The 60,948-nt window shown below is 42.5% G+C and overlaps 3 protein-coding genes and 1 long non-coding RNA gene across 5 annotated transcripts; 1 reads left to right on the forward strand and 3 right to left on the reverse strand.

The window, feature by feature from the left end:
- Window positions 1-28,001: 28,001 nt before the first annotated feature.
- On the reverse strand, window positions 28,002-31,147 carry LOC130162703 (uncharacterized). The gene is made up of 3 exons (XR_008826301.1): window positions 30,725-31,147; window positions 30,495-30,638; window positions 28,002-28,596 (listed from the first exon to the last, which is right to left on the reverse strand). It is a non-coding gene; the product is annotated as an uncharacterized LOC130162703 (long non-coding RNA).
- A 488-nt stretch (window positions 31,148-31,635) lies between these two features.
- LOC130162529 (gap junction delta-3 protein-like) lies at window positions 31,636-34,721 on the reverse strand. The gene is made up of 2 exons (XM_056366286.1): window positions 34,537-34,721; window positions 31,636-34,070 (listed from the first exon to the last, which is right to left on the reverse strand). Exon 2 carries the CDS (start codon window positions 33,988-33,990, stop codon window positions 33,139-33,141), a length of 852 nt encoding a protein of 283 aa, XP_056222261.1. The 5' UTR covers window positions 33,991-34,070; window positions 34,537-34,721; the 3' UTR covers window positions 31,636-33,138.
- A 542-nt stretch (window positions 34,722-35,263) lies between these two features.
- Window positions 35,264-47,482, reverse strand: top2a (DNA topoisomerase II alpha). Of its 2 annotated transcripts, none has more exons than XM_056366827.1 (35): window positions 47,349-47,482; window positions 46,355-46,504; window positions 46,008-46,098; window positions 45,830-45,893; window positions 45,527-45,672; window positions 44,943-45,040; window positions 44,636-44,848; window positions 44,288-44,461; window positions 43,775-43,876; window positions 43,463-43,600; window positions 43,228-43,366; window positions 42,972-43,129; window positions 42,590-42,715; window positions 42,351-42,461; window positions 41,982-42,087; window positions 41,739-41,848; window positions 41,498-41,590; window positions 41,298-41,412; window positions 41,089-41,210; window positions 40,705-40,853; window positions 40,323-40,554; window positions 40,077-40,211; window positions 39,733-39,933; window positions 39,451-39,646; window positions 39,090-39,181; window positions 38,833-38,982; window positions 38,639-38,722; window positions 38,207-38,413; window positions 37,924-38,047; window positions 37,390-37,551; window positions 36,858-37,038; window positions 36,704-36,759; window positions 36,496-36,615; window positions 35,975-36,219; window positions 35,264-35,836 (listed from the first exon to the last, which is right to left on the reverse strand). In XM_056366827.1, exons 1-35 carry the CDS (start codon window positions 47,364-47,366, stop codon window positions 35,687-35,689), a joined length of 4,758 nt encoding a protein of 1,585 aa, XP_056222802.1. In that variant the 5' UTR covers window positions 47,367-47,482; the 3' UTR covers window positions 35,264-35,686. The 2 variants fall into 2 exon arrangements, with proteins under 2 accessions (XP_056222802.1, XP_056222800.1); XM_056366825.1 differs by having other exon boundaries at window positions 37,390-37,554.
- Window positions 47,483-55,308: 7,826 nt separating this feature from the next.
- On the forward strand, window positions 55,309-60,229 carry lrrc3ca (leucine rich repeat containing 3Ca). The gene is made up of 2 exons (XM_056366210.1): window positions 55,309-55,928; window positions 58,843-60,229. The coding sequence occupies exon 2, from the start codon at window positions 58,926-58,928 to the stop codon at window positions 59,718-59,720; it is 795 nt and encodes a 264-aa protein (XP_056222185.1). The 5' UTR covers window positions 55,309-55,928; window positions 58,843-58,925; the 3' UTR covers window positions 59,721-60,229.
- The last annotated feature ends 719 nt before the right edge of the window (window positions 60,230-60,948 follow it).

The following is a 60,948-nucleotide window of genomic DNA, read 5'->3' on the forward strand; positions in this document are numbered from 1 at the left end:
GTCAGTGGACAATTACAGTGGGGCATCTAAAGCACCGGGGCAACATGAGAGCCCTGGGGCCTGACGGCAGAAAGGCCAGCAGTCTAGCAGCCTTTCTTGGATATACATTTGAAGACGATCCCAGACCCGGTGTAAGACAGAACCGTGAAGGTGCCATGGCTTCGTGGTCAAGGAACTCAGTGGATGGTGACTGAGTTCCTTGACTTTTAATTCGTCCAGTCTGCTGCTGCCTTCTTAAATCCACACATTAATTTTGGAACTCCAAGCAACAAACTATTCATCATGCACTCTGCAACTCCCCTTTAATAGCTTGTCAAAAATAGTAGAGTATAATGGTGAAAGCATCAAGGAGCCACCATGGAAAGCACTTGGCAGCAAGGCTGAAGGCTACATCATTGGTCTTATATAATAGAGCCTCTCCGGATATATCACAATAAGATAAAGATATCACACCATTGTAGTGCTCATAAGTAGCTACCTTGCTGGTGGCTGAGTGTGCCACCGGTGTCTGTAAGTGTGTCTGGACAGGCGTGCTGAAAGGCTACATAACCCACTCATGTTGGTTCATTTTATGGTGCGAGGTTGTGAAGACTAAAGAAGAAATGAGCAAGGGGAGGAAAGAGAGCGCCAATGAGATCGTATCAGCCGCATGGAAACAGTTAGCCAAGCCCCAAAGCCTCCTTTGAACTGCAAATGGCTGTTAAGGAAGAGCTTTCACTCAGAACACATTTGAATAACATGCCACCAACATGCAGGACAACACAGAAACACACGTTTTACACACACAGACACACACTCACACAGCACCACCACCCCTGCTGCTGCCACACACAGGGACAGCCCTGCAAACCCACCCATATCCCTACCTAATCTCACCTGCAAGAGAGAAAACCCATTATACAGTTTAATTTTCTCTTTCTCATTTTTTCCCCTCCTGGCGAAAAAAAAAAAAAAAAAAAGATGATTTTTCAAACCTCTGACAGCCGAGCCTTTTGCAGGATTTAGTCCATCTGAAAACATGTGGTAAGCCTTGTGGAATGTTTCAAATGATTCCCAGATGTGGGCCGCAGACAGGTTTAACCCATTCTTTTCCCGCTCAGCGGCAGGGAGGAGGTATAAAGGCGGCCTTGCCGGGAGAAAGTCTGAGCAGTATCAAAAAACTTTTATCCCTCTCCGTCGATTTTTGTTACTTTCAAAGCATTAGGGCTCACTGAACTGTGGCTTAATGTAATTTGCCGTAAAGCTAAAAATGGAAGTCCCTCTTATGCTGCATTACCCAAGAATAAAGAATGTGAGAACACTGCTTTTTCCAGATGACTCAGCAATCGCAGGGACCTGACAAAGATAAGAAAAACACCTTTATGAGGGACAATTCATATTCCTGACACGGTTAACTTCCCTCTGCATTGCTCAACACACTATTTTCTTTGCTTTTTTTTTTCCCCCGCTGCAAAGCAACCTGTAACAAAGCAGAACATTTCTTGCGTATCAGCAACGTCTCTGAAAGCTCTGCTGAGCTTTGCCAGTGCCATATAAAAGAAATACAAGAGTCAAGCTTTCTTAATGCTTCACTTGAACTTCATCATCATTGTTTACAGGGTATGATTACAGTGGGATTCAGTGGCTGGATCGTTTTATGAAGGACGTTGTTGTTGTAGTAACCCTCCCAAAGATGGCGGTTTTGATGAGATAGGGAGGGAGGTAACAGAAGAGCCAAGCTAGTAAACGGGGTGGGGAGAGCGAGCCGCTTGATATCCTATGAGCAACAAACTCAAGTGACCCCATTCCCTGGTCTCCCTCGCTATCTCCAACTCTGTCGTTCCCTCCCTCCGCCTTTTAGTCTCTTTCTTTCTCTCTCTCTCTCTCTCCTTCCCTCTCTCTCTTTCACCAGCCTAGCCAACTGTGAAGCAGTTGTCCGACACGCCCGTCGGCCGGCCAGCCAGCATTTTGGACTGAGTCTCATTATACGCAATCATAACAGACAGAAAGGGTACATGCAGACAACTGATAGAAGTGCACTAAAATTGAGGGCAGAGGAGAGTGGCAGGCAGTCACTCCGAAAGCAAGTTGGTGAGCAAGCGAAGAAAGAGGAGAGGAGCAGTCAGAGAAATAGTGATAGATAGGGAATACTCTTCTGCTATGAGGCTCTTAGCAGGATACCATAGGCCATATGAGGCCAGAGCAGGCTGGGAAAGATTGTTACTGCTTTGAGCTTCCACATGTGAATGCACCGCAAAACCCCCTCTCCCTTTTTTTTTTTTTTTGCCTCCCTCCCACAAGCCTCCCTAAGGAAAGACCAGTGTTTTAAAAGAAGCACAAACAACTGCCAACTCCAAATTCTGCTTTTTATTTCTGAAAGGGAATCAGGCATGGGCTGCTTATGCTTCCTTATCCACGCTGTGTTGCAAGTGGCCTGATGCTCTGTTACTCAGGTCACCCATTAAGACAGAGCGAGTTTCTGAGGCCTGGGATCGTATCCAGAAGGGATTAGGCTAAATGTGCAATAGGGTCATATTTGTGTATCTTTCATTTCCACCTCTTCCCATCAAATATCCGCTGTTCTTGTTATCTAGCAGCTTCAACACAGAGTTCTGGAGGTCAAAAAATAAGATCACAATTACCGTGACTTTGAGTTCAGGAGTTATCTTCAATACACAGTGTGACATTTTGGGAAATACCTTTATTCAGTTTCTTGCTGAGAGCATGAAAAGATCAACACTGCCATGTCTGTGCATTAAGTATGTAAGTAGAGCTGTAAGTCATTGAGGTTAGCTTAGCATAAAGACTGGAAACAGTTGGATACAGAGAGCCTGGCAAACACAATACACCTCTCAGCACCTCCATGCTAACCTTTAAACACACTTGGCTCGTTTGTATAATTATCTCTGTATTTTCATATTTACCATATCAACATGAAAGTGGTACTGATCTTCTCATTTGACTCTCTGTATTATAATCAACGTATTTCTCAAAATGTTGAACGATAAAGCTGACGGAGCTGTTATCAAAACAAAATCTTATATCTTCACCTCTGGAACATCTAAGCCAAACAAACAAGTCATATGATACTGTCATGTAACTCAACATGAATGAGACATCTCTCCCAAACGAACCACCTGGCAGCCTCCGCCCGCACAGCGCCTTTATACCCACACATAAGGTTATGTTACACCCTCTCCCTCCTGCTGCGTCCTCCATTTCGGATCATCGGGGTGCCAGTCGCCAACATGTTCCCCTTCCCAGCATCTCATCAGAGGAAACCCAGAGAGTATGTCCCTTTAATTAGACCGCCCGTGAAAATAATGGTGCATTAATGACATTTCTATGGGGGCCAATGAGCTGGAACAACAGAGGAAAGACTAAATCACAAATCAATTCCAACAAATGTAATTAAGGCTTAATTAGCCTCCAGGGTGTCACTGGAATGCCACGAAGGGGATGATGTGGAGGAGGAGAGAAAGAGAGAGGGGAAGTGAAAAAGAAATCTGGAGAAAGTGAGATCGTCATGGGTCATGACAACAATGTCCGCTCTTTTTGCAAGGATCACCGGCTCTATAACCTACTGCATGTATAACGATCATAAAGGACATACTACATTTATTGTGTGTCATGCTCTGCTATCATAACATGACTCAATGCTCTCAATGCTTTGATTAAAGTCATAAGAAATGCTAGCCTCTGCATGCTAAATGTGTGGCTCTTGGCACGTGCCTGTGCGGTTTTAAAGGGGAGGGCTGATTTAAAGGCAACACTTCCAGTGTGGAGCCACACAGCTAGTGCTGGGTAGAGAAGTGCTAATTCTCTATAAAAACAGCAGCATGTACGGTTAAGCCCAGCAACATTCTGGTGTTAAAAAGAAAGCAAGGAGGGGGGGAGAAAAAAACAACAGAGGGGGAAAAAAAAAGAAATGCAAAACCGCAGGGAGGCTTGGAGAGGACTGGCCTGCCTCGCTGGATGCCAGATCACACAAACACAGACTCTTGCGCCAATAAATGAGCTTCATAAACTGCAATTAAAACCCTGGGCACTAATTTAGTGGAAATGGCAGCCTGTAAAAAGCGAAGAGTGTTAGAGAAAGGAGGAGAGGAGGGAGAGAGGCAGAGAAGGGGAGAAGTGGGAGTTTCTGGACTTTTCTTCCTTTTTTTTTTTTCATCCCCTGCATTAATGCAAAACACACCATGCTCATACTCTTTCCTGGCTTTTACCACACACATGCAGAAACAGACACACAGAGCTGCTCACTTTAATACAGGAAAGTGTAGAATCTACACACACACACACACACACACACACACACACACTGCCTTCCTTCCACACTTCACAAACACACACATTCACCTCACACATACACCTTTACCCTCTGAAGCAGACAGGCAGGTCTGTCATACCAGAGGTGTTGGGGGTGGACTGGACACGGCTGATGGGAGACATCTGCCTTGGCTGGCTATCTATCTGGGTCAAAAGACTATAGAATGAGGTGTCAGCATTGTGATGAAACAGCGCGCACACACAAACACACAAAGGTGCAAGCCGGGAAAGAACCCACTTCATAAGCACATCTTATCCCCACCAAACCAGCAGAGAGCACAGTCTGAACCATCGAGTGACACTGATACAGTCGTCAGGTCTGTGTGTGTACGCTGCAATGAACGCGGCTGTAATGGGGGACGAGTGGTCATGTCACGCGACGCGGTGCAACTCTGTTAGATAACGTCGTAAAGGCCTCCGGTCGCTGCAGCGCCGAGTGACAGTGGGACGTCAGAGGCCGGACAGCAGTGTCGCTGCGTGTGAATTCTTTGTAAACCAACAGCAGCGATTCCTTCGCACAGGATGGGTGGTTTCAACACCTCTTCCTGGTTAAGATTACTGCTGAGTATCGTCTGACCTTGAGCTGGCTCGTCCTCTCCTCCTTTAAGACTGATCATAAGCTGGGGCTTTAAATGTGATTCAAAGAAGTTGCACTGTCAACTTCTTCAAATGTCAGGAAAATGGAAAACACAGCAGTATTATCAACAAAAACAACCCCCATATTACACCTGTAACCACAGGTACGAAGCGTGGCGAGCTTTTATGAATGTTATACATGTATGTGTAAGTAATCTTTTCCAACGCCACCATAATGGCCCCAAACACGCACTGCACCATATCCCTGAGAAGGCAAAACATACACAGGAACTAAGTAAGCAGTGTAATCCCTGTGCCCTGTTGCCTTTTTTAATTGCTTATTGATTTCTATGTCATGCTGTGACAAAAACAGGGGAAACAACATAGGAAAACCTGGAAGTGATGAGAATGCATGGCTGAGCAGGAGACTGTCTCGGTGGGCAGCAAATGTAAAGTGAACTGTGGTCGAGAGTAAATGAAGGGGATTTTTTAAAAACACGCCCTGAGCTTGCTCACAGAAGGGGTCCGCTTTTAAAGCAAGCTATTATTTGTTTAATATAGGCTTCTAAAGAAAAAAAGTTATAGTGGCAAGAAATTGAAGAGGGCTAACTGAGAAAAGTATGTTTGTCCTCAGCTGCCAATCTGGGCATCAAGTATGTGTTTCTTTGTAAAAGAGAAAAACAACATGAGCTTGGCGACGGAAGTTTGCGGTTTAAGCTTTTATCACTACTAGAATCTTCTGCTCTATCTATTCTGGGTTTCCTGTGAAAGTCACCATTACGCTAATGTGCCCTGGATGACTCGCTGCACAAGCCGTTGAAATAAAATACAGTTCAGCGTACTCTCAGGAAAATGTAAAGAAGTACCCAGGCTGATCTATTAAATGAATACAACATATTAAATAAGCAGGGTTCTCATTGTGATGAGCAAAATCTAATAACTGTTCTATTGCGAGAGCGCTGTAGGTTCATGTTTTTGAGATCAAAGGAATTTAAGAGGAGATTTTATCACATCATGTACTTTCAACGCCCTCACTGGAGAAAGTGCTTCCTTTAGATGAAAAACAACATTTAGTTCGGCAGTGCTAAATTACTGATCATTAGTGATGGAAGTCGGTTGAAGAGCCGCCGCAGCTGTGAAGTGACTTTAGCGTTTTTATTTGAAGATAATTATGTTAATGCATAAGAGCAGACGTTCACCAGTCAGTAGTTTCAGTCTGTGTATTGAAACTCTGACTCGCTGTCACTGTGACTCATGCATGCAGACACAAATGGGAAATGATACCCACATATAATGATCAGTCAGGATCAGATGTCGCTCATCTGTGACTCCTGCTGCTTTTCCCAGGGCTACAAATACGAGAGCGGTGGCACACGAGGCCGACAGCAACAGGGCAGCGAGGAGTGACCGTAATCCTCAACTGTCCCCCTGTGATCCACGAGGAACCTGCTGCTGATCTGATCCAAATGAGGCGGAGAAGGAAAACTCCTTCCCTTGATCTCTCTCTGCAAGAGACCTGCAGCAGTGTGCATGGTATTATTGCACAACTATGATTGTGGCTCCAAGGACGGGCATTTAAACACAGTGACCGTACAGATTTCAGTCTAGTAATACCAGGACTAATGTGTAACTGTTTGATACTTGGTTGTTGTTGTGTACATAGTAATGGGACATCTCTGTCCTTTGTACAGAAGATTGGTGGAAGTGGGTATCAAATCTAAATAAATGACCAAACAGCAAATATTAAACACGTGTTGATTTGTTCAGCAGATTTGAATCCTGCTCTTTTTGCCAATTGTTTTTTTATATTATGTACAAGGGCACACCGACTATTAATACCCTTGAGTTGAGTTAATTCAGAAAAACACTGCTGTCTCTGCCAACAGCAGTGCGGTTTGTCTGCGTGTCTATACTGGGTGAAGGGAAGGGGAAGTATGGTTTCTTGTTTACAGCTACTTGCTTTTTATGTGAATTCACACAGTTGCTAGATAAATATACGTATATATGTAAGTATTGTGATATTTCCGAACCAATTCTTTCTCAGACCTATCAATATGAAGCACCCAAAACTGGCAGGATACCACTGTAGGCTGCAATAATCTAAATTAGCTTCTAAATGAAAATGTCCCGTGCTGACAGTTAATTTTTCTAAAGCCGTGTAAGATGTGTTAACTCACACTACACTTTTTAATCAGCCTGACTGCAGCCAAAGAACCTGCGACTCCTCTGCTCACAGCGCGCAGGTTCATGTGATCGGCCACGACGAGGAGCTCGCTGAACGTAAACACCACGTATAAAGTTGGTTTTGCCTGGTGACAGTTCCAATAAAGTTTCCAAACGAGACGACCGCATCCCCAGTGTTGGCAAAAGAGAGAAAGGCAGCATTACATTGTGCGATTCTACAATGAACTGATGAATGGTGCTGTGGCCCTGAGAGCTCAACGCACTGCAACCTAAGAAAACACATGCAAAGAGACGAAACACAAAGAAATTCAGAAAACATCTTCATCAGTCTGACAACACTTGCACGGCAAATACTCACAACACAACCAAATACACATTTGCAGTGCATATGTTGTCAAATTGATGAAGATGTGTTTTGAATTTATTTGTTGTTTTGACCCTGTTTTCTTGAGCTGCAGTGCGTTGAGCTCTCAGGGCCACCGTAGCGTGCAGAGCAAGAAGAAAAAAAGAGTAATATGGAGCTGCAGATGGCTGGAAGATGCAGACAATATTGTCTGTTCTCCAGTGATGTTCAGTTTATTATATCACAGCAGTCTCGACACATCATATGAATTAATGTTTAAACAAGCTCAGTACAGTTTGTAACAGATTTGTGACAGCAGCCATGTGGTAACTTGGATTGTGCAACTGCTCACACAAGACTTGCCGACCAAAATTGCTGACATGATGTAAATCCAACCAACCTGGCTCGAATTCGACCCGATTCTAAAATTAGTTTGGGGAGACAGATTTGGAGCTAAAATTGGGCCGAATGATTACAGTGTCTGTCCAGTATTATAGTTTGATAGCTTAGATACCAGAGCTTGAAAGTGGTCTACCCTGTGAGGTTACTGGCATTGTACTTAAGCCAGTGATGGAAATTTGTTCTACATTGGCAGGATGGCCACAATGTAATTGTAATGATCATAATATCTCCAAGAAGAGTGGAAAAGAGTGGCAAGATGTGTGAAAAACGGATGGGTGCTGGGACGGATGATCAGATGATGCATAAGCACCCCGATGGTGTGATGGACAGACAGATAGGCAAAAGGGGGAGTGTATTATCAGGTTGGAACAGTGCCTTGTGTCCATGTTAATCCACAACCTGTCTGAGCCGCTCACTATGCCAGAGCTGATTAGGAAGTACAGTTTAATAAGGGCTAACCTATAGTGGTGTTGTGATGAGGTTGTAAAAACAGTGAGGGAATATGAAGCCCGCCACAGGAGGCAGGCGTGACTGTTGCATCCGGAGGTAGCCAGATGTGCTTGGAGCTCAGTGACAGGCACAGAGATTAAGGTCGCACTGTCCTGGCTGGATTAGCGCCAGGCGCTACATGATGCTAATGGGCTGGCAGTGCCAGGCAGAGTGGAGGCATAGGTAGGCTGGCAGATGTCAACACAAGGCTTTTATGTCTGTGCGCGGGCCCTCCCTTCACACAGCTCCCCATCCCCGCTGTATGCCAACTTTACTCTACCCAAACAGATGAGTGATGATATAAGAGGTCTGGCAGCAGCATTCAGGGTTACGAAAGAAGCCGCAGCACCCAAAGGTCCCAACCTTTTGATCTAGTGGTGGATAGAGAGTTGGCCTTGCTTTACTGTAGTCTCTGCATTCTCTTTTCTCATTTCCTGTCACTGTCGCTTTTCTTATATCACCCTCCCCTGACTTAAAAAAATAAATGTTTTATTCTCAAACAAGGAAAAAGGCTTTGCCAGATCTATGAAAAGACATATAATGGGTGGACATGAGCACCCGCACAATCTAATGCAATTCAGCGTAATAGCCCTGCAATAAAAACTAATATTGTGAACTTTATTATGCTTTTATTGTTAAAACTGCATCAGAGAGGCTCTGATTTAGTCTGTGAGACCAGGTGTTACATGGTGCTGTGTCTGCACCCTCTAGAAGTAGGTAGGTGAAGGCACTGAAGCTGGAGCAGGGCGGAGAGATAACTGTATGTACAGAGGACAAACAGCAAAGATGTAACAAGTGAACAGAAGCATACGTAACTTAATAAAATATGCAATGCAACTCATATCAATGCAATGCAATACTTTCCCCGTTGTTCTTTACCGGGAGATAAGCTTTTACTTTATTGTGTTGTACTTGTCTTATCACTTTTAAAATGATGCTACACAACTCCTTGCAACAAAACAAAACAATGTTTTTAAATTATTTTCAGTATCATAACCTGTCAATAAATATTGCGTTTGATCTAATAAAATGTTGGAAAATAGTAATAAAATTCATCAATATAAAATCATCAATTCCTAGAGTGACTTCCTCAAATAGCTCGTTGTGTCTGACTAACGGCCCATAAAACCGAAAATATCTTATTCACAATTATATAAAAAGTGAGAAACGCTCCAATCAGCAAATATCTGAGATTGCTGTTTGATAAATGACTTCTTCTTAATGTCAACAAATTCCGGACTTAAAACTGACAAAACATTGGTTTGTCACGCTTATTTTTATTCATTTATTTTTTAATGCTGGGTAATTGTCTAAAACATCTGGGCACTGTAGTTTTTAGTGAATGTTAATCAAACAGGGGTAATTCATGCATTTGTAGGGGACTATTCGCACTTATCGCAGATTAATATACACCTGGATAATATATATAGGATTGAATCAAAAGTGTATGTGACAGATAGTGTATGCGTTCATGGTAATGCAACAATTTTACTCATGTTTTACACTGTTTTTTTTTGACAATTAACTTGGCTGCACATGCAATACTGACTAGTAGGGTCAGTTAATTGTTGGTTTTGGTCTTTTTTTCTTCATAATTCAAGAAACATATATCACAAGCCTTATCCTTTAAAAGATACCAAACCAGATTATGTATTTATTGATATTCTGTCAACTAATCATTCAAGCCCTACAGAATATCATACAACAGAAACACAGGAAACAGGCAACATACAAGAGCACTGGAGGCAGCACAGCAGACAGAGAACTGGCCGAGCAGGCAGGCAGACGGCAGGCAGGCTAGCTCCTCCGGGGAATGGCTGGAAACGGGAACATGAGTCCACATTTCTAGACAGTGACTGGCCTAGTTTCAGGAATACAGTCCATGCTCTCTGTCTCTCTCTTTCTATTCTGTGTCTCTCTTCACCGCCACATTGGAGCAGCCAGACAAATCATGCAAAGTCAACATCAAAGTTTGCTCTCAAAGGTCACTGGATCTCTCATTGAAACAGTCGACCTCTGTGCTGCTGGAGGGAGGAGGTGAGCTGATGAAGGCAGCGCTTTTGGAAGCTGGATGTCATTACTTTTTCTGTGTTTTTATTTTATCCTCTCTTCCCTCATCCCCTGACCTACCACCCCTCCATCTACACATCTCATTATTTTTTGATATCCCCCTCCTTTCCCATCCCTCTGTACCCCTCCCTCACTGTCTCTCTGTCAGCCACTCACTTCCCCTCACTTGTCCTGTTTTAAGGAAATGGGCTTGTCGGAGTGGAAAGCCGGCCTGTCGCTTGATATTATGGCCATTATAGCACCAGTGGAGTGACACAAGGTGTGTGGAGTTGAGAAAAAAAAAACCCAACTAAATCAGACCAAATGGCTACATTAGCTCTCTTTCTCTCCGTCTTCCTTGCTTCTCTGTCCATCCCTCAGGACAAGCGCGAACACTGAGATGCTTGGAACAAGAGCGAGAGAGAGGCCGAGTGGAAGAAGGGCTTAGAGGGAAAGAGAAATGAGTTAGCACAACCGTTAATAGAGAGAGGAAGGAAAGAACGTGAGAGACGGAAAGAGAGTCTTTGGAGCGAACTGTAATCCAATAACAGGTCTTGTGAAAAGACACGCAGACAATAAAAACTCCAGAGAGGTTATGTGGGGACTCAGCCAGATATATAGAGCATGTCCAGTTGGCAGAAAAGGATGATGGGACAGAGAAGGGAAAGAGAGAAGGAGTGGAGGAGAGGAGGACAACAGGTTTGTTCATTTTTTTAATCCCCTAAAGCCCCCCCCACCTTGGATCTGTTCATCCCAATCTTTCGCTCCAGTAGAAAGTCACCTCCCCCGACTACACTATGATAAGATTTCCCTGGAGAGAGTCAGATGGTACCATTCCAACCCCCCCCCCTTCACCTCCTTTCCTCTACTTTATCTGTTTTAACCCTCCTCTCTGTCACTCGCCGAGTCCCTCTCTCCTCTTCCTCTCTCCCAATCATATCACTCATTCCCACCGCACTGGTGTGTGAAGAGCACAGGGGGAGAAACCTCCACCGAGGCGCCTCTTAAGTATTCAAGGTCACTGCTTGACAAAGCGTATGCTGCAGCGCGTGGAGTGTTTCACAAGGCATGTGATGTTTTGTAATATTTGATGTGCTTCCCCACAAATCTGATAGTGTGTTCTCGCACGTGTGACTGTGTGTGTCTCTGTGCGTGTATGTGTGTGTGTGTGTGTGTGTGTGTGCAGTTTGCAAAACAGGATGACCTGTGGACAGGGTGTGTCTCAGCAATGAAAGTGTTTACACTCTTTTCTGTTCCAACATCATCGCTCTTTCTTAAGACCGAGTTGAGTCATACGGATTTATTTGCAGTTTGTCAAATTGGCATGTTTTCACATATATCTGATGTCTGGTGAGAACCTTGTATCTCCACAATGGTGACTTGACAGGAAGGAAACTATCTTCAGCTTGATAGTTGCATAAACCGAAAGATTAGATGGTGTTTCTCAACCCTGGAGGAGGTAGTGATCCTTAAACTCATATCCTGCACTCTCGACCCTTGTTTCCTGTCTCCCTCTGTACTGCAGGCTATGGCAAAAAAAATAATTCCCAATAAAATAATTTTAATCTGCTCTGCTTTAGGCTCAACCTGCATCTCAGCAACGTTTTACTGAACGAAACGGAAACAAAATATAATATGATGCAATAAAAGACAAACAACTATCTATCACGAGTGATGGAAGTAATAGAAGACTCACTCACACTTATTTCGACACACATTGTGCTTGACAGTGATGTACGGTCTGCGGCCATCAGCCAAGCTAACATTGATCAGGTCTGGCTGCCAGCGGACCCTCAAATCAATCATGTCCATTGATCCAACGCCATGGGAAAGAATGTGTGTGTGTGTATTGGGGAATGTTTGTTGTTGCGGGCTATAAAGAATATGATATTACTGTAAGGTTAAAATTAGAGGAAAATCAATGGTGATTTACAAGGAGCGCAAGCAAAGGAAAAAAAAAGAAGAAGAACGTGTTCTCCACTTACTCAATAAAACAGCATGGGCTATACAAGGCCTTCAGCGTGAACGATACTAGCACAGACCAAGGCTGAGCCAAGGTCTCTATATACTGGATATATGCTGCACAAAGTTTTAGTGCAGTTCACTTCTTTATTGACAATAATAACACAAGTACAATGTCAGTGAGCTCGGTACATGAGGTCCCTCAAGCTGAAATTTTATTTAATAAAAATAAAGCAATAAAACTAAGGTTATTTACTCTCATACTTGTTACCACATGGCAAATGTGCCTCTTCATTCATCATTACTCATCTAATTTGGGTTTGTTCAGGTCAGGCTCTTAGGAAAACTGCAAGTTTACCTCACATATCCTCTTATCCTTTAAAGATCAGATTGAAGGCAATGGGATAAGACTAAAGCATTGGCTCCTCTATGGATCTGTCACCAATCCTAATCAATTCTGATCTACTGGGGATGAATGAGAGAGGAGGGGTGAGACATCCCAACATGCCAAATGACAAACAGCAGAAAAGTAACGTGAGGATTTTATTAGTATAACTGAAAAAAGAACAGTTTCATGTGCTCTGGCTGGTGATTGTGAATACTGATCATCCAGCCTCCCACCCTGGAACAGAGATCAGAGCAGATGAAGACGAAGGAGAGAGAGCAAAAAGAGTGGGAGAAAGAGAGAGAGTGGGAGAGACATGGCCCCAAGACCTGAGTGTGTTTTTTTTTGAGACTCTCCCTCAACACTTCCCTCCGTTTCTGAACAGTCTGCCCCAGTAGAGCTGGAGATGTTTGACACAGACACGGCGATAAAAGGCGAAATAAAGAGAAATAAATTTTACTGCGGGTGGGATGAAAGAGAGAGGGATAGAATGAGCGTAAAAGAGACAGAGAGAGAGAGAGAGAGAGAGAGAGAGAGAGAGAGAGGAGGGGGAATAAAATACAAATGATGGCATGCTTGTGGAATGGAGCACACTCCTGCTCTTCTTATCTATATGGGGGAAGAGAGGAGATGCGAGCATTGTATCCACAGTTTCACACTGGGACCAAAACATAAAAAATCAGACGGAAGGAAAGAAGAATCCCCCGCCCACCCTCCCCAAAGAAAGAAAAAAGAATTAGAACATGAAGAGCCTGCTTTTATGGTTTAAGAACAATGTCCTGCATTCTTTCTCTTAACCACAAAACTGCAAAGGCACTTACGCTTCAGTGTACACACACTCATACACACACACACACACACACACACACACACACACACACACACACACACAACACACACACACACACACACACACACACACACACACACACAAATAGAGGCATTTGCACACACCTCTTTCAGAACACATAAATGCAGGCATCCGCACACACATGTTCGCGCGCATAGGTTCACACACACAGACCAAAAAGGCACGTTACACATGAAAGGATGTGGTTGGGGGTGAGGGGGGTGAGGGGGGTGGGTGGGTAGGGATGAAGCAGGGCACAGGGGGGTGGGGGGTGGCTGGTGTGTTGTGTTGGGCCAGCGCAGGGCGGCTGTTCAGAGTGTGTGTCTTTTTATCAGGTGAAGAAGCAGGGAGGGGGGTGGTGTAAGATTTATCTGCTGCTGTCGGAAAACTTTGACCCCGGAGTTGTAAATCTGTCAAAGGAGTCTAGCCAGCTCAACAGGAAACACGAAGAGGAAAAGAGGGGTGGGGTGGGGGTGGGAGGGTGTCGAGGTTGGAGGGGTTGGATGTTTAGGGGGGGGGGGGGGGGGGGGGGGGACACCCATAGGCTCAACCATTTCAAAAGAGGCACTTTTCAGAGTTGGGGGGGGGGGGGTAAGCCATGTTTACAATTCTGAAACTGATCCCTCACAGCCGGCGAATCTCCCTCCAGCTTTACCCCCCACCCTGTCACTCCCCAAGAAATAAAAAAAAAAAAAGTTACTCACTCACACAGAGCAACGCCACAGGAAATTGCTGTTTTGATATATGAATGTTTCAAATGTCTATTTGCACTTTTAGCACATGTCATTGGAGAACGGAGCTTCCAGTGATCATGTTGTGCCGGCTCCACTTTTCGGTGAAATGCTGCAGGAATTTGATGGAAGCTGCAGCAATGTGAAGACCGTGTCTCCACAAATGTGTACAAATAAATAAAAACACATCACACACTCCTCCTCATTCTGTTCGGTTTCCACTGCCACAACTGAAGCATTTAAAATAACAGTGCATACATCTGAAAACGATGTGGAAGTGCAAAACAGGCTTTTTGAAAACACTGATGCAAGATTATCAGCCCTCTAAGACATGGTCAACTGCTTCTGTGAAAGAGCAACTGACAAGTCTGTTTTCTGTCAGCTACAGCTATCTCTGTGATCACTCATTATGACTTTCAGTGCAACTGATCACACAATCTCTGTGCTGTTATTCACATGCAGCTCAGTAATGACTATAAAATGGTTATTTGAATCATGGCAGGTCTGCAAGAAAAAACCATCAGCCTTGGTTGTGAAATTATATTCATGCCTCAAGATCAAATCAGATTTTACAGTAACGCAGAGGTTGGACAGACAGAATTGCATGTCAATGAAAACTCTTAAATCTCAATTCAAAATTTTCACTGAGAGTCAGAGGTGACAGTGGCCACGTTTGTATGAAGACCAAGCGTTTAGAGCCACATTAGCGGCTCTGCGTGTCTGCACATAGGCGCAGCGGTGCTTCAGTCTTAATGCTAACTTTAAGGTGGTAACATGCTCACATGGACAATGCTAACACACTGATGTTCAGCTGGTGCAGTGTTCGCCATGTTCACCATCTTAGTTTAGTGTGTCAGTCTCCTGCTTATTAGCACAAAAACACAGCTGAGGCCGATCTCGTTAGTCTTGTAGCTAATTGGTTATGAACAACAAATTGAATTTAGCCTCCTATGGACCAAAGTGGTGGACTAACTACAGCCATAACACTAGTATGGGTAAAAAAACAGTCTATTCATCTAACCACTCTCTTTTTAGCTGATGGCAAACTCCTTTTCAGTTTCGACAGCAAACTTCAAGAAAACAATGACACCTCTGATTATCTGATAACAACCCTATTTGACATGTGAATGGCATTTTCAAATTTAGATAAATCATACAATGGTCAGTTGTTCAGGAATATGTTATTAAAGAATAAAGTGGGACAATATTGTATATTAAGTATGTGGTTTAGATCTATTGATGAATAATTACTTAACTCAAGGCAAATGTCTAGTGTTTAGCCTCTACCAGACATTGTCTTTTTGTGCAGGATGCAGCAGACCTTCATTTCCTTCATTTATGCTGAGTTAGCAAACTGCTAATATTCATACATACCATAATAAGCCATCATACATACATTTATTTACCCTGTAGCAACCACAAACAATGGTGCAGTGTAGAACTGATTAAGATAATGTTGCACTGAAGCAAAGTCTCACTAGAACCAAACAATGTGCATCATATCATCCATCTTTATCCCTTTTTATGTAACCAAACTCAGCATTCACAAATACAAACAGTGACGGTCAGGTGTTTGAATTCACATCCAGTAAATTATCAAAAGGCTCACTCGACCCAACATCTTTCCACTGGGATAAGTGTGACCGCTCTGTCCTTTGCTTGTCCTGTACTGTGTGCCTGCTCTCTGCCAGCGGGGCAGGGCAATTGGACACACTTTACGGGGACTAAAAGCATCTATTACTGAGCCCTGGGAAACCCCAACACCTTGGCACAGGGTGGCACGCTGTCACAGGCTGCCCTGGGAACAGCTCAATTAGCCACCTGGCTACTGTCTCCCCATCACAAGACTGAGCTTTTCAGCCCCGTGGGCAGAAGTGCAATGGATCAAGAGAATGGGATGTTTTTTTGGCAGCCAGCTGCACACACAGGCTTAAGGGAACACCTTCCTTAGTGTTGGATATTGTTTTTTTCTTAATTTGTTTAGTTTTTTTTTCATAATCATCCGTAACCTGTCTCCATAAGAAGAGTGCTGGTTGAGGGAATGAGATCATCCAAGTACTATTGTTCACCACTAGCAGCCCGCACCTTTGCATTGCATAGTTTTACCCGAAATCCCAAGAGGAAACAGTGACAGACAATGAGAAGGATGAGCTATTGTGTCAATGAGTTCATTCACAAATTACTATGAGAGTTTTGAGGCTACAGTGTGAACGTGTAGGAGCATATTTGGACTGCGTGCAAACAAAGCTGTGAAGTTGTAGACAATGAAACCCCATGAGCATGCGAGCAGCGTTTTGTTGTGGATTTGACTGACTGGCTCGATGCTAACAGACAGTGTGTGAGAGGGCACATCGGCTCAGTCTATTTCTGCATGTGCCACAGTGCAGATATAGTAGGTGTGTAGGTGACAAAGACAGGGGCCAAACAAGGACATAGTCAGTCTGTGCCCCAGACAGACAGTGAACACATGCACACATGCTGCCACTCCCATGCGGGTGTGCACACACACACACACATACACTCACACACACACTTCTCACATTACTGTGGGTGAGGGATTTTTTCATGCTTTCGTTGAGTGAAAGAGAGAGAGGGAGGTGTGAAGCCTCAGTCACGCAATGCCGCTCTGTTTGACTCGCTGTGTGTGTGTGTGTGTGTGTGTGTGTGTGTTTGTGTGTGTGTGTGTGTGTGTGTGTGTGTGTGTGTGTTTGTGTGTGTGTATGTGTGTGTGTGTGTGTGTGTGTGTGTGTGTGTGTGTGAGAGTGTTATTTGGGCGATATGGCACCAATAATATGCCAAACTAGCTATGTATGCTGTGGTTAACTAGGGAGTGCATCTCTGCATACAAAGGTGACAATCTAACGTTGTGAGACCTGAACACAGGAAGTCATAGTTCCTGACACCACCCTTAAATGTTCAAAAACAAATTTGCACCTTTTAAAAAAAATCTCTTACAAAACCTCTCATCACTGCTCACAGGTCTGGAAATATCATTAGTTTACAACAATGGACTCAAGCCACGACCTCACTAATAAACTGGCCCACCGGACTGCCTCATCTGAAACTCGGTGGCAGCAGTTTTCTATACTTACATGAGCCTGCGTGCAGGAACATGTGTGCATGTGTTGGCATGGGGGAGGTACAGAGGGCATTAGAGGCCACGTTTAGGGAACTTGTTGTGGTAGGAGATACATGTGTGGTTTCATAGAAGGGGAAGTGAAAGCTGAGGGCCGCAGCTGTTCATGTCTAGAAGGCCTCATCTATGCTAACAATATGAGAAAGGAAGTGAAGAGCAGAAATTGCCCGTGTGCTCGTGTGGTATAATCTGTTATACATGTGAGTCTGTCTGTGTTATTGATGTCTGGCCTTGCAAGACACCACAGTCAAACTTCTGTTTTTCACCTCTTTTAGTTTTTAGTTGCTACTAGGAAGATAAACACAATAGACCCAAGTTAAAAAGTAGAAATTAGAATTAGAAATCTAGCTGATATTTTTAAATGCAATTCACTAAAACTGAAGAACTGTAACTCATTCTGGTTTTCTATGCGGACAAAGACATCTGCTTCAACTAAAAAGGTCAAAGCAACATCACATCGAAACTGGCACTCTGAAACCCTCACCTAAGCCATTTCCCCCATCAGGCTATGTGTCATTTATACCCACAAAGGTCCTGGATTTTAAGGTCACAATGACTAGCATTCTTAAAATAACCATATCATAAGTATTGTAAGACATTACTGAACGTTGTTTTAAATAATAGTTCAGCAGTTTGAGAAACATGCTTATTTGCTTTCTTGCTGTGAGTCAGATAAGAATTACACTCTGCACAGTGTTTGTACAGTAAATATGTAGCTGGAACCAGCAGTCACTTAGCATAGCTTAGCATGTAGACTGAAAACGGGAAAGCAGCTAGCCTTGCTGGCCCTGTCCAAAGATAACTCCGCTAACACTCACTAATTAACACATATCTTGCTCTTCTAATCTGTACAAAAACTGAAGTGTGAAAATTTACAATTTTATGTACCAGGAAGTCCCGGGAGGATATAGATAGATAGCTATAACAAGATTAGTGAGTTTTAGAAGTGCTGGTGAGTGAACTGAGTTAGCTTTGGACAAAGCCAGGCTTTCTTTGCTGTTTTAAGCTAAGCTAACTGGCTACTGGCTCCAGCAACATATGTACTGAACAGACATAAGAGTGGTATCAACTTTTCCCGGGGTAGAACCTGTGCTCCTTGCTTCAGAACATCATGAAAAGCTAAAATGCCAAGAGTAGCTAGATGATCTTTGCCATTGCTGCTTCAAAACACATGTGAATCAAATTTTTCAAATTGACTAAAGGGATGGAATCTGGGATAAAAATAATTCAAGAATTGGACAACCCTGCTTACTGGAAAAATCTCCACAGGGAGAGTGAATGAACTGCACTCCTCTTCCTAAACTATTGTGGAGGTGCTCTTGAGCAAGACACGTTATCAGCTGCCCCAGTGGAGCATGTCTTTGGCTGATACAAGACTGTAGTTGTACTGTGGCCTCTCCCAGGTGTTGAGGTGTGTGTGATTATAGAGCAAGTAAAAAAAAAAAAAATCCTCGACTAGCATGCTTACATTTTAAAATCAGCACAGAGTAGTTGAGAGAAGTGGAGGTGAAAGTTGTTTTTGGCTTGAACCCAAATACCCCCACACTTCTCCTCCCCATGTTCCTCCTTACCCATCTCACAGACTCCCACTCTAAGCCCTGAGCTCCAGTATGAAATCAACATTGGGCCTGCAGGAAATGAGAGATCTCCACAGGAGATAGAGGAGGGAGGGAAGGAGGAGGAGGAGACAAAAGAAAAACAGCGGAAAGAACCATAGATTTGACTTTTGGCATCCAAATGTCCACTCTTCATGTCATGGTCCTGCTCCCTTTTCCTTTATCTACTCCTTTCCTTGTCTCTATGTCTTTCTGTCTCTGTCTCCGTGAACATCTGCTTGCTGTGTGTGTTCGTGCATGCAGCTGTGCCTGCGTCTATATAGTGAGCTCGAAGGGCTCGCCTTATGAAAGGCTCCGGGCTTGTTGTTCTTTCCTGGCACAGTAATTCGCTGGCTAAGCCAAGAAAGTGGACAAGCAGCGAGCTATTTCAGCAGGGCCTTGTTTTTGTTGTTCCACGCTCAAAGACAACATGACCTCATGTGACCCCTCCCAACTACTCACGGCTGGAACACAGCAAAGTGTTCAAGGTGTGGGAGGCAGATCACGGCACAACCACGCAGTGCACCAAACACAGAGGAGTCCGTGCTTTGCCCGAAATGTTTTACTTGAAAACCCTGTGATTCAACAAGGGAGGCCACTTTAAGAGACGCTGTCTCAAATGTACTCCGCAGGGCCAAGGGGGTATTTTGACTTTCAACATGTACCCACAAGTGTGCACATAAATGTGTCTCTGTGTGGGGAAGCAGATAAGCAAGACAGACACAGACACACACACACACACATTCATGCACACAGAGGGGTGGGGTAGCAATGAGGGGCTCGGTTAATGGCTTTTAAATTTCCACTGAGTGAGTGACTTACAACTGTGGAGGAGCACAGCTGTTCCTGATTTGGGGAACAAAGAGGGGGGAACGGCAGCGATCTGAGAGACTGGACTGGGCTGCTCTCATTTAATGGGCTAAAATCTCCCAGGAACGACACAGATGTATGTGTGTGTGTGTGTGTGTGTGTGTGTGAGAGAGTGTGTATTTGTGTGTGTGTGTCTCCATGCTTTCCTATAAGTATCTGTGATCATCCTTCATGTACTTACTTTGCTGTGTGAAGTTCCTTTTGTGCATAAACTCTCTGTGTCTGTTGGTACATGTGAGTACTTGTGCGTGGGAGGATGGGAGGGCAACAGGATCCGTCTGCGTCTACAGCCATAGATTACGGCCACAGAGCAAGCGAGAGCAGAGTTACGGCTTTACGGAGCTGAGCCATAGTGAAGGTCAACTCATTTGGGAATAAACTAGAGTTGGAGAGGAGGGGAGTGAGAGGGAGAGGAGGCTCAGATGCGTGAGATTTAATGCAGGGGGAGAGGAAGGGAGATGAAGAGAGAGAAAAGGAGAGAAGAGATTAAGGCCAGAGCTCATCTAAGCATGTCAATAAGAGTTGAAAAATCTAACGTCAGCCAGGTGGAAAAAATCCAACTTGCTTTGATCAAAGACTTTCCATCTCAGGCAGACAACAGTGCAGCACGTTTGAACGCGGCCTTGCTTGAAAACTCTGTGCGTCTTGATGTCAAACTTTTTTATAGTGGAGTTTCATCTCTTGAAATACCGCTTCCTGACCCCCCACCCCCACCCAACCACGCAATCTCGCCACTCACACACACACACACACACACACACACACACACACACACACACACACACACACACACACACACACACACACACACACACACACACACACACACACCCTCCCCTTCTCTCCTCCAAGTTGTGCTTTGTTTCCTGCTGCTGGTGAACGCAACCCTTTTCCTCGGAGGCCCCCTCTCTGCACTGCAGCCTTGTAAAACATAGCAGGTCAGCGTCACATGACTGAGGTCTAGGACACTGAAAGCCGGGGCCGGCCCTCTGCCGTGCCGAGCAGGAGTTGGGTGTCAAAGTACACATGGGTGGGGCAGTGCAGTGGGAGAAGGACGGCGACTGACAGCGGCGAGAGTGATAGAGTGAACAGCAGCTACATGGAGAGGAGGGAAAGAAAGAAAGTAAGGGAGGGAGGAATGAATGTTAGCAGTAAACCAATAATTCTCCCGAGAAGCTGAAACCACTAAAAGAATATTATTTCCATCCATCCCTCCCTCCCTAAAGAACACCTTTCTCAAGTCTCATCTATCACCTCCTCCCAAAAACAGAGTAACTTTTTTTTTTTCTCACCTCAGGTCTGAGATGCTCAGTCACCCATAGACTGATGTAGACATGAATGAGCCTCCCCAGCCTCCCCTTTCCTCTTCCTCTCTCCCCCTGTTTCACTGAGTGATTGGAGCTGACATACATATGGAGCACACTCATCCTGGTAGCACTCAAAAGACGGGGGGGGGGGGGAGAGAACATGCACACACACAAATCCATAGACGCACACGCATGTACATACGCGCCTATCAATCTCCAGATACATTCATATATCTACGTGCACAGTAAATTCACTTTTCCATCCAGGCTGTGCATAATGTCACGAACTCCCTCACTGGGTTCAGTTTCAGTGGTTTCTCTTCATGCACATGAGGACTATTTTTTGTCTGTATCTGTCATTTTTGGATTCTTTTACTTCCTTTAATTTTAGTCTCTTGTCTCATCCTGTGTGTCTCTTACCCAGTCACCCCCCTTGTTGTTGCACTAAGCACTTGGAGTGTGTCCCCGGAGGTCTCCGGCTTTATAGGAAGCCTGTCACACTAATAGATTTCACCTTCTCTCATTTTCTCTTTTGCTGTCATTCCCTCTTTCACCCTCTTTCTCATCTGCTGCCCATTACAGACACGAGTGTCTGCTCACCACAAGCTACTGTAGCTCAATGTACTGAGGGAATTTAATATCTGGAGGGAAGTGGCAAACATGTCCATTTGGAATTTAAAATTTTTTTTAAATTAAGCAATTTTCTTCCTCTAACTGCAGCTCATGGTATAAAAACGGTTACTAGTCCTTCACATCTCTAAGGTCAGGTATATCTGTGCATGCAAGTGCTTTTAATGGCTGATAAAATTTTTTTTAAAAACTGTTAAACCACACATTCTGTCGTGGTCAGTTAATGCGACATTAAAACTGCAGCCATAATAGCAGCTCTGGGAGGCTGTACTTAGTCACAGCTGTGCTTTCAGCTACGTGCTAACATGCTCAAAATGAATGCTAACAAGCTGATCCTAAGCAAGAATGATGTGAACAATTTGTCGATTCTGAAAATTAAACTATTCATGTTTTCAGCCAACTCACTGCGATGCATTTCAGTGTCTAAAGAGGTGAAGAGCCCGTCAGGACGTGTGAGCTTATAATAAAAATACTAGTGGTCAACCTAAAAGCTTATGTCTCTGCATGTATATCTTCCTATGCAGAAAATCTGTCTCACAGTCAGGATGCGGCAAGTCTGTCTCTCTGTTTGACAGCCTGACTTTATTCTTCTCTCAGACTTGTGTATTGAAGTGTCCTCTGGAATCTACCTACAATAACCTCACCTATCCCTCTTCTCTCCCTGCATCCCTTCCTCCCCCTCCCCTCCCCCTCCTCCTCGCAGCTCACTCCGTCTTGCTCATCCCACATGTCACATCACATTTCCCAGGCAGCCCCAGGAAAAGGGCAGAGGCCTTATGAATTGATGTGGGTCTCTTACAGGAGCATGGCCAGGACAGGGACAGGCACACACACACACACACACACACACACACACACACACACACACACACACACACACACACACAAAGGTGAACCAAGGGGGTAAAGTGACAGTGTGTACTCATACTGTCCTTCACCTGTCACCTGCTTTCATCTGCAGTGTGGTCGTGCACTCTCTGATCTTAGCGTCCGCACACAAAATATTTGTTTATTCACAAAGTAGTGAAATTCATATAAACACACACAGGAAGATGTTTTTGTCTTTGTCACATTTACTCTGACAGCTATGGCAACAATGCAGCCTTACACCACATCATGCCCCAGTACTTTTGAAAGGGAAGCTCTCTCTGCCAGCCTGATCGCCTCGGCGACACGCTGGGCAATGACGACACCTATTGGTGCTTGTGAGACACTGTTCTGCAATGGGAATCGTGGCAGAGAATATATGAGATGAATAACCAGCGATATTGAGTGCATTCATCATCCACTGACAGTAAATTTTCACAGAAGAAAATTGACATTAGCTCATAAACATCTATCACAGGCCTGTGTATTCGGCAACACACATCTGAGTGTGGAATGTGCGACAGATGAATCAGATGCAATGGAGCAGAAGGGGGCAAGGTTATGATATTTTCTGTGTTTTATATTAGTGATCCGCCATTTTCACACACACACTTTCTCTCTGTGCCTTCTCTCCATCATCTACTTTCCCATGGTGCTTCTTCATGACTCCCGTTACTCCTGATTTATTCGTGGTCCCGCAGCCTGCACGAAGTCTTTTATATGTCCAGTTAAACAATTCTCTCCTCTAACTGGTTAATGGAGGACAAGAGGGGTCTGGTGTAAAGGGAGATCCCAGGAGCCTCTGAGGCCTGCTTCATGCCCACTGGACTGGAATGAAGCCAAAATGTAGTCTCCGCCAGGACACCCCCCCCCCCATTCTCACCCATGCCTCTACTGGACTGGAGAAGATCCAAGATGGATGCCTCCAGGGCTGTACTGCTGTGAAACCTACACTATTGTAAATGAGATCTGAAAGAGACCAGCTTTGCATCCACCAGTCACTTTTACATATTAGAAGTGATTGATGATTAATGTTAGAGCACAATCACATCACATGAGACTATGACCCAAAACTGCCTGCTTTAAACTACTTTAAAAATATGACTTAATAAACTGTGACTAGGACAAATAAATCATATTACATCAATAATGCATCAAAACCTGAACCATTTTGTGAGTCAAACCATCAGCTCAAAGAGCAAATTCCACAGCAGGAATTGCAGCATCATATCAAGCCGCTTGTCCTGCTCAGCGCTTTAGAAAAATGCTTTGTGGAAAAATGGAGCAATTTTTAGAGACGGTGACTTGAAGCTCAGTGATCCACAATGCTTCTGCATGCAGCTGTCTCCCTGAGGACAGAGAAAAACACAGGATGGAGCAATAGGGGGAGAGATGGAGGAGGAGGAGGAGGAGGAGGGAGGGGGGGAGAAAAAGTGCACGTAAGCCCACAGAGAGGAGGAGAGGTGAGAGGGAGAGTGATGCAGAAAGAAAACATAAACAGTGTGTTCAGTCTTAATATAGATTCTTCTGTATAAAAGGTCAAAGTGGCGAAAGGAGGGAGTAATGCTGTCCCTTCTGTGGCTTTAATCTCCTCTCCTCTGCTTCTCTCTCAGCCTGACGTCTTTATTGTCGGCACTGGTGGAAGAAGTACTCAGATCTTTACTTAAGTGCAGGGTCAACAGTGGCAAGAATACTCCATTACAATTCCTGCATTGGAAATCCTACTGAAGTAAGAGTAGGCTGCATATGTGTTAGCAGCAAATATCAAAAGTAAAAGGACTTGTTCTGCAGGATAATGTGTGTTAATGAAACTATTATATATCACATTGTTAGATAATAAATTTTGATGCATCAGTATTTACTGTAATTAGCATTTCACTGCTGTAGCAGGTCCAGATGGAGCTTCTTCTCACTGCTTTATATATTGTCAGGCCCCTCCAGTGGGTTACAAGATTTCTTTTTTCAACTTTTCTCTAATCTTTGCATTTTGTGAAATATTCGATGTTGTTATGTTAATAATCATTAATTGGTGGATCTACTTACAACTCATAGCTGTCTGCAACATAACAAGGGGCCCCAAGGAGACAGTTATTTGTTTCGTACATTTACTCAAGTACATACCATTTCATGCTATGAAATACTGCAACTCCACTACATTTCTTTTCATATTCAGCTTTCTTATAAAACACAATGCACTGCAACAGATTTAACTACAAAATACAGTTAAAATTGTTTCCCCCTCGATCAGCTACAACAGTAAAATGCTAATATGCAATAATGCATCAGTAGTAATAATTCAATAATACAATATATAATAGTGTAAAGGTGAATTATCTTTTTTTTCATTTCAGTTTGGCTACTTTTACTTAATCTGAATACTTCATCTACTTCTTGTTTGGAATAATATTAAACTCTCCTCCAGAAATACAAATCATCCAGTGTAAACCACATCAGTACATCCAATATTAAAAGAAAACATGGGATTTAGAGAGAAAGTGTTGACATTTGGTCTGAAAAAGTAGAAAATGTGCAAGTGTTATATTGTTAATTATATACCTTATATGAAATGTGTGCATACGTGCCTGTGTATGTATTTGCATATGCAAATATGCATATAGGCTACTGTAGGCACTGCAGTGCAGCCCTTATCTTGTACCCGAGCGAGTGAACAGGGAGGGATTCTGACCTACATCTGTCTTTTTTCAGTGTCTGATATTGCTAGTTATTAAGTATTGAGAGAAAAATGCTGGAAAGTATGCAGCAGCCCTTTCCTCACTCAACAAGTGAAAGAGAAATGTCCTTGAGCAAGGCATCGAAAACTGAAACGCTTCAGTGGAGCTGCTTAGTGGCCAGAGATTGGGCTTTTATCCAGCAGCACCCAGGCGTGAAAATGTGTAATGGTATAAATATGGAGCAAGGTGTTGCATGACAGGTCAACTTTCACCAGATACTGTAGCTCAAGGTTAAAAGAAAGGTGTCTCCTTGTTCTTTGACGTCAGGATGTGAGGATGAGAAGATAGTGTGGCATTTAAATTTCTCCTGGTCCTATCAGCTTGAACTCGCCAGCTGCGAAGGAACAGAGGTCAGGGTTCAAACTGTGACAATCGCAAATGTCAAATGACTCGTCCCCTACTGTGACTGTCACCTTGGTTCATCGTTTAGGAAGCCAACCAAGCAGCAGGAAGATATTGAAAGAAAGACAGAGAAAGCAAAGTAGGGAGGAAAAAAAAAAAAACTCTTCTCAAGAGACTGGGTGGATGAACATATGAAAATGTCGTGTTGCATAATGGGATATTGCATAATATGTCCCATTTGAGACCACGTCACTCACTGATGCACATTAGGACCCCACGTTATGCGGATGGTAAGCAGGGAAACGGTGAAGGTTTTTTCTGGGTGAGGTGAAATGAAGGGGGAGGGAGGACATGGAGGGCTTATGGTTCTGTCTCTGAGCAGAAGACGTGGAGTGACGGAAGTAGACAGCCAATGGGGTGGGGGCGCGGTGCGGCGGAGTGGGGGATGGGGAAGTGGGTAGGGGGTGATGGTGGCTGTGGCGGGTAGAGCTGGTGTGTGTGACGGTGGGTGGGCGAGAGCGCGGTCGGTACTGGTATTTCTACCCTGTCACATCGTGTTAGTGTGCAGCCGAGCACGACTGCTGAGCACACCACTCTGGACAGCTCTGCACACACGGGGCGAGGCGCACATACACACAAACACACACAGACACATAGGTTTAAATTCACAAGGACACACAGTGCCTACACTTGAGTGCACACACACAATTTGTAATCTCCCACGAGGACCACAAGGACATCCAAAACAAGTGAGCACCGATGGAGGTTTGACAGAAACCAGGGGAGAGTGCTCAGCCTCCCAACTTTACTTCCATCCATCCATCCATCCATCCATCCATTCATTTATCCATCATTACAGCACCCTATCCATCCTATCAGGGTACAGTCATCACAGAGGAATATTTATTTACCTTTCTGTTTCTCAGAAAAGTGTGCACACTCAGTGGAAATAATGATTGTAAAAGGAAAATCAGAGCCAAATGAAGTCTATCCATCCCAAAACATTGTGTATTCATGTTGGGAAAATATTGCAACCTTATGTTCTCGGTTCAGCTCTTCAGTAACACAAGCAATATCTTGTTTTGGAAAGAAGCTCTTCAAACCCAGATGTGCAGACTTTACAAAGCTACAAATGAACCATAACAATTTACTTTACCGCCGTCAAACACATTGCCGCACTGGGCGAAGAGAGCAGCCAAGAATCATCCTCCTCATCAAACAACGTTATTGTGTCAGCTAGGGCCGAGCAGTCAGCCCATCCACTCTCCGGTCACTATATGCAACATGGCTTTGTGGCCCACAATGTTTTCCTTGAGAAAATGAGAGAGAATAAGGGGGTGGGGTGGTGGTGGAGAGGAAGTGAGTTTGGATGACAGTGCACCATTCACATCGCAGCTCCCCTTAGGCAGGGTAAAACAGGAAGAAGTGAAGAAAACAGATGGAAGGGGAGATGAGAGAAAAGACTAAAGGAATAGAAGGATATTTCCCTGTAAATGCTGCATTCACACAGCGCACCCTGTGGCAATGGAGAGGGGGGTGGGGGGGTGTACAGATGGATGGATAAGGAGGGAAAAGGAGATGGAGTTGCGAGGTGTGATGTGCGGTGACCCGAGCTCCTCGGTGACGCCATAAACTTGGAGGCACGCTTCAGCAGCTTTGAAGGAAGAGAGAGATATAAGCTGTCCTTGGCCACCGGTTCTGTGGCCGGCTGTGTGGCAGGCCAGAGGTCAGAAAGTACACACAGTAATGCATATGGCATCGTCAGCACTGCAGATGGTCATAGAGGAATATCCTTTACAGGGGCGCACTACTGTTCACGTACAACAACATCCATGCAAGTTTTCAGATTATAAGATGGCTCCTGGCTCTAGGATGGATCCACAACTTTGGTCCGGACTGGGATTTCTTAACGAGTATTGGATGGATCGAAGTGACATTTTGTGCAGAGATTCATGATGAAACCCACTAACTCTGGTGATCACCTGATATTTCCTCCAGTGCCACCATCAGGTTGACATTTGTTGTTTAAAGAGAGATGTCTTGATATCTATTGCATGCACTGCCATGAAAATTGACTGAAAGGCATTCATGGTGTTGCAATAAAGAAAATTTAAAAAACACAACCCCACCCACCAGAGTACGGCAGAAACCAGTGGTGAGTTGGGGCCCACTCATAAATTTGCTCTGGGCCTTCTGGTAGGTTAATCTGACCCTGACTTTAAGTAAATAAACCATCACATCAAGGCATAGGGCCAGGGGTTTGTACGTACAGGGTAGTAGATGTTGACATCTGACAGCCAGCGGGTACTCATGCTTGGAAAGCGAAGCAGAATAAAGGGTAACACAGTGTGGACAAATGCTCATATTCAACAAATTTCTTGGTAATGCTTTATTTTACATGTCCTCTAGTTTCCTACTAATTTCTTATGAAGAAACTGTTATACGTACTGCAATTTCTTAGGACAGTTTCTATAACACAGTACGTAATGTGGAACAAATGTGTTCAATTGGTATACTTACAATTAAATCTAAATCAATGACAGCATAACCTTCTTTTGCCAAAATTAAAGTTATTTCGCTGTAGTACCACATCAGGTCAGCTGACGCATAAATGTAAAATGGGTGATGTATTACTTGAGCAAGTTTTATCTTATGAGTCCTTTCAAGGAAATTAATCTGGAAATCAACTTTTAACTCTACTATTGCATTTGCTGCTGTTGTTTTTTTTTTTTCATCAAATGAATAAATGAGTGAGTTCTTACCATGTGTACCGTCACAGGACATTTTCTATTTCCTTTCTCTCCGCCACATAGTAAACTGTCATTTCCAGGAAGCCTCCTTGCAAATTAATGAGAAATTATAACACATGTTAAAATTAGGTATTATGTTTCTCATGTTCTTAAAATGTGTCATGTTTATCCTAACTGTATCCTAACTGGAATCAACATTACCAGGTCACAAGTTAGCAAATCTCAGGCCAGTAAACAAGTGGCTTGATTTGCTTAGAACTGGGCACTGTGCCGTAAACAAACCAAATCAAAGGGTAATGCAACAGAGTGAGCTGCTAATGTTATTTGTTTGGAGCAAAGAAAGCAAACTGCAGGGGTGATGTTTCTCGAGAAAGAGAGCATCTTGCTCAAGTACTGTCCTTACATGACTTAGCAGAATGTGAGATGCTCAGAGACACCCCATGCGGAGCTGTCAGTCAGCTAGGTGTGTATTGACAGAGCCTCCATGGAGCGGACCGGGGACACAGGTAGCCCCTGAAGTGTCTCACTCAAAGCGAAAGGAGAATGGAAGAGGTAGAGTGGGGGGGTGTGGGTGAGGGTGGAGGGGGGTGGGGGTGCAGAGAAAGATGTTATCACTTCCATCTCCTCCTCCGTGTTGGTGTGAAGGGAGTCGCTGAAAACAGATGACCTACATTCTCTTTGAGACAGACTCCAGCAGCGAGGCCTCCCCGCATTCAGAAAAGACAGGGTGAAGAATGGAGAGTCACAGAAGAGAAAGTCTGGGGAGAAGGTATAGAAAGAGGGAAACAGGCAGACTTCCAGTTTGACAAGGCAGACATGAAAAGGTAGAGACGCAGGCATACAAAAGGAAACAGGGAAAGTTTTGACGGTAATCCTCTTCGACTCTTCTTTCCTTCCCTCTCCAGCGGTTATATAAAACACATCTAGAATTCTGTTCTATGCACATCAAAGAGCCTGCACCGCTTTGCAATCTGCATATATGATGCGTCCAGGGAACAGCAGGAAGGGTGTGTGTGTGTGTGTGTGTGTGTGTGTGTGTTTCTGGGAGGACTGTTTGAGTCAAAAATAAGCTTCTTTGGAAAGTACTTAGATGACTTTGTGTTTAGATTAGCCACTTGGATCTGTGACTGCTAAAGTCTTCAGAAGAAAATCACATTTTCCTCATCTGAGACTGCAAATATGGAAGTAATTATTTAAAACAAAAGAACCAGTTAATTTAGTTTACATGGAGCTCTAAGCTTGTTCAAGGTGGAATGGCTGAGTGAGACATTACACTGTTTGAATATCCATGAATTAAGCAGGCACTGTGTCGTGCAGTGGTCTCTAGAAAAGAAAAAAAAAATCCGCCCTTGTAATGACTTGGAATTGTGGATGCTGTCAAAGGAATAATGTGACTGCAAATGAAGTCATCTCACTGAAGATCAGAGACTCATAATTCTAGTGAGCATCATTTCTTGTTTCACTGCTGCCACCTGCTGTTGAAAAAATGCAATTTCATGCAAGAATTTTGGCTTTTTTGCTTAACTAGTGCTTGAGGCTATTTTGTGTCACCAGTAAATTAATTTGTGGCATTTTATGTGTATATTCACATGATTTTGTAATGTATTTTCATGGCTGGTGCAGGCATTAAGATGGCTTGTTCAGCAGCAGCAAGATCAAAACCTTTCATTTGCTTTTAGAAACAGTAACAGAGAGAAATATCTGGGAGGTTCGTACAGCGTAACAACAGGATCATATTCCCACACGTATAGCTTACATGACATATTTAGATGCCCTGAAAGGTTTGTCTTTGTATCATGGACAAATACTACTTTGGAGGGTTTAAGTGCAAATTGTCTAATTTATATTCAGTCTTTTAATGTGAAGTGTCAAACGATTTCTCCACAAATCTGATTAAGAATCAGACGCCCCCCCACCCCACACTCAGTGTGTGATTTGGCAGTTTACTACACCAGTGTCAAAAATATGGACCGGACTGACACATACCTTTTCCATGACAGTCGTAGAAGCAAATCTCTCTTAAATTCAGGGCTTGTCCTGTTTCATGATTCAGTGCTGCCTGTCTTTCCTGTGCTGAAAGTCTCTCTCCTGCAGCTTGCTGCTCTTTGCCTGGACATTTCTCCTTCCTGTCTGAACAAGTATTAAGATTACTGTGCAGTATGGAGGGAAAATATATAAATAAAATTTAAAAAATCACTTCTATCAAAAATATCTACCATTAAGTGACAATGACACCCTGCCTGTATTTTCCAGCCTCAGTGTTGTTAACCTTTCCTGGCTCATAGTCTGGACTCTGGTTGAGAAGCACAGTGGACAGGTGGGAACTTCGATCTTAAAGAGTTGTCGTTGTAGTTATAGCACAAATAGCCTACAGTGCACATACATTGCTCTGCACTCAGGGCTATACGGCTAACTGCTAGCTAACTAGCTAACAGTCTGCTCCGGTCGCCAGCATCGCCGCTCTCTCTCCCTCTCTCTACGCACACAACTACTACCTGAACTATTCCTGAACAGAGTTGCACTACTCCTGTAACAATATTCTGTCTCAAACTTACTGCAGAACGACTTGTACAAAGATGCTAAATCAGTGTAATTTGCTCGTTTACATGCTACTGCTACCTCTTCACTTAATGCGCGTGTAGTTTCCACACACGTCTGCGCATGCGCATAATGCGTGTAATATCGTAACCGATCGTAACTGATCTCAGAACGGCAGAAGCTGAGTCAGTTTTAAGACACATGAAAATGATAACAATTTGGATCTGATTTTGGTTAGCCACGAAAAAAAAAAAAGTACCTTGTTAAAAAATCGACTTTTTTCTCACTCATTGAAAAATTCAGAATCTCTCAATATCTTCATATTTATAATAATTATAATAATAATAACAACTGCTGGACACATTATGTCTCCTGCTTCACTAAAAAGTCAGTTCTCAGTGTTTAGTGGAGGATTCAAGTTTACATATCAGACTTGTGCATGAATAATATATCCAAACCAGCTGTGTTGTCATTGTCAGATTAAAGGTGAGCACAGGCACCACGTCCCCCTCCCTAATAGGTGAATGTAAAAACAACCTTCTAGTAGCAAATGTACCAGTGTGCACAGTGAAGGTCATCATCACGAGCCAAGTGAAATGACAGCAAAGGAAACACATTTCTGAGTGGGGGCAGAAATATTTACTTTGTTTTATGTGTTTATTTGATAGGGACAATGCCGGATTGTAGAAAGAATGTTAATTTACATCTGGGGTTCCTGGCCAGGCAAATTAAAACAAGAACATTACAATTCAAAATATACAATTACAAATAGACAATACACGAGTAGCAAAGACAAATGCAACATGCTGAGTTAACAGTGATCACAGATCTGGTCTGACTTAAGCTAATGATTGAGATGTGTTTTGAAAGTTAAATATGTAGGACACTCCCTTATTGCAAATGGTAAGTCATTCCAATATTTATGTCCTTTCACTGACAGCACAGTTTGACCAAATGTGCGTCTATCAGGCAACTAACAGTTCCCTCTAGTGGTCATCCTGGTGTCAATGCCACTGCCAGCCACTGAACTTAAACAGAAAACAAACATATTTGGAATTTTTTTAATTCTCAAAACTCAATAGATATGTATCCAGAATATTCAAATGCTGAAATGAGAGTGTGTATGTGTTTTTTTCAATCTTAAACTTTTACCACTTTCTTAAAAGTGATTGTAAAAGTGATTAAAAGTATTGATTGAAGTGTTGTCAATAGAAACGTTTCAGTCATTGAAAATAATGAAATGTTTTCGAGTGTATAAGTAAGCTACAGTAAAAATAAAACATAAACATAATGGATCTCACAAAAGGTTCTAGTATGTGCAGTTTTCATTCATTCCTTCACTATCATGAGAAATATACTGTATATATGCATCAACTACAAAACCTGAGCAACCAGTCCAGCTGCCAGGTATTCTTTGTGAAAAACAGTCTTCGTTCATATACCATCACATTCAAGCTACATTTACAATTAAGAAAAAAAAAAAAAAATCAGCTACTTGGTTATCATGAGCCCATTTTAATGGAATTCATTGTAAAGTAAACTTACTCTACAGTAAGGACAGTCGTATAACTTCTGTAAATGAACAGTTCACTATTGAATAAACTTAACACCTTGGTAAATCACTGTGCAAATGTTTTGACATTTTCATTTCACTCCCATTTCCAGACTTTGTGCAAAGCTAAGCTAACGAGCTGCTGGCTGTAGACTCATGCTAAGCGTACAGACAGGGTGTGTCACAGGGATGTACAATGAGTTCTCTTCCAAACAAAGATGTAATCAGTGTTAAACAGTGTACCAAGTGTAATCCAGAGGCTTTTCCCTCCTGAACTGTTTACAGTCAGTAATGAGTCGCCAACCAAACAATGTCATGCATGCATCCGTCTTATCATCCCTCTTGTCTTTGCTTTCTTTTCTGACTGTCTCCCAAGCATTTCCTTATGGTGTCTCCCAACATAAATAACTCCTTGAATCATTAACATGTTGTGCAATAGTTATGAAATGAAATGGCACACATGAATTAGAAAATGTAGTTATAACATTTAAATAAAAAGAGAAACTACTGTGACTGCAGCATGTTTGAATCAAGGCTGTCTCACACCGTGAGTGTCCCACTGCTCGCATATTTGCCACTCTTTTGCTTGTTGCCGATGCTGGAGACCTTCCTGCTGCTCCTCAGCGGTCCTCCCTTCAGCCTCACACTGCTGGACTCGCTCTCTGACCTTGTCCTTCTTCTTGCTTTTGCTTCCTCAAGAACCTTGAAGTTGTGGAGGTTCTGGCAGACACTGAGGCGCTCTGTGGGCAAGGGCACCTGGCGTGAGCAAAACAACTTTCTGGAGCTGTAGAAAAATTCTGCAAGACTGGAAATCGCCGATATCACCCCTACAGCAAAGTAGAAGCAGAGGAAGATTGTTTTCTCTGCAGGGCGGGAGGTGAAGCAGTCCACTATGTAGGGGCAAGGAAAGCGGCTACAGGGGAACTGGGCTTCCACCTTGAAGCCATAAAGCAACCACTGGCCCACTAGAAAGCCAATTTCTGCCACTATGCGAAAGGCCACATTGACAATGTAGAGCCTTTTTAAATGGCGGTCCTCTCTGCGCGCCTGGCTGCTAATTTGGCTTAATTCAGAGCGGAGGCTTCTCTTGTTATGGTGGTGCATGGCATACATGAGGAAAACCAGGGAAGGTGTGGCGATGAGGACGATGTGAAACACCCAGAACCTGTACTGGGAGATGGGGAAGGCCATGTCGTAGCACACCTGTTTGCAGCCTGGCTGCAGGGTGTTGCAGGCAAACTCCTCCTGCTCATCGTCAAACAAATCACTGGCAACAGTTCCCAGGATCAGTATCCTAAACACAAGCATGAGTAAGAGCCAGAAACGACCAAGCATCGGCGAGTGCGCCTGGAGGTTACCAAAGAGTTCACCGAGGAAGCTCCATTCACCCATGATTGCAGCACTGTGTCAGGTATGGCTTCTTGGAAGACTGGAGATTTATCCACCTGTCCTTGTCAGAGCAGATGCTGTCTCTGGATAAAAAAAAGAAAGTAACATGTATCTTATAATGCCCTCTTCACAAGACATAGTGACATTAATCTGCAGGTCAAAGGTTTAGGGTAGGGCCAAGGTTTGGTGACAGTGTTCACATTGTAATGGCCCGGAACCAAAAATTTTAAAATGACTATACCACCTGCAATAACAGAAATTCAAGCATATCACTCAATGAATAAAACAATAACACTGTCCTATATGAAACATTATGTTTGTACCAAAAGTAATACACTTAATACTGGTTATTCTCCATACATTTGAACTTCATTTTAAGGGCTCAAATTTTATGAATACAATCTCAGTCACCAACAAGCAGCTACTTATGGAAGAACACTAGTTGGTTTGTTAATTGCCAGTCTGAAATTGAACTCAGATGCAGCTTCTCTATACTAGTCAATAGCAGCAAAATGAAAAAACAGGCTCAGCTTGAGCCGTTTACTTTACCTTATGTAGAGACACACAAAACCTAACCCCTCTGATTAGCCTTAAAAAAAAAAAAATCCTGTTTCAGGCTCCTCTCGTTTAGTCTTCTGCCACTCAGGTATGTCTTCTGATAAAGCAAAGGGAAACCTAAATAAAAAATTGCGTCCAATCAAAGCATTAAGCTCATGTCCATACCAACTTGTATTCCTCTCTCTCTCTCTCTCTCCAAATGGAATATGATTGAGGATTGCGCCGCTTCTAATTGAGAGGGCGGCAACAGTAAAGGAAATTCCTGTTACGTCCTAATCTGCAACCATCTAGAGTTCCAGACAGAAGTGATGTTTACCCAAGAAAGGCAAACTCTTGATGAGCATTTCAAAGAGCTTCCTAAATGGCAGGAAGGATCTGTTCAAAGCTGGACCACCAATTTCCCTGGTCACAAGGGATAATAGTTAGGAATAATAGAATAGTTGATGCAGTGTGCTTCATGCAGTTTGCAATGGCCAGCATTATATTTTTTTTTTATTGAGGTTCATGGTTTAAAGTTCAGGATTTGTTCTTGTTTTTTTATTATAAGCAATTAAGTTGTTATGATCATTTACAATTTCAATTACCTGTTTGCCAGTGAACCTGCTGATGCCATTTGAATTCCCCTGAGAACTCGACTTCTACAGACGGACAAAATCAGTGACATATTACACCAGAGGTTAGCCTTCAAGCGGGGTTTACAAATACACTGCACAACAAGTACAAACACGTTAGCTTTATTTTTCCAACATAAAATGAACAGCCATTGAAATATTTACAAGACAAGACAAGACAAAACACTAGTGGATTATAAAAGGGTAAATTCCATCAAGACCCAGTAATTTTAAGTCTTAAAGCTTGGGCCTGGTGAAAAACAGGTATAACCAAGTGCAAGCAACAAATTTTTGTTTTACTTCTGACTTTCTCTCTCCAAAGATTCTTTTTTTTTTTTAGGGGATACAGACAGAGATACAGGTCTAAGGTCTAATGTCGATTCAAGCCACAAAAGTAAATGCAACCATGCTGAAAGTGACAAAAGTGAAGCCATATTAATGACATGGCACAAACTGAATGTATAACATACTAAAGAACTGGTCTTTAATATAAAATCTTAAAATTAGTGACAACATATGGAGCCTAAAATTTAAAAGTCTTCATCTGAGTCGGAGTCCAGGTTGTAGGTTACAGGTTTCCGGGAACGTGAGGGCTTGTCCCGCGGTGCCACAGCTACAGGAGCTGCTGCTTCCTCGTCTGACACCTGGAAGCTGTCATCCTCGGCCATTTTTTTTGTTTTCTAAACAGAAAATTTTTTAGGCATAACAAGGTATTAATACAACGCCTAAATAAATTGATAAATCAAAAGTATAAGGCCTCATGGTTTATGAAGCTACTAAAGACCTTCTTGAAATCAGAAATCAGAGTAAAAACTGACCTTGCCGCCGGCAGTTACTTTGCCTCTGATCCGTGACATGAGGTTGTCTGAGCTGCAGTCGGAGTCATCACTGACGGCCTGTTTCCGTTTGAGAGCAGGCTTTGCCTTTGCCTTTGCCTTTGCAGGCGCAGGTTTAGCTTCACCTTCCGAGTCACTGGAGTCAAATGAAGGAACCTTCTTGGAAGCAGTGTTGGATGAAGGTTTGGCCTTATAGAGAGCATCCAAGATAGACGGCTGCTTCACATCTAAGAGAAATTAACGGGAAAAACAACCATACTGAATATAGATGAGGGAAGGATGCAATATAATTTTTTTTTACACGATCATGTACCTTAAATATCTAATCTGCTTACAAGAAATGTCTGGCAACCAATTAATACAATTTAACTTACTACCATTTGATATGAAAAAATAGCACATATTACAACTTTTAAATTTTAATTACGCATCTGCTCTTCAGTCTGTGATGTACACAGACAAACTGAGCTGTTTATAATTAGGTTAAACACTTGTCTAAATACCTGCAGCCTTCTTCTTGGGTGCAGGTGGTTTCTTGGCAGCTGCAGCTTTCTTGGGGGCAGCCTCTTTGGTTTTACGTTGAACTGGAGCCTTGGATGCAGGCACCTGATCATCCGACTGAGCTGGCAAGTTCAACAAAGAGCAAATAATCAAACCTCAGACTCAACGTTCCTCAGCCTCATCACATGGGTGCTCTGTAAAACTACTTACAGCTTGACTTGGTTTCAGCTTGTTTTACTGTTGATTTCCCCTTTGGTGCCTTCTTCCTGCATAGAAATGAAAAAAATGGGAGGTAAATACACTGACTGAAGAAACTTTGATGTGAAAGAAGCTTTATGCATAAAGTCTGTGGTCTCATACTCACGCAGGTTCTGGGGCTTTGGGAGGCAGAGCTGGAGAGTCCATATCGCTGTCAGCCATCGTGCTGGGCTCTGGGGCAAAGCTGGTATCATCATCACTGATAACAGCTTTCTGTTTTGGAGCATCCTTGTTCACCCAGTCATCAAAATCATCTTCACTGTCTGACAGACTGTACTTCACTGCAGCTAAAGAAATGGGCGACAGAATGGGTTGATTTAACAATTCTGCAATGTACTGCAGAAAAATGAGAACAAGAAGTTTCCCATAATAGATGAGTCACAAAACAGTTGTTGCAAAGATCAGTAAACTGAGATAAGTACGTTAAACAGCTTCAGGAAATTACTTCTATCAGTGTTTTAATTCAAAACCCCAAAACACACTGGAGTGATTACATCTCGCCTCACTGTCTGGGTAAGGAAAGTGCTTAGAATATTCAGTGTGCAGGAAGACAGCCAAAACAGAGTCCTTTCAATTGAATGAATACACTTGTCTTAGTATCAGTGATAATGGCGGTCGGGGTCATCTAGTAGACTCACCTTTAGTTTTGCGTTCAACGCGCTCCCTGGGGGCAAACGCTTCTTCTGCCTCCATTTCACTGTCGGACAGATTGTCAGGCTCATCGTCCGACCACGGGCTCTTCTTGGGCTTCTTGGTGGCAGGTTTGAACTGAAGAGTGGTCTGCGTGCCCGTCTTTGATGCTGCTGCAGAGAAATATGTTTCTTAGTCATCTTTAACAAAAACGCAACGACGCTTCGTTACAGTAGGTCCAGATAGAGCAGTTAAAAAGGTCTCCCTTAATGAAATCACGATACTGGTGCAGAGTTGTTATTGCATTGCTGGCAAACTGTAATGTAGCCAGTGGTATCCACATAATCTTGCCTCTCTGTTATTTAACATTCAGGATAAATCTGTCAATGTGCTTATCTCACTATGCACCTCAAGCTTTATGGCAACACATTACCTGAGTCAGTTTGTTATCACGGTAGAGGGGTTGAGTAATTGCTGCTGTAAAATAAAAAATAAAAAATTGCATACATGTCATGTCTTATCTCTGAACTGCTCCTCCTCACCTTTTTCCTTTGGCTGGGCTTTAGTTTTCTTGCTCAGTCGTGCAACCAAGCCAAGCTCCTCACTTGGAGCTGCATTGTCTGAATCTTCTCCATCAAACTCCATCTTAACCACTACGTTTTCAGTCTGCAATTACAGAAAGAAGAGTCAAGCAAAATGTAACTTTCATTTGGAGATTGTGCTGTGTCCAAGTGCATGATGTAGACGTATGACTTGCAACACAAAAAAGGAGTTATTTTCTGACAGTTAAGTGTCTTCTCAAACATTAAGTTTGAAAAGACATACCTTGATTTTCTTGCCCCTCTTTCCGTCTCCTTTCTTGTCAGCCTTCCTGTTAGCTTCAGCTTTCATGGTGCTGGTAACGCGTGGGACTACGCGACGACCCTGGGGCGTGGGTAGAGTCTCCTCCTTCATTTTCATTGCTTTTTTGCCTTTTCCAGCCCCCTTTCCAACAGGCATGGTGGCAGTCTCCTTTTCTTTGGCCTCAGTGCACTGAGCACAAGAAAAAACAAGGTCAGGGGATGATTGAGGAGTGAAACGTTTCACAGTAACATTATTGAATGTAACCAGGGTTTCCAGAGGCTATCAACACTTGATATGCATATTGGTAATCCCTTTCTTAAACTATGATGGACACAATGTATGTCACCATATGTGACTGACGACATACAGCAACAACAATGAAAAACAAAGTATACAAAGGGAAAGAGTCTATACCTCCAGTTCCTCGGAGAAAGCGGCAAGGTCTTCCCTCCACAGGTCTTCTGGATTCTTCTTCTTCAGGGTGTTCAGCTCTGTCATCTACAGAACAGCATTTGGGTCAAAAAGGGACATAGTTTAGGTGAGGTGGGCCAATTTTAAATGATACAGTGCTACCATCAGTAAGATTTCAGCATAGCTGAGAATCACACCTTAGTATCCCTCTGTTTGCACAGCTCCTCTTTCTTCTCTTTAGTCAAGAACCACATGGGCATGCTCAGCAGGTAGTTGTAGTCCGGCCCACTGGTGTCCTCTTTCTCTGTTCCTTCCTCTTCCTCTTGCTCCTCCATCTCCTCCTCATTCTAAAAGCATGAACACAAATATATAATGTTATTTGCTCGAGTGGAGGCTGATTATTTGGCATTCCTCACTGATGTAACTGAAAGCCATTTGAATCAAAGTGTCTAACCTTCTCTTGAGCCTGTTTCCAAGCCTTGACTGGGTCAGAGTCGTAACCCATACTCTGCAGCATGCGGATCAGCTCCTTCTTAGGCTTGTTCTCTACAAGTAGATGAGCAATATTAATATTTTTGATCAAGGAAAAATCAAAGCACACTACGTGTAAAATTATGGCTAAAACAATCATCTACCAATAACTGTGACTGCCATTATAATTGTTACAATTTCAGAAGATGTTCTAAATGAAGATTTAATATGACACAAAAACACTATAATTTACTTTAGTGGGCGGAAATGTAAAAATAAAAACAATTTATCTGCCTTTTTTTGTAGTATTTCAAATCAAACAAAAATTGTATTAAGCTACTAACCAATGACCAAGGTGCCCTCGATTTTCTCCAGGATGAAGCGAGCCTGGTTGGTGAGCTTAGCGCTCTCTGCGCCCAGCATGCCAACCAACCAGTCCTTTCTCAGCACATAGTACCTCATCCTCAACTCAAAGAAGTCCCTGAGAATATCCTGCACAGACTCGTACTTCTTCAGGCTGCCCACATGGTCAAACAGAACCTAAAAAAGAAAGAAAGAAACCCTAAGGCACACTAATCCCCTGTCTTGAGAATATTACATGGGTACATATATGCGGCAGCCATTACCATAGAGTTGCAGGTGAGTGGACTCTGCAGTTTGAAAACTTTATGGAGGCCGGCAGCTTCCGCCTCCCTCAGCTTCTCTTCTGTCATCTTGACCACAAAGCGCACGGTGGTGTCGGTATGGTATTCCTTGTAGTCTGTGATCAGAGGAGGGACCTTCTCTGTGCCATTCAACATTGGCTCCAGAACGTTCTCCTTGTACGTCTAGATAATAACATGAAATTGTCATAAAGATGGAATTACGATGTTCTCAAAAGTGCTTAAAATGGATAAGTTAAAAATTAGTGATGGATACATGATGGAACATTCTGAATACATCCCTAAGAGGAAGGATAAAGTTGACTAACCTGTGTCCAAGATTTGACAGGCAGTTCAGAGATCTCAATGGTGGTCGAATTAATGATGGCGATCTCTCCGCTGTTCATGAACTGGTTATCCATCACCTGCTCAATTGTGCCTCTGAAGCCTTTGTAGTTTGGAAGCTATGGGAGAGGAAAAGATAAGAAAAAAATCATCCTCATCATCCGTTTCGTACACCAGAGGACACAAGTTAACAATGTCAGAAAGCAACAACAGTCATTTCCTGTCCTCACCATGGGCAGAGGCTCCTCGCCATTGAGCATACGGTGGATGTTGCTGATGATCTCTCTTATGTCATAGTTTGGGATCTTGCTGGCCCAGCCTGTGCCGATACCTTCGGCACCATTCACCAGCACCGTGGGGATGATGGGCATGTACCACTCCGGCTCTACACGCTGGTTGTCATCATAGTTGTACTTGAGCAGGTTGTCGTCCGTAGGTGGGAAAAGGAGGCGGGTCAGGGGGCTGGAGGGAGAGAAAGGTGGGAGAATTTTTGAGTAAATCACTCACTAAGTAAACCGTGAAACTACCTCGTTCATATTCTTAAACCTGTTAAATGTGTGCAAGAGGCCTGTAGCTTCAGTGTAATTTGTAGGATGCAAGGAAGCTGCTGACCTGAGCATGGTGAAGATGTATCGAGGGCTGGCAGAGTCTTTGCCACCATGCAACCTGGTTCCAAACTGACCCAGAGGCTGCAACAGGTTCAAGTTGTTGCTTCCCACAAAGTTCTGGGCCAAACCGACAATGGTCATCATCAGAGAGACCTGAAAATGAAAAGCGTTGATGAGAGTAAATCATCAGTATTATCAAAACCTCCAAGTATGGCTTTTCTCACCACAATCAGTCAGTATAAATTTGCTATGAAAGACTTTCACATTTACATTCAGCAATGAAAAAGAATAATAAAGAAAGTGGCAAGTTGGCAAGTTTACAAAAATTATAAGCATTGTAAACTAATTAAGAAACCAGCCAGCTCATTCAAGTGTAAAGTCATGTCACCTCTCCATGGTGGTATGCCGACATCTCAGCCACTGAACCAGCCAACTGGGCCACCTTCACTTCCCGCTTGTCGTTTCTCTTGAAGCAACAGAACAACACCTTCCTCTGGCCAGGCTTTAGACCTGGCACACGCACAGATACAGACACACATTAGACCACTGTCTCGGTGTCGCAATTCTGTTCTTGGTGATCATAATCATTTCACGCACCGTCCACCAGGCAGGGAATTGACCTCTCGTTGTCAGAGTTGGAGAAAAGTACCAGTTCCTTGTTGACAAAGTCATTGTAGGACAGGGACTTGGTGGACTGACCGTACAGGTACTCCTGTGAAGAGACAGCAAAAGATACAGTGAAACTTAACTGAACACAGAAATAAATCACATATAGTTCACCAGTGGTTGGGACGTACCTCAGGCAGGTTGTGCTCCCTGCGCTGGCGCCTGTTGGTCATGAAATTGGTCAGCCACTCTTTGCGCTCTTCCACTTTCTTTTTGCTAAAGGCCTGGCAAAAAAAAGGTGATGCAAGAATATAATATTTACACTCCAACTACTACTCATATCCTGGCAGAAATTTTATGTAATGGTGTACAGAGTACAAAACTCGATGTGATCCTCCTCAGTAGGAGCCAAACAGATGTATAACATCTTACAAGGGTGATAGCTTCATCGTCTTCAGGTCCAGCGTACTTGAATGGGATACGATGTCTCTGCATATCAGAGAAGTACTCCTTGGCTTCCTGTGATGTGCTGGTTCCCAAACCTGTGTCCACAAAGGAAGAGAGCCTATTAGATAAAGCATTACAATGTGTACAAGGCTGTAGCCATGACATTTGTCAGGTATGAAAGGTTGCTTACTTGTCCTTTTTACTACCACACAGGGGTTTATAACAAACCTTTGTAGTATTTGACTTTCCAAGATTTGTGGTTGGACTGGCTCTCCTTCCATGCACTGAATTCAGGGATACTGTAGAAAGACATCTGAGTTTTCTTGTGAGATGCCTGAAGAGAGGGAAATTACATCTTGTCATACCAACATTTACACATTCACAATAAAAATACAGACCAAAATCAAAGATTAATTCAGTTCACAGTTCTCCAGGACTTCGCCACCAGATGGCAGTCTTGTTGTAAATTCAAGCAGACTGCATTTTGGATTGCTATCAGGGCTAGAAATCAGTTTCCATTCATTCAACTGTGTATCCCTGTGAGTGGCTGTCAACTAGAACCAAAATTTTACCAAAACATCCTGTGAGATTACATACCTTGATGATGGGGGTGATGAATTCCTCCAGGAAGTTGTGGCGCAGCAACGACGGCCAGTTATGGTGGATGAAGTTGATCAGCAAGCCCTTAATGTGGGAGCCATCTTGATCCTGTCACAATCACAAGAATACAGCAGAGTCCAGTCATATTAATATAGAGATAAATAAGAAATAAGGCTAAAGAACAATAAGCACAGTAAAACAGACATGTCACATATCACTACATTCTGAAAACACACCTGATCTGTCATGATCATGATCTTGCCATAACGCAGACTCTTGAGGGATTCTGGGTCTGTGTAGTTCTTCTTGTACTGAAGACCGAGGATCTTAATGATGTTGTTTATCTCAGCGTTCTCCATAATCTGAGAGGAAAGACCAAACAATTTGTACTTTCAGCTGTTTGCCACGTGTACAGAAATACATGATAAAACAGTAATATGTGAAATGAAAACATCTATTTCTGCTTTACCTCAAACTGTTTCATTCTAATTATCATACTAATTTATTTTATTAAACTTATTATGTTGGTTTTCCACGACACCTTTTATGACTGTATGCATCTGCAAAAACAGGCAGTTGCCATCTAAAAACTATGAGCACAATTCTGTTGGGCCTAACCTGCTTGTGTGAGGCCTCCCGGACGTTGAGCATTTTTCCTCTGAGAGGGAAGACGCCATAGCGGTCCCTGCCGACAACTCCCAGCCCAGACACAGCCAGTGTCTTGGCTGAGTCTCCCTCAGTAAGGATCAGTGTGCAGCCGATGGAGTTCTTCCCACCTGCCAGAGAACATGGTTATCGCAGGACGTTCGCCACTCACTAATGTTTAGATACGGCCAGATATGATATGGACAGACAGTAGTTTAGTAGACAGCACCTGCATCATTGGCATCATCCAGTTTAGGCACCCCCTTGATTTTTGTGTGCTTGACAGCTGAGCATTTCTTGTTGAGCTGGGTTTGAGCCTTGAACTTCACCCAGTTCATGATACTTTCCACAATCCCACAGGATGTGGCCTATGGTGAACAGAAAGTGAAGAGGAAGTAGTGTAAATGAATGATAACACTTCTGCGGTTAAGAATGGAAAACCAGTGTTTTTGTTTTATTAGCACCTGTTTAATGAACTTGTCACTGAGAAGACAGGTGGACCCAAAGTTCTTCTGCTGCAGTGTCATGTTCTCTTTAGTCTGAGAGTCGAAGGTAGGGTTCTCAACCAGGCAATTGACAAACAGCCACATGTGGTTCTTCACCTGGATGGAGAGGGAGTGACACATACTGACTTAGGTTTTGTTTACAGAATATTTAATAATAATTTAGCTGTTCAATATTGCTCCAGCTATTATGACAACAATGTGATGACTGAATGGTACTTTCATTAGAAAATAAATAGACAAATAAGATCAGAGTTTACAATATAACTGTACCTGGAAAGGCTTGACAGCCACCCCAGCTTTGTTCTTCTTCTTCACCACTTCAATAAGCTTACCAACCACTTGGTCAGCCACATAGTCAACGTGCCTCCCTCCCTGGGTCCAGAGAACAAAAATAAGATCCCATTTACAGAATAAATGTCATAAGTCTTAATCACAGTGACACAAAGTGGCTGGGAGAGTAGCCAAACTTGTACTTAGCTGCCAAAGGAACCTGGTCTACTAGTTTAGTCAGCCTTAAAATGATTCATAGCTGCTCTAAGATGTAAATTCAAACAGGGCTGACAAAATAAGATAAAATTAAAATTGACGGTGAGTTTTCCAAAAGACTAATTAAAAAATTAAATTACGGGTTTGGCATGGAGGTCATAAGCCAAACTCATTCCTCAATCGCTCTGTTACACACACACGAACCGCACAAACACACACACACACTACATACTGTATGTATACAATACATTTAAACAATAAATGCACTACACAAGATTTAATACACTGAGACATTACCTTGGTTGTGGCAATACTGTTGACAAAGCTGACTTGCTGGAAACCTTTCTCGCTCATGGTGAGGCAGACCTCCCAGCGCTCGTTGACAGTCTCATGGACCACGGTGAGGGTATCACCAAGCTCATCCACCTTGTCCTTCACGAACATGTCCACATAGCTACGGAAACCCGTTATCTGGAGTACAAGAGCAACTGTTTCAGTCTAAATCACATGATTTAAGCCATACAGGCTTATGCAATGACCAGCAAAATCACAAGAGCTTAAAAACAATACGGCAGGCAGTTAAAAAAGTAAAAACGAGAAATACCAGAGAGTAGGACAGAAGAGTGAAACAGTGCGGTGACTTACTGGCAGCTTCTTGCCATTGAAGAACACACGGACACCCTTGGTGGCTCCAGCAATGTCATAGGCCCTCCTGGTCATCAGAGCAAGTGTGTCTTTGTCCAACGTGCTCATCTTAAACTTGGGCAGATCTGGCCTGAAGGTGATGCAAGTGAATTCCTCTCCATCAAAGGATTTGATAGCAGCATCCCCTGTCCGGCCCATGTTGTCATACCAAGTCTGTGGAAAACATGGACATACTGTAAAATGAAATTTTTCCCTTACAGGTTACAATGAATAGAAAAGAGAAAATCTAGTTTGGTCTTCCTCTCACCTGCTTGAAGGTCTTCTTTGACTCTTTACAGGCTGTCTCGACAGTAAACTTTGTGCTGAAGATATTGCAAAGCTTAGCACCATATCCATTACGTCCACCTAAAGAGTATTGGTGTGAAGATGTGGGTTATGCTGCTAGAAAAGGATCTAACAATAAACACTAAACTTGGCTGTGGCAAGTTTATACACAACCCTATAAGTGGCTTTTAATTACATTTGTTCATAGTTTTTCCAACCCTCCATTATGATGAAATATTTTCTTTTATCTGGATCAATGGTCTTATTAAAGAGTCTATATAATGATTAACTCAATTATTAAAGTTAAACATAAGATTTGTTTAAAACATGTCTGATCATTTAACTGCACATGTTGCTCGCACTAACAGACTGTATTGTACAGTAGTGTCTACCCTTGTCATCAAGCCCAGATCACAGCAATTTCACTGGCGACAAAAATGTTACAGCCAATAGACAAAATGGCCAAAACTAGACAAATAAAATCCAGGTTGTTCAAGCAGCATTTTCATTTAAATACATCAATCAATCAAATCAAATGTGTTTTCATAATTCCAAAATAGTTCTCACCAGTGACTTTCTTCTCTTCGTCATCATAGTTACTGGAGGTGAGGAGCTGCCCGAAGATGAGAGCAGGCACGTAGACCTTCTCCACCTTGTGCTGCACCACAGGGATACCCTTCCCATTGTTCCATACACTGATAAGGTTGTTTTCACTAAAAGGAAAAAACATTCACACACATTTCATTATGTTCTTCTGTGATACCAAGGAAAGCTCTTGATTTTTTAACAACCTACAAGCTAGGGTACACTGTGGTAGGATTATAGGATATTCTGAGATTAACTAGTTGTACATTATTATTTATTACTCACACATCAATGTTGACTTTGATGCAGGACATGCTCTTATCCCTCTGCTTATTGTCAGCTGCATTTACTATAGGAAGATAAAAAACAAATAGTTTCATTATAATAGGCCTGGCATGGGATGGAAAAACATTTTGTCCATTTTGATTATACACCTCTAAAATTATGATAGTCATTTACTCACCAAGGATTTCATCAAAAATCTTGTAAAGCCCAGGCACAAACATCACATCACGGCAGTTCAGTCCAACATCCTCATCATACACCCACATTTGCTAAGGAAAAAAAGTCAACGGGTGACTACAAGGATGACGCATAAATTTATATAACATGAACCATTAATTCTTTATTCTCCTGAAACCTGACATCCTGTAACTTTGCAGGGAAAGCAAAATTCTACAGATTATATCTAAAACAGTCCACCCTCACATCAGCCCCTGTGAGATTTACTGGAGGACTTGAAATCAATACAGGTTACTTAGAGAAGCCATCAATTGAAAAAGACATTGGCATAGCTGTGTGACTTCTTACTTGGGTGACAGGCTCTACGGAGCCAATGTAGGAGTCTGGTCGAAGCAAAATGTGCTCCAACTGTGTCTTCTTCTGATATATCCTCTCCACCGACAGCCGCTTTGGATCTTTCTTTGTCTTTTCCACCGGCTTGTTTTCAAAGAAGGTTTGCTGCGAATGACACAGGATTATCTTTTGTTAATTTTCTTGCATTGCAAGCAAGTCAGTAGCAGGGCATCCATTTGTGTTACAGGTAACCTTCATACAATGACGAACAACATCTTCAATAGCATTTCTCACAGTCTGACATTGTTGTAATTACTACAATCTTGAGTCTTATTTGAAAAACCTCGGGGTATTTAGTGAACACAATAACGTCTGTCCACTGCAAAAATTAAATACTCAGTGCACAGACTACTAAACACCCCCTTCATGTTGCTGGGACCGGATTCATTGAGTAGCTCAAGGACACCTCAAGACATGATTGGTTCTTACTAGTTTCCATTTTTATTTCAAGGAAGATAAATGTAAGTCATACTATCTACCATTACTTCGTCACTGTGAGGTCACATTTCCACCAGTTTGGAAATTTAAACACTGCTGACAAAAGAGGTGCTGCCTTAACGTTACATCCATTCCATAGATTTTTAAATGCAGTTAAAAAAAACACTCAATAAATAAATAGCATTTTGTCGTTAGCTTGCTGGACGGTTAATGTCATGGATCATAACATTTTGGCCTACATCGCATTTGATGTTTTCCCATGTGTCTGAGAATTACTACCTAACTGAAAGGGACACATCAAGAATTGCTGTTTTCTCGACAAGTGCACTTTGCATTACTTTGTTTTAAATATCGGTAACGATGATTGGTTAATGTTGTGCTACAGGGTGTTAGCTAGCTAACTCTGGCCGTTGCTAAAAAGTTCCTCTGTAGCTAACACCAGAAATGACTGTTAGCTAGTCTGACAGTAAGTTTTCAGCAAATATAAATATCGAAATAACCGTAAAGTTACCTTCAGTGGGTCAGCCATTCTTTTTATTTTTACCGTCAAACACAAGCGCTTGCACTAACTTAAACACTATGTTTATAACTAGCTAACTCGTAACAACAACCGCTGCTTGGCTGTGCTGAAACGTAGTCAATCAAGTCCCCGCTTTGAAAATTCAAAACTTAAGAGAAACCTCTCCCGCCAGCCACATTGACCAATCAAACGAACGGCCTCTTGATGTTTCTCTCCAATGAGGAACGTAAAAAAGTCTTTCTTTTAAGGATCAACCAATCCGCGGCGGCAGAAGAAGCATAAGCCCGCCCTTGTTGTTCCTGCGGCCAATCAGATTCCCAATAAATATATGTACAGAATAAGCTTATTTAAAGTGAAAAAATATGAAAGGCGGGACGAAGTATTTGTATTTTGTTGTTATTTTCTATCAAAACGTCTATTCAGTTCTTATTTGGCAATACACATTACATTTTGTCATGCTTTAATTGAGTGACTGATTATTATTTGCAGGTTCACAGAGGTCCAGCTCATGATGAGCTTGTCACGTTTCATACATTCTTATGATAAAATACAATAAATACACTCACAAAAGTGAGCTGAAATCATATTGGTCTACCTATAAGAAATATCTCAAAAATAATCAAGATAAACTTTTTCCTTAACAGCACCTATTATATTTACATGCATATTTGTATTAGTATTTGTATTTATGTATAAAAAAAGGCCACAATTTCCAACCAGTGGATATAGATTTGAACTGCATTAAACCTGTAAGTCTGCACTATAATCTCATTGGGACTGTTCAACTTGCTGCAGTGTATGTCGCCTACATTTGAAGCCCCATAGCAAAGTAAAATCAGTCACAAAACAGACTTTTCTTTCTTTCAAGTTTTAACCAGTTTTTAACTGGCTGGGTGTTATTAAACATATTTTTTCATTAAAAAGCTTCTCACGCTTTTCTGTGAGAAACTAATTCAGGTTAGGCCTCATCAAATCATTGACTAGATTGTGCCTCATATAATAATCAAAAAGACATTAAGCTAAATGGACCATTTAAAAATATTTTTTAAATTCTAGCATAAATACAGTCTTTTTTTGGTGTCATGAAATTTACCGTAGAGAGAGAGAGAGAGATCTCAATAGTTCTCAAAGTGATCTTCACTTTTTTTTATAACATACAGCATAGCTTGAGGAGAGTACGGATGTCTGACACAATACGAGTTTGGTGCATGACCATGATTTCATTCTGCTCCATAATAAAATTGTGGATGTCGAATGCAATTGGTTACCAACTCATGGATCTGTCTTTCTTGATGCCATATCATACAAGCTTACTGTATAGCATTTTTTAAAGCTTTCCCATATTTTTGAAGCCTAATATGCTAGCCGCATAATCCTGCAGGATTTACAGTGATCAGAGAAACTGTGATATTCTTGGCTGCATAATCCATTCAGGATTCAAAGCACTAAGAGAAGCTGCAATATTCAATATCTGTGCATGTTTTCTTGAAGCTACACCTGTCAGCAAATAATGTAAGACATTTCCGACAAATCAAGTGTTCATCAAGAGAACACACAGGGTATTTGTATCAGCCCACATACAGCACAAAGTGGAAGCTGCTTTGTCACACACAGAGGAAAATACACTGGAGATTTTTTTCAGAGATGTGCAATAATAAGGACAAAATAGGCTCAAAATGCACGTTTTTTGATTCAAAAGAAACTTACAAGAACTCACTGATACAGTCAAAGATACATATTTATCTCATTCAAATCAGAAGTAAAGGTACATTTTAAGCTCTGATAAGCAAACTGACTTAAGGACTGAGTTGCCTAGATGGGCCACAACAAGCTCTGCACTGCTGGGATCCAGGGCTCAGTTGGTTCAGTCCTAATGAAGCTGGCAGGAGATTAAGTCCTGGCTGTTGTGTCAACGTTGTCTCTTTTCCTCCTCACAGAGAGGAAAAGGGAGAACAGACCTTTTCCTCCAAATGGTGCAGACGAAGAGAAAGAAGCACACAGATGTTGTCAGTATTTCCTTATGATTATATCATTGTCTTTAGGTACCTGTTGGTCATTTGGTGTACAAACCATCACTGTATGATGTTTAACAAATGTACAAAAATTGCCTTGCAAGAAGGAGTTAGGTAACGTTTTCTTGAAGTGCAGTGTTCCCTTTTCCCCCAAAGTGCTCCATGTCAATTTTGCTTCATTTATCAATACCCCCACCCCCCAACCCCCACCCCACCCCCTTCCTCATTTCCTCCAATCTCTCTGTCACACATGCATACACACTTTACATGATAGCCTAAAAAGCTATTTAGTGGTTAATGGGTTTATCTCCCCAGAAGTGTGTCGTTGTAGCTTATGATAGCCCTTGGCTGATGTGTTTTTGCAGCCATGTATCATCATGCAGAGCTTTGTATCTTACAGCTGTGATTCAGAAGCGCAGGATTTAATAAAACACTACACTCAAACGACAGAGGATTTTCATTCAATACTGAGCAAACATGGGCCTTTACATTTCTGCTCCGGTGGCTATCAGTCAGTGGAAATGCAGTAACCTGATTTATCTAACCATTCTGTCATTCTTATCTGTCTTCCTCTGCTGTGTTGCCCACTCATCTGACCTTGGCATGATAATAATAGGGCTGAAGAGCTTGAGCTGTAATCCTGGATGTAGTGAAGTGTATGTACACAAATACACCCACAATTGCACAATGAAGGTGAATGAAAAAAAAACAAAAAAAACACACCTGCAGTTTGATTTTGAAGCTGGAAAGAAAGATTTATGTCCATTAAGAAATACAAAAGAATGTGTCTGCTCTCATCCTTTTTTCATACACACAAGGGACTGGAAATGCTATCTTCAAAATACAAGTTTTTCATTATTCTGCGCCTGACAATGAGACAATTTAGATACAAAAAGCTATACTTTTACTGTACTTTCCTCTAACTTGTGATAACTTTTTCCCGAAGTAACAGAGCTCAGGAATGTATGATTTTCAGGTAATTTAACACAATACTCCTTTGTTTGAAACTGTACCATTACTATTCCAACCATGTAGCACACTCAAACACAGGCTCACACAGTGACTTCCTCTTATCTCGTACTAATGGGCAGTTTGAAATGGAATACTAAGTACTTAACATCCAAAAATAGTCACCCATCTGAAGTTGTTGAGAAACGTTAGCAAAGTAGATGGACACCAGCGCTCTCAGTGCCACCGGCTTTCCTGTTTATTTATTGATGACATGGTGTTTGCTGAGGCCTGATGCAGCTTGACTGTTGGGGAAGTGGGGGAGAAAGAAACTTGATGTGCCATAGATCTGTTGATAGCTGTCTGAAGGGGCTGTTTGGTGCAGCATGATGCCCTGTGTCATACAAGGATAGAGCCGCTTTACAGAAATTAAGGTGACAGGTTAACAGCTGCTGCTTCCAACTGAGCACCCGACAGGTATGTCAGAGCTTGTTCTCAGAGAGAGCTCAGGTTGTGTGTAAAAGATATATCAGTTGACAGTCTACAGTGATGAGGATGATTGTCAACATGCATCTTTTTTCTTCATTTTGGCTTTCCACCCACTAAAGAACACCAAAGATGTATATCTCAGCTCACCATTAGAGCTATGTGACAAAAAAAAACATTTGTAAAGTGGAAATGCAAAAACAGCTATTGGAAATTTCATCGCTGCTTTTGACATACATGCACTTTAAACAAAGCAGATTCAATATAAAGTTTTACAGATGCTGGCAGGCAGATTGCTTCACCTTTTGACAAAGCCAGGCTGCCCGTTTCCACCAGTATACAGTCTTTATGCTAAGCTACGCTAACTGGCTGTAGCTTCATATACACCATACAGACATGAAACTGGTACCTTTGCCACCTCTGCCCCCATTTCAGTAGTGAAATATTTCAACTTTAGCCTTCAGCACCAACATGTTAAAAATTGTCCTTTGAGAAAAGTCAGTGTTAGACTTGGAGATGTGAGTTCCCCCCTGGAGTTTGCTCTTAAAATGAGTTTGCTTAATTGAATTCGCTTGAGTTCACTTCAATGTTTCTTAGTAATTATTTCCTGGCAATGACTAGTCCTGACAGGAAGTAGAGCATGTAGAGCGTAATGTGCACACTGATATGAACACTCATCTAGAATGAAATAATGAAATGAAAAAGAGAAACTTCTGAAAATGAAATTACAGCTCCATGTCCTCTGCCAGCATTTAGCTCAGGCACCAGGTGTGTGACAGAAGAAATGACGACTAGCAAAATGTTAAAGGTAGAAAAACAAATCTCAACAGCTCAAGCTATGCTGACTGTGTGTGGATGCTCTCAGAGAAAAACATAAAAGAGAATAAGAATAACCTAGTTGACAAATAAAAAGCATGGCAATATTCTTCAAGACGTGACTCATAAATATTTATACCTTTCATACGGTAACCTTTGCAGACATCCCAACAGTGTTTAGGGAAGTAAACATCTACAGTACTCTAAGATTTGCAGCATTGAAACACAGTTTGAATCCACTCATTTTTATTTTCGGGTCATATTTTCACCATCACATTTACGCATACACCCATAACATGACCTTTAAGGTAAACACCCCTCCCTGACTGTCATTGTGAATATGTCTGAGAGACACAATGAAGGACAAAGAATTATTAATTACTTTAAAAGGGCACTGGAAAAGAGTTTCAACCACCTCTATCCTGTGTTGGCAGGAACTGCAGGCGACTACAACAACTTAACATTTAGGATGCTGTACTTCACAATCAGTGACGCCACTTTGTTGATTGTTCACACTCAAGAAATGTTACCATGAGGTGTTTCATAGAAATAATTGTTATAAATGTGCAGCATGTGGAACACTGTATATTCACCTTTTTAAGCAAGATTGCATATAATATGGATTCTACAAAAAACAAACAAACACACAAACAAAAAAAAAACAAACAGACTTGATTCACCAGCTTCATTAGCTGATAGAGTGAAATATACCACGACCTCAATGGTACTGACTGAGATAGAAGTCAGTGTAGGCTACGCAGAAATTGTCCCTGTGTATGTTTCACTCGGGTTCAGAAATCTAGGTTCCTCATTACTGTGGGCAGCCCTGACAAAAAATTATGAAAAATTGTGCAAATTATGTATTGCATATCAATTTTTGCTAAGATTTAATTTGTAACATGGAATTAGGTTGTAACCATTAATTGTTGCCTGTGTAGAGTGACCCAGATTAGTTAGAAAAGTTAGTAAAAAAGCAGTAACCCTGCTAATAAGTAACATCACTGGAAACAGCAATAAATGTGAGGAGCATGTGAATGCAGCATTATTCTTATTAGAGTCTTGAGGTAAGAAATATTCAGTATTATAAAATAAAAAAAAGCAAAGATTAGAAAAAGAAATATGTTAAAAAACTGAATTTTTGTTGCAGATTTTTGTTTTTCGTACCTTATTAATAATCCTGCGACCCTTTAGATTCCTTTGGTCCCACTTTTTTTTTTTTTTTGGAAACACCTTCTGAGAATTATGACTTACAAACAACATCAGCCATTTGGAACAAGCCAGTGGGGCATAAAGCCATTTATAATCTGCTTCCACAAGACTCAGAGGCTGGTGGTTAGAAGCTTTGACAACACTCAGTCAGCCATAGCTCTGCCAGTGGGGAATTCAACTAAGATCAATGAATATCTACAACACTTTCATATTGCTAGTCCATTGTTTCCTTAATGTCAGTGATATCAGACTTCAAAGACAAGGCTCTTCACAAGGAAGATGAAGTAGGTGAACCCCCCTGTTACTAGCGGTAGCAGGAAAATCCTTTTAATACACCTTTCTCACAGCTTTTGATTAAAAGGTTCAAGACAGGCAGGGAAATAAATAAATAAAGCAGGGTAATGTTGTATTCACAAAGACAAGGCAGGACTTTGATCTTGCTCAGGGACGAGGAGTAAGCTGTGAGCCAGAGACAGAGAGTGTGTGTTTGTGTGCACTTAAGTATATATGTATGCATGTGTGGGTGTGGGTGTGTGTGTGTGTATGTGTGTGTGAGCAGGCAAAGGCAAGGTAGGGTAGAAAATGCGAATGAAAGGGAGAGATCTCATTAATATGAGTCCTTTTGTTCCACTGCAACTTGGAGCACACAGAAAAACATTCCCACCCTGTTGAGGCAACATTGTGGAAAACTTTGCTATGAGTATTTCCTCAGCAAAATTCCTACTCAGCACTTTTGGCCTCATGAATTAATGTTAGCTTGCAGGTACTGTACACCACCTGCATGTGTATAACATAGTGGATGCCTGAGTCTGCTTTGTGATACTTGACAGACTGGAGAGAAATCAAGTAAGGAGGGAAAAAATGAAAACTTTGATCCACTTGAAAGTGTAGTCTATCAGGACTAATGCTCGGTTGATAATGCATACAGCGCCCCCGTACAGCTGCCAACCACAGTGGAGCATTTGAAGTAATCTGATAAAGCCTAAGAGGACTGACTGCCAGTGCACTCTGCTCTGTCGATGAGGAAAGTAATCCCATTTTCTGCTGTTTCACTGTCATATGCTCTTCCACCTATCTGATCTTCTTCTAGCTGACAAGAGCAGCCTCACAACCTCAGGGCCATAAAAGCAGTGAATATAGAGCAGCAGCAGCGAACACCATGCTGTGTGTGTTTCTCACTGGGACAGATATACACCATTGTTTTGTGTTGGTTTCATCTATCAATTCATCAATGCCAGCAAGTGATACCAAGACGAAAACCAGCATGAAAACACTGAAAGATTCTGTTGTCACGAGCTGCATCTTACTGTGCTTGTGTCAGTGAATATACAGGTGACGCTGTGTTTCGACCTCTTCACTGTAGCAGCCATCGGTTCTCTGCAGAAAACAGCTTTACAACAGAGTCCAATGAAGCGAAGAAATACGAGCCTCTGCAGACCTGTAAATAGTGAAACCTAAACTTAATTAGGAATGCAATTGTTTGGAGGATGAACATAAAACCTTGTAGCCCAATAACCGAGATATGACTGCCTTTTTCACTGTTACTACTCCTGCTCATTAGTGTTAGTTTACAGGTGGACAAGAGACAGGACATGGATAGCTCAACTGAAAGGTCCAACAAAAATCTCCATAAAATAATGGTGGCAAGTAGAAACTTTGGCCGAGCGATGGATAAACTGTCCAAAAATAAAGGATGTGAGGATGATATGTTAAACTCTCTGCACTGAGCATACACACAGTCGATTTGTTAAAGAATATCAACTGAAATATACCGGCCTGTCTATAAGAAAGGGCCTTAAGATTAGTTAAAACTGCAAGAGCAACCTCAACCTCAGTTTTTATTCATTTGTTAATCAAATTACAACAAAGTATTTGGCAGCAACTAGAATCTTTTGGCCTCGGAGGATCTTGGGACATAAAAAATGATGTTAGAGGTAATTTTTCACTCTTACTTGTCACAGAGACAGTCATGAAAGAAGGAAAGAAAGAAAGAAAGAAAGAAAGAAACCCATAGCTGCAGTTAATCATAAACAAGTTGCCATTCTGCCGCTCTAGGGAAGGAGTTTGGGTGGAGTATCCCACTTTATTGATTTTAATTCCATTAATACCTTATGACTTGCTGCTTGGCAGACTCTCCCAGGCCAGTGCCCATGCACGTCTGTTTTCATAGTGGATTTGACTGGGCTGCCTTATCGGCTGGCAGCAGGCAGGAAAAGAACCTGGAGACGGCCAACGATCCACCGCCCTGGCAGCCAGGCTGCATCTCTGAAACAACAAGCTCCAGATCAAGTATGATTAATGGAGGCAGCTCCAACGCAACTGTTCCGTGTATGAGCATTGCACTGTGTATGAGATCACTTCTGTGTGTCTTTGTGTGTGTATGTGTGTGTGAGAGAGAGAGAGAGAGAGAGAGAGAGAGAGAGAGAGAGAGAGAGAGAGTGTGTGTGTGTGTGTGTGTGTGTGTGTGTAGCTATGTGAGGGAGGGGTACTCCTGACTTTCCTGGCACCTGCTGCATGCACATCAATCCACTTCACTCCCAGCAATCAACAAATGCATATGAATGAATGTTATCAGTCATAATATTACATATGTGCATGAATGAATTTTCCAACACTCAGATCCTTCCAACAGCGACCGAATATATTAACGCTTTCCCTCTGTGCGTAAATTTATTGCGCGCCATATGTCTGCCATTTAAAACTTTGCATTAACATTAGGCTTTTTTTTTTTTTTTTTTTTTTGTCAGATCCAGGATCAGAGTAAGTGAGATGCCGCCATCAGTGACAGTCATGCTCTCGCGCAGCGTCCTTGCCAGTTCGCACTGGCTCCACCAGTGTTGCCTGGTTTTCTGGTTGCGTGGAAACTAAAAAAAGGCAGCACTGAGCGAGCCCTGAAGTGTAGGAGCATTTTCCAGTGGCGCGTCGCGGTTGCCGGAGAGTCTCTCGGCGCAAGTTGAACGAGCTGCAAGAAGACCAGATGGAAGCGAACCAAAATATTGACCGAATCAGTGTGCGTGGAGCGCTCTGATCTGCTGGAGCGTTAAATGTGAGCAGTTGCTGAGAAACACACCATGAAAAGGAGAGGAAAAGCGGCAAAGACGTGAGTGTGTGTGTGTTACTGACCAAAACGCTGTGTTTTCCTTGTCATATTACACGCATCTGCTAATTTTTTTAATTCATAATAGAGCGACTGTTTGCTGTTTTTCCAGTACTAATGAGGGTTTTTTTTAAACGTGATTGGTGCTGAAAACAAGTACAGCATGGCGCTGACTAAAACAGGATGAGAGACAAACTTAACAAGGGTGTCAGCTCCCACAGGAGTCGTCCTTATCTCCTCTCTTTTGAGTTCATTTCACATCAGATGCTTGTTGCTTATGAGTAGAATTTAAATTGCAGCAGAACCTGATACTTAACCCACTGTTAAGCTTCAGTTTTGCCTCTTAAATGTGCTGAGCTTGTGTTGTGATTAATTTAATTTCAAGTTTGAAACTAATTGGATCTGAACCAATTTAGTGCAAGTGTAATGGCAGTGTTTTGCTCTAAGGAACAAAAAGAGCATCTCTAGGAATTGAGACTGACACTGAGTAAGGGATCGGGGAGCTAAAAGCACTGAAACATGATTATAGTAGCATTAAAAGTCTGAGTTTCAAGTTCAAGATGACAAGGATGTTTTATTTTCCCTCCCATGTCATCCATACCTGCCAGTGATAATTAGAAACCAGCAGCTTATTTACCATTCATGCATTGCTTTGAGCTGTGGTGATGCCATGCAAAGGTCAGATTCCCACATGAAAAACATTATAGCACAAAAACATATTAACATAATAAATTTGTGCTGCATTTTAATGCCGCTGGTGTTTGGGTTCGAGTCCAAATTACCGCTCCTCATACAACTGGTGCCAGAGACCTGTCAGCATAGCAGTGACAGCGGCGAATTTATGAAGTGAGACTGATGTTTGGTTGCACGAGCACTGTATTTATTGTGTATATTAAAAGCAGGAGAGTTATTTATCACAGGAGTGACTTTAGGAACACTAAGGAAGACCTCACCTGATTTAGAGGCCGTGGATTTATTGCGTTCACACTATATGGCTCTGAGAGGAGTTATGCTTGTTTTAAAGGGTATGGAGTGTTTAAAATATGAATATTTTTTATGTTTTGAAATCTGAATCTGAATTACTCTGGTGCCCCACCCTGCTTCTCATTAGGTTCACACCTCCCCTCTCTATGTGTGTAACTCATCTGCAGGCAACACTTGTTTCCGTCCTCTCCCTTTTATTCTTTCACGGCCAGCTGTCTCCATGAGCCGTCCCTGTGCCTTACTAACATTTGCCCCTTTCCTCGATATCTCATTAGTGTCACACACTGTTCTCTGTGTTGTAATTGTAATGTTACCCCTCGTCTCCGTAAATCCTCTTGATATCATTCTTTCGCTCACAACCCTGTGCTTGTGTGTCCAATTTCCCTTCGTGCCCACATGCTTTCTCCTCCTCTGTCACCAACCTTCTACTTCTTCCCCCACCATTATCTCTCGCTAAAATACTAGGCTGGCACGCCATGTGACAGGAAAAGTACAGCCTTTGCAGGAGCAGAATGTCACCCATTTACTTGAAGCAAGACCTTTTATTTCCTTGGGTGTTAAACTGCATCTGTCATGCTATTTCACTTTCTCATACACCCTGTTGACACTGCGCTCAGAGGGAAATCCTTTGGAAGTCTGGCCTTGAAGATGAATGTATAAACATCTCATGTCTGAGGGAGGCAAACTACAGCAGTCGCAGCTTAATAGCACAAGCTTCATCTGTGCTTTGCTCTTGTGCATCAGACTCCAAGCCCCCCCAATGGCTCATTATTGGGATTGTCTGGCAGGCATCTCTTAAACTGGCATAACACAATGAGTGTTATTAGCTGTGTCTCGTAGACAAATCATCTGTCCCCCTCACACACACATACACACCACTATTGCCACTACACTCTGTCCTCTACCCCCCAACGTCATGTGATACTTAGAGGTACTTAGAGATCGATTTCATTTTTTAATCTTGGTAAGCGGATCTTGGCCAGTCTCCAGCCATTTTGAAAAAAAATAAGAAGTCTGGTTGAACTATGTGGTTCCTTCTTGTCTCAAAGAATACAGGCCATCACATTGTCTGTTTTGTTGGCCTTGGCGCTGTTTATAGCATTAGCATTTACCCCAAACAAAAGGATTGGGTGGCCAACACTGATGCTACACTGACTTAAGGAGTTTTTCCTTAAGAGGATTAGTAACAGGATAGGAGGTAGCACTGATCAGCTATTAATGAAGTGTGTTAGGGTGGGTAGACCTGCCATTTTCAAAGGCTTACACACAAAATATAAAGTGTAATTTACAGGACACACAGACAAGCCTTTCCCTCTGTGTTACTCAAACTTTTGAGTAAATGACCTTATGGACTAGCAACTGCAGAGCTTGACAGATACTCAGTAATAATGGTCACATCAGAATGTCTGCTACCGTTTTAGAAAGCAATGGAAACATGATATATACAACTCCATTAAATATATTGCTGGTTTTATTATTTGTTCGGAACAGTTTGTTCCTTACGGTGTCACATCACTATGTTAATGCCAGTCTCTGTGCACAGAAATAGCCCTGCACTGCAGGGATGTCAATTATAAAAGAGGCACAGTGACACCAAAGGATTTTCTTAGCTTGTTTATTGTGCTGGTATGAAGGAAATGTTTGATCCCCAGACTTTCTTGGAAATAGAACAGTAGTGCAGTTGTTTCTGGCCACGACATGCTGAAATGAGCATGCAGCATTCCCGCTGCCTCCTCGCTGCAATTAGACAAGCTACTGCACCCCCCCCCCCCCATTTCTATGTTGAATAACAGTGTGGCCTCTGAAGAAGATTGTTAATTACCCATGGTCTCTATGGCAAAAGTGTTTCACAGTACAATCTGTGATTCTCTTTTTTCAAAGGGTTGTCTTCCCAGCACTGCTAATGTGACTTTCTGCTTTTTTAATGTCATAGGCTCAACAGCTACTGGGGAGGTTGACGTGGACTTCACCCCATGCACCCAGGTGGTCCTTCCTGGAGCATGCTCGTGTCCCACAATGTCCCTACTTGCAGACTGGCTACTGCGCCACTCAGTGGTCATGTGTTTGCTGCTGCACAGCCTGGTGCTAATGACCTTCTGCTTCCACCATGCTGCCACCAGTTGCTCCAAGAGCTGCTACTGCTCTGAGAGTGAGAGCGGCGGCAAGACAGTGCGCTGCAGCAATCTGCAGCTCACAGAGATCCCCCAGGATATCCCCAATGACACACAACGCATCTACCTGGACTTCAATCTCTTCACTACAGTCCCCACGAATGCTTTTGCAGGTTTGCCCCACTTGGTTGAACTGGATCTATCACACAATGAATTAAGCCAGCTAGAAGCAGGGGCGTTCCGAGGCCTGGGCCCCTCACTACAGTTCCTGGACCTTTCTTCTAATAAGTTAGTAAATTTTAACGCTGAGGCCTTCGAGGGCCTGCGGGCTCGCGCCAATCTAACAAACAATCCATGGCACTGTGACTGCAACTTACAGATGGCTTTGCCTCGTGTGGACCTGGAGCCTGCGTCACTGACGGGCATTGTGTGCCAGACTTCAGATCCCGAGGAAATAGGAGTTCAAGGACTTGCCTTCCTTTTGGAACCAGACATAGACCTATGTGTGGTGATGAAGAGGACTACAGATGTGGCCATGCTGGTCGTCATGTTCGGCTGGTTCACCATGGTCATCTCCTACCTGGTCTACTATGTCAGAGCTAACCAAGAGGACGCCCGCAGACATCTGGAGTATCTCAAGTCGTTGCCCAGCAGACAGGGCAAGTCGGAGGAGTCTTCCACCATTAGTACTGTGGTATAGGGCTGATGGAGCTACACACAGGACCTGAAGTTGTAACCTACACCAAACAGGATGCAGCTACAACCTGCCACTACACAATCATCATCAGTCTCAGACAGTTTTGCCCTGATGTTGTCACAGAGTCAAGGTGGGCAACCAGACATATACTGGCATTAGAAAACCAGGCCGATGCAACCTAGTGCGGATGAATAATTCATCTTTCGTCGGTCCATTAGGAGTATTTGTCGGCTGAGTTGATGGTCTAGTCTGCGCGGTAAGGGAATAAAAGCAGCGGTGTGTTTTTGGTGAACTCCAAATATGGGATACAAATGGGATTTATCCAGTGGTGCATGCACCTTGATGCACCTCTTTCACGTAGCCTACAGATAATCCAGGAGGCAACATCGAACAGCAACATGAACAGTGGGTAAAGGCAACACTAGAACGTGGAACTTTGTGTATTGTTTTCCATTCAAATCCTTACAATATCCACCAGTATATAACAAGTAAAATTACATTTTCCATTTAAATTGTTGTTTTGAGTTTTTTTTTCTCACTGAACTCACTTAACTGTATCACAGAAAAGAAAAAAAAAAACATATCTACAGTATTTAGAATTTGGATCACTCCACTTTTTGGCAAATGCATATTCAGCTCATTGTGCTGATGCATCAAAGGACTTATTAGTTATTCTGTGAGGTGTTTGATAGTAGCTACTGTACCAGAGCTCCATACTGATGAGAACAACAGACCTCCAAACTGCCTCTGTATGTTAAGACTATTTGACAGGAAACCTGTGGCTATAGCTCACCTTCATAACCAGTCGCAGCCCTGAATGATTTATGCAACTCATCAGTACTCTACACTGCACGTAAAGAGACTACTCTTTACTTCTAATTTGCCAGTTTGATGTGTCCATGTCATCCCATTAAAAGTTAAAGTGACAAATGCAGGGACATAGAAACCTGTAGCTTTGTGAAGAGGAAACAGTCCAAAACTCATTGTCACCCAAGGGTGATAGAGGATTTGAAGAGTCCTGTTATCTACCTGATGGAGGTAAACGTTGCAAAGGTATTGTATTCAATATTGGTATTGCATTCAATTCCTGACACCGGCAACACACTGCAGCTCTGGAATTACTCCTTAGCATAATGCTAATATTGATATGCTACTCTTTAGTCACAAGCCAGTAACCCAGTACGCAATATCATCTAATTGTCCGAAAAATTTGATTTGAGTAGAAGGTAAT

The sequence above is a fragment of the Seriola aureovittata genome, chromosome 21, assembly GCF_021018895.1.
Source record: "Seriola aureovittata isolate HTS-2021-v1 ecotype China chromosome 21, ASM2101889v1, whole genome shotgun sequence".
In the NCBI taxonomy this organism is placed as follows: domain Eukaryota; kingdom Metazoa; phylum Chordata; class Actinopteri; order Carangiformes; family Carangidae; genus Seriola; species Seriola aureovittata.

What these genes read in the sequence shown, in the direction of transcription:
- LOC130162529 (XM_056366286.1), bottom strand. Translation starts at nt 33,990, where the DNA reads ATGGGTGAATGGAGCTTCCTCGGTGAACTCTTTGGTAACCTCCAGGCG.
- top2a (XM_056366825.1), bottom strand. An exon ending in CTTTCTCCGAGGAACTGGAG is followed by an intron (nt 38,414 to 38,638) that starts GTATAGACTCTT and finishes TCTTGTGCTCAG; the next exon opens with TGCACTGAGGCCAAAGAAAA. An exon ending in AGCCCAGCCAAAGGAAAAAG is followed by an intron (nt 37,555 to 37,923) that starts GTGAGGAGGAGC and finishes ATTTCTCTGCAG; the next exon opens with CAGCATCAAAGACGGGCACG.
- lrrc3ca (XM_056366210.1), top strand. Translation starts at nt 58,926, where the DNA reads ATGTCCCTACTTGCAGACTGGCTACTGCGCCACTCAGTGGTCATGTGT.